The sequence below is a fragment of the Eriocheir sinensis genome, unplaced genomic scaffold, assembly GCF_024679095.1.
Source record: "Eriocheir sinensis breed Jianghai 21 unplaced genomic scaffold, ASM2467909v1 Scaffold7, whole genome shotgun sequence".
In the NCBI taxonomy this organism is placed as follows: Eukaryota; Metazoa; Arthropoda; class Malacostraca; order Decapoda; family Varunidae; genus Eriocheir; species Eriocheir sinensis.
The window spans coordinates 864121-936209 of record NW_026112053.1 but is presented as its reverse complement, the minus strand read 5'-3'; the positions used below and the strand labels follow the sequence as shown (position 1 = coordinate 936209).

The 72089-nt window shown below is 44.8% G+C and overlaps 1 protein-coding gene across 1 annotated transcript; it reads right to left on the bottom strand.

Annotated features, from left to right (window-relative positions):
- Positions 1–30128: 30128 nt before the first annotated feature.
- LOC126993950 (sphingomyelin phosphodiesterase 5-like) lies at positions 30129–69532 on the bottom strand. Its single transcript, XM_050853178.1, has 10 exons — positions 69374–69532; positions 56540–56706; positions 51407–51637; positions 46777–46894; positions 40453–40597; positions 37605–37717; positions 36805–36879; positions 34178–34331; positions 32420–32628; positions 30129–30197 (listed from the first exon to the last, which is right to left on the bottom strand). Exons 2-10 carry the CDS (start codon positions 56701–56703, stop codon positions 30129–30131), a joined length of 1278 nt encoding a protein of 425 aa, XP_050709135.1. The 5' UTR covers positions 56704–56706; positions 69374–69532.
- Between the last annotated feature and the right edge of the window lie 2557 nt (positions 69533–72089).

Here is a 72089-nt window from a genome sequence, read left to right as displayed (position 1 = left end):
GGTTTGGACAGTATAGGGATGAGCATGAGTAGAAAGTCGTGTGCAGCGGGGCCATGGGAGTAGGGGAGGCATGCAGTTAGCAAGTTCAGAAGAGCAGTGAGCGTGAAAATATCAATAGAAGATAGAAAGAGAGGCAACATGGCGGTGGAATTTGAGAGGTAGAAGACTATCAGTATGAGGAGGAAAGCTGATGAGACGAAGAGCCTTTGATTCCACTCTGTCAAGGAGAGCTGTGTGAGTGGACCCCCCCCCCACACATGAGATGCATACTCCATACGAGGGCAGACAAGGCCCCTGTAAATGGACAGCAACTGTGCGGGGGAGAAGAACTGGCGGAGACGGTACAGAACGCCCAGCCTCGAGGAAGCTGATTTAGTAAGAGATGAGATAGGAAGTTTCCAGTTGAGATTTTGAGTTAATGATAGACCAAGGATGTTAAGTGTTGAGGAAGGTGATAGCTGAGTGTTGTCAAAGAATAGGGGATAGTTGTTTGGAAGATTGTGTCGAGTGGATAGGTGGAGAAACTGTGTTTTTGAGGTGTTGAAGGACACCAGGTTCCTCTTGCCCCAATCAGAAATAATAGTAAGGCCTGCGGCTAAGCGTTCTGTTGCCTCCAGCCTTGAATCGTGAAGTTCCTGTAGGGTGGGTCTTCTATTAAAAGAAGTTGAGTAATGCAGAGTGGAATCATCGGCGTAGGAATGGATAGGACAGTTCGTTTTGGAAAGAAGATCATCAATGAACAACAGAAAGAGTGGGAAATAGGACAGAACCCTGTGGGACACCACTGTTAATAGGTTTAGGGGAAGAACAGCGACCGTCTACCACAGCAGAAATAGAATGGTCAGAAAGGAAACTGGAGATAAAGGTACAGAGAGAAGGATAGAAACCGTAGGAGGGTAGTTTGGAAAGCAAAGATTTGTGCCAGACCCTATCAAAAGCTTTTGATATTCTATACAAAAAGCTTAGAAACTTGCTAATTTAACATATTCAGTCATTGCACAGAGCTGTAACAAAATTCTTATCGGGAAAACTTACTGGAAGAGTATTGGCTTACCAACAATTTTGTATGCATCTAGTATTTTAGCCTATACCAAAGATGAAATTCAAAAGTTACAGAGGATTGAAAATTCCGTGTATAGGGCAATCCTGGGAGCACCAAGCTATGCTCAAGTTCCAGTCTTGAGAGGAGAGATTGGGTCAAGTGCCATGGAGACTAGAATAAGGCAAAACCATCTAAATTATTTGAAATATATAGAAGAAATGAACTGATGAGGAGGATCATAGAGGAAAAGGCAACAACAAGGGATGATTATTGGTTTAAGTCAACTAAGCAATTTATGAAAGACATTAATTTAAATTACTCTGACCTAAGAGCAATTAAGAAAGAAAAATTAAAGAATAAGATCATAGACTGGGATAGTAAGAGATGGCAGCAGGAACAGAAAAATCAAGTTTATCAATATATAAAAATTGGAAGACAGAAATGTCGGAAGAGAAAATATACAAAAATAGACCATCGTCACCAATATTATTTAAGGCAAGAACAAATAATCTAAGACTAAATGATAGAAATAGACACACTAACGGAGACACTAAATGCATCTTTTGTGGCTGGAATGTAGAGGATTTAATGCATTTTCTGTTGTGGTGCCCAGGATATGCAGAAATAAGAAAGAAGACAATTTTACTGCAAAGACCATACATAGAAAATTAAGAAAATATCATAGGACAATTACTCTTCAACGAGCTAAAGATACAAGAATCCAAGGAAATAGTGTATGAGATGTGGAAGAGAAAGCCAAGGAAAGAACATAATGGAAGCAGCAGCATAAGAAGACTTGGAACAACATCAGGGAAGCGCCGACACAAAGGCCAAGCTTCCTGACTTACACCTGACCTGACCTGACCTGAAGTGCTTAAGAAAGTGACATCCAGCCTAACTAGCCCCTTAAAACACCCAAGAAGAAGAAAGTGACGTAATACTGTAAAGGAAAGTGTAAGTGAATAAGACGAAGGGAGGAACGAGAGGAGGAGGACCTCAGAAGCGGTACAAAGCGTTACAGGTCAAAAGAAGAAGAAGAAGAAGACTCACCGCTGGGAAGGAGCAGTATCTGGGTGTGTTCAGGGGGTCAGTACGAGGTGTTTGGCTTATGTTCATTTCATGTATCCATGTATCTTGACACGCGGGCGCGGCCTCGCCTACCCATGCACTTGTCCCGCCCTGACAGCCGTCCACCCCTTGGTTACTCTCACCCTTGCAATTGTGTTCTCTCCTTGGCGTCCTGTTTCATGATGTCTGTTCTCTGATGTGGTTCTGCCTCTTCTTGGTTTGCAGTTTCCCTTTCCCTGAAGGTCTTTACAAGGTGCATTTCAGTTGCCTGCTGCATGGTGCCTCCAATATGTCGAGGGCAGCTAATTCATTACTCTGGGTCTATTTTGCCTCAGTTTATTTGGTGCAGTTTTCACAGTATTGTGGCTGACAGCAGTAACTGTGATATATATGCTTTGTCTTACATTTCTGGAATTTGCTGCTGCTTTTTATTTTGAATCCTGTTTGTATGAGGATGTGATCTTTGTCCCCACAGCCCCGCCGGTGCTGTGCAGAAATGAGGGTCTGAGGCGGTGCTGTGCTCAGCGCTCCTTGCATCCTGGCTGCCGCTGGCCTCTGTTCAAGTGCAGGCTGCCAGGCCGGGCAGCAGCCAGAGTGCCGGGGCCACCAGGAGCAGACTCTCTGATGTGAGGGTCAGGGGTGACCAGGAGAGCCACCACCACCACCACCTTGCTGCTGGCACCTTCAGCCATAAAGGAAAGGGAAAGTTTGACTGCAGGAAGCCTTGAGACAGAACAGGTCCGCCAGACACAGCCTTGCACACACTGCTGAAGGAAACCATGAGTGCCAAGAGTGTGGGAAAGGACTCCCTGGGAAGGGTGACCTCACCAAGTACACCCACACACTCTGGAGGAAGACCTCATGAATGCCGTGAGTGTGGCAAAAAGTTCAGTAGGAAGAGGGACCTCAAGAGACACACCCTTACACACACTGGTGAAAGACCTCATGAATGCCAAGAGTGTGGCAAAAAGTTCAGTGATAAGAGTCACCTCAACAGACACACCCTTACACACACTGGTGAAAGACCTCATGAATGCCAAGAGTGTGGCAAAAAGTTCAGTGATAAGAGTAACCTCAACACACACACCCTTACACACACTGGTGAAAGACCTCATGAATGCCAAGAGTGTGGCAAAAAGTTCAGTGTTAAGAGTAACCTCAACACACACACCCTTACACACACTGGTGAAAGACCTCATGAATGCCAAGAGTGTGGCAGAAAGTTCAGTGCTAAGAGGGCCCTCAATAGACACACCCTTATACACAATGGTGAAAGACCTCATGAATGCCAAGAGTGTGGCAGAAAGTTCAGTAATAAGAGTAACCTCAACGCACACACCCTTACACACACTGGTGAAAGACCTCATAAAAGTCAGGAGTGCGGCAAAAAGTTCAGTGATAAAAGTGCCTTCAACAGACACACCCTTACACACACTGGTGAAAGACCCCATGAATGCCATGAGTGTGGCAGCAGCTTTATTACTAAGTCTGAATTGAACAGGCACATCTTCAGACACTCTGGCCTGAGAGAGTTCAAGTGTGATGTTTGTAAGAAATATTTCAAGACCAAGGCGGATATTGCCAAACACATGAAGATCCACTTCCCCTGAGGTGCTGTGTTGTGCTGCTCGATGTGTGTGTATCCACCGCCTATTATTATTATTATTATTATTATTATTATGTGTAAACAGACATACAGACGTACGTACTTATATACACACACAAACGGTTATTTCGTCTTTGTAATAAATTCTTCAACTTGAGAAAGGCTTGGCATTTTTTCTTCCTTTTCTTGTTTCTTTTTCCTCTTTTCCTTCATTTTATACTGTTCCACCGCGGTGTGCCTCAACCCCAGACCACCACACAACGGGCCGTGAACACCCAGAACAAGACACACCACGCCGACACTCCCCAAGGCCGCCAAAACATCACGAGGGGCAAGGCAGAGCAAAGAGGCTCACAGTGCAGGTTTTCCACTTTACTTAACAGCTCTAACACGTACAAAACACTGGTTTACAAGGCACAGTAACTCCAGGTACTCAGAGGGGCACAGACACGGCACAGGGCTCACAGAAGCGGGCAGGGGCAGCGGCGCACATCTCTCGTCTCTCCCTGCGCCGGGCCTGCGGGCCGCGGCACCGTTGGCGTCCCCCTTCTCAAGTTCTCAGAATCCGCCCCCTGCGCCCCAAACCAGCACCCACACATACAAACAACACAAATACGGCCAAAAATATACCCCCTGGCGTAACAATATCATGATTTAAAACTAAGAAATAAATATATACAAACTCACAAAGAAAGTTTTTTTTCATAATAAATTAACTCCTGATTGATCACTATTGAATTCTAATTAATGAAATATGAGTAACATAGTCTGCAAGTTTGATCCTTAGCCATGGCCACTGGAGGCAAACGAACACACTTCCTGCCGCCACCGGTCGCCGCTAGGGAACAGTCAGTGTCTTCAAACAAAACAGTCTGCCATTTGTGAAAGAAAGCAGAGGTTACCTCTGTTTGTGTTCGCGAAGAATGCAGAGGTAAGTGACGTTTCAACCGTTTTATGTTAACAATGGGTTCTTGAATGACTACTGAAAATGTCATAGGTGTGGCAGTTAGAAAATGTCAGTGTTAGCTACGATGCATTAAGATAATTATGGAGGTACAGTACGTGTGAACCATGCGGTTGTTTGTTGTTAGGTAGTAACAGGCCTCTGTGCCGTCGGGTGATATTTTTTGGCCGCTGTGTTGCAGCGGCAATTATGTATTGTACCATCGGCGGCTGTTATGTATGTACCATCAATAATGTACCTGTTAATCACTGGGGCGTAACTGGATACAAAGAGGTGGCGGGGACAATGGGGGGGGGGGTGGCGAGCCTGTTCAGCTGGGGGGTCTGGGGTAAGCCCCACAGAAAATATAAAATTTGAGCTCTTTTTAGGAGCACTGTGAGGCCTATTATGGGTGGTAAACTAAATAATATGGGTGGTTTAACATTAAGCACTTTTTAAGGGGTAACGTACAATTCAATTTCCCTTGCTCTCTTCGTAAGAGCGTGATATTTAACCATTCCTAATGGTTATACAAGCCCAAACATTTGTGGGCTTTGTTGTTTTAATGTATATTCACCATTGAGCTCCTTCCTTTACCATAATGAAAAAGAAAAAGAAAACTATTAATCAATCAATCTCCTAATCTAACCCCGTCTTGAGATTTTACTTGGAATATTTCAAGTGTTCCGTCTTATCCTTGGTTCATTGGTGCTGATCCGTGTTAGTTTGTGGTTAGTTTGCGTCTTATAGATGTTTTTTGTTGAATGGTGGAGGTGGTGGGTGAGGCCATGAGGTGGCTACCCTATATTCAATACTGGTAACTCTCGATTTACGCGAGTTTGGTTTACGCGTTTTCTTAAAATAACGCGGGGTCCAAAATCCAAAGAAATGTTTAATTTACACGTTTTTTCACTTATACGCGATATTTTATGGATTGGCCACCAGGGCCCGTATCCTCGAGAGCTATTAACTTTTACTCTTAAAGTTACTATCAAAGTTAATAGTTTCAAATTATTAAGAGTAAAAGCTATCCTCGTCAACTTTGAGTGTAAGTATTAGCAAATCCTGGCTACTATTATCTTCTTCTTCTTCTTCTTTATGGCGGGCTCGTTGCTAAGGACGCCTCCGTGCAAAACGTAAACATCCGACATGAATTAAGTATATATTTCAAAAGAATAGTAAAGAAAAGATGTATAAATGTACAACAGAAACATAATAAATGGCAAACACAAGAAAATACTGAGTTTTGTGGCAGATAGAAGCAGCCTCAAAGGCTGCTTTTACTCCGTCACTCGTCAATACCCGTATCTCCCCGCCTGCGTCACGACTTGCTCTGCTGAAATTACCGCACCATAACCACGTCATCTGCCCCAATGATCTACGGGCCGGAGAACCAGCGCAGAAAAGGAGTAAGTTTAATTGGTCGCCCGATGAAACGGTCTTCTTACATCAAATTCAAGAAAAAATACGTATAATCAGAGGGTGTTATGGAAAGAGTATCACCCCTGAGGATAAGAAGAGAGCGTGGACTGAAGTGGCAGAAGCTGTAACAAGGTTAGTAATCACATATTCATGGCAGGGGCGTCATTTGGGGGTCTTGGGGGGGGCAGTTGCCCCCCCCCAAGACTCAAGTTGCCCCCCCCCAAGCCTCAGTTTGCCCCCCCTACCAGCGAAGCCTCAAGAAGTAACAGCAGCTGGATTTAGTTATATATATATATATATATATATATATATATATATATATATATATATATATATATATATATATATATATATATATATATATATATCTATATATATATATATATATATATATATATATATATATATATATATATATATATATATATATTTTTTTTTTAATTATTATTATTATTATTATTTTGTTGTTGTTGTTGTGTGTGTGTGTGTGTGTGTGTGTGTGTGTGTGTGAACAGTCAACACTGAGCGGCAGTTAGGGTTCCGGGAGCAGCAAAGACAGACGTGCTGTAGCCTGTTTAGGAGGTGGGCCTCAGAACTGGTGACGTCGCGGTGGGGGCATGTGAGAGTGCCAAGCCTAGTGCTTTCCCCATCTCTATCTCGCCCCTGTGTCACTGTGTGCTGTGTGTGTGGATCTACAGTGAGGGTGTAAGCTAGATGAGTGTGCGTGATTTGTTGTGTGAGCGGTGGACATCGTGTATACAGTGTACCGGTATGTGAGTGTGGAGCTTTGCATGAGAGAGAGAGAGAGAGAGAGAGAGAGAGAGAGAGAGAGAGAGAGAGAGAGAGAGAGAGAAAGCTGATGAAGCTCTTTGCTCACCAAACTGTCTCTGCCCCCCCCAAGAAAAATCTGAAATGACGCCCCTGATTCATGGTTCAGTTATATATCTTACAGACAAACCTAACCTAATCAACTAGGTATTTTTTGCATAATAACACAACCACTGACCTTCCAAACAGAACATACCTTTTTATTCTGTATCTGAATAGTTTCATTATGACCATTTCTGCCACAACCCCCTCTCCCTCAATAACCTAACATAACTAAACCTAACCATGCCAAACCTGCCCCGTCCTATCGAACACATCCTAACTTAACATGCCAAGTTTGTTGGGGGGGAAGAGGGGGTTGGTATAGATAGTTAAGGCATATTTGCCCTGTTTTTATTCTTTATTTATTTTTATTTATTTATTATTTATTTTTATTGGGGGGGGGGGGGGGGGATGCTAGGCATGCCAGACTATGGACACTTTTACAAGTACTTTATGTCAAGACTATAAGGTAGGTTTTGTGAGAATGGTAAAGTAAGATTAAAATAGTATATTTATAGCATTGGTCAAACAGATTATGGTGATATAATGTTAGATTGGAATGTACTCAAGATAATGAAATTAATTAAGGTTAATGCTTTTATTTTTTTGTTACATGTTCACATATCCATGATTCAAGTAACTTGCAAACTAACCTAACCTCGTCAAATGGGTATTTTTGTATACAAACACAACCACTGAGTTTCCAAACAGGACATACTTTTTCCTACTGCTCCATGTGAATAGCATCATCATGACTATTTCTGCTGCAACCCCCACTCCCTCAACAATCTAACATAACAAACCAACTCCTGCTAAACCTGTCCAACCTAACACATCCTAACCTAACATGGTAGGTCCCCAAGTGCCAAACCTGCCCCGTCCTACCGAACACATCCTAACTTAACATGCTAAGTTTGTTGGGGGGGAAGAGGGGGTTGGTATAGATAGTTAAGGCATATTTGCCCTTTTTTTATTCTTTATTTATTTTTATTTGTTTATTATTTATTTTTATTGGGGGTGGATGTTAGGCATGCCAGACTATGGACACTTTTACAAGTACTTTATGTCAAGACTATATGGGAATAGGTAGGTTTTGTGAGAATGGTAAAGTAAGATTAAAATAGTACATTTATAGCAATCAGGGGCGTCATTTGGACTTAAAAAGTGGGAGGGACATTAGGGCAGTATATATATATATATATATATATATATATATATATATATATATATATATATATATATATATATATATATATATATATATATATATATATATATATATATATATATATATATATATATATATATATATATATATATATATATATATATATATATATATTTTACCATCATTAGCTTATAACACCTTTAGGCACTGATCATATTTGCATTTTATGTAGTCTGTGATGCAGGCAGGATATTCATTAGCACCTAATTAGACTCATGCTGCTCTCCAGTGCTCTCTGATGAACTCACAATCAAAGATGTAGTATACCTATATGATAGCATTGAGTAATCTTAGGTCACTTGGTAAAGTGTTCACCTAAGTCTGACCCAAGCTGACAACATAAACCTAAGCGTGTTTGCAAGCTGAGTGTTTAGAATATTGGCATAATAATAAAAGATGCTGAAAACTGGATTCCACTACTTTATTGAATATATGAATAATTATATACTGAATTTGTAAAGGAGCCAAGATAAAAAAAGCTATGTTTTTCAGCGATCATACCATGATCTCATGAAAATAATTAGGTTGACATATATAATTAATTACTACATATTTTGGTATGATGACCATTGCACGTTAATACCATAGCTTTGCTAGCATTGAGTAATCTTAGGTCACTTGGTAAAGTGTTCACATAAGTCCGACCCAAGCTGACAACATAAACCTAAGCATGTTTGCAAGCTGAGTGCTTAGAATATTGGCATAATAATAAAAGATGCTGAAAACTAGATTCCACTAATAGAGTAATTATATACTGAATTTGTAATGGAGCCAAGATAAAAAAAGCTATGTTTTTCAGTGGTCATACCATGATCTCATGAAAATAAATAGGTTGACATATATAATTAATTACTACGCATTTTGTTATGATGACTATTGCACATTAATACCACTGCTTTGAATCCAATGATGAATATCTTCAAGCAAGACACAAATAGCAACAGATTGGTCACCAATTCACTCAGTAAACACAATACTCCAGAAAAGTATACACTGAATTCACAATAAAGTTGTTTTTCCACTTGGAACTTTGTAAACAGAAACCAAGTAACCTCGTTTTACTTCACTCATAAGTCATGATGTTCGCGATGTGGTCACCTTGACCTTTCGTTCCTCCTCCCTCACACTGGCAGACGTCTCTAACAAACTTTCTTACCACCATTATCTCAATACGAATTACCGGCAGGAGTAATTTGTTTTCTAACTTGATTTTAAAGCAACAGTAATTATAAATCATATTCCAAATTACATCTTAATGCAATTTTAATGTCATCTTTTTAATTTCCATGTGTGTACCTTTCTGCTACAAATAAACGTTTTTCTCCCATGTTTTGTTTTCCTTAACTCAAATATTTCACATTTTAATCAATAACAAAGGCATCAAACACTAATTGTATGTTCAATAAGCTATGTAAGTTTTTTTTTCTGTTCACATAAACTGCTTCGTTTTCCTTTGTTGCCATTATTTTCACATGGGTGCAGTCTATCACTCCCACAACTCCGGCAAGTTGGTACAATTCTGCTTGCTTTTCACGGATCTCCACCCTATCAAGGGGAGACTGGATAAACCTCCCGACTACCTACGGGGCACTGAGGGCGGCCAGAGTTTCCGCAATCACCCTGCTTACACTACTCTGGCTTACCCCCAAACTCATCACTTGAACACTGCAGCATTTTTCCTGTAGCCAAGTATCTTTAAGTCAAAATCACTTTCAACCCTGGGGTGAGGGAATGCTCCCTTTGAACTGGATCTTGTAGCTCTCTTCTCACCAAATCAATCACATACTCCATTCCTGCACAGTCTAATATGTATGTCTTGGCAAGTTCACCATCGTTATACAGTTCCAAAGCGTCCTATCAAACTCTAAATTGCGGAGGCGGGCTGGGCGAGGAAGCCCGGTGGCCATGTTGATATGGGTCTGGGTCTGGGATTCACTATTAACTTTACTATTAAGTGTTTAGAAGTCCTCGCCAGCACTCCCAAGTTAATACCAAAGTTAATAGTAGGTATTAGGCTAATAGTTGTTGAGGATACACTTTGGGAGTGAAGTTAATACTAAAGTCGAAAGTTAATACCAAGTTTAGTATTAATAGTTGTCGAGGATACGGGCCCAGATGTCTCACGCAACTGAACTCACACGGCGCCGCGGCCACACAGCTCAGTTCTTCCCGCCTACTACTTGAATAACAATACAGTACCCACGCTGCCACGCTACTCAACAATAGGGGTGGGCTGGTACCGGTACCAGTACCGGTGCTAACGGTACCAGCTATATGGTACGGTACCGGTACCAGACTGCTCGGTATCGGTACCAATACTAGCCAGTCGCTCATGGTGTCCCTCATTTCTTCCTCACACGAGTGAGGCTGAGACTGAGTGCCTGAGTGGATATTCTCTCTCCTCCCACTACCACCAACACCAGAACTATTGTAAATCTCGAGAATGCATTGCCTGATTTTGAAATAACAACCGATGAAGTCCTTAAAGCTCTCCATTCACTTAAAACAAATAAAAGTCCCGGACCCGACAAAGTATATCCTATACTGCTTAAAGGGACAAAGAGTGAAATACTCTCCTCCCTCACTACCGTATTCAATATGTCCTTGCGACAAGGCATCGTCCCTTCGGATTGGAAAAAGGCTAACGTGACACCGATTTTTAAGAAAGGAGACAAAAAAATACCAGGTAACTACCGATCCATTAGTCTAACTTCAATTGTAGGTAAGCTACTCGAGAGCATAATTAGAGACAAAATTGTGAGTTACCTCGAAAGCCACTCATTAATTGGGGATTCACAACATGGCTTCCGTAACAAAAGATCCTGCCTGTCAAACCTACTGACCTTTTATAACGATCTCTTCTCAATTTATGACGTAACCAAATCAGTGGACATAGTCTATCTTGATTTCCAGAAAGCGTTTGATAAAGTCCCACATCATAAATTACTTTATAAATTAAAGCAAATAGGCACTGACGGTCAAGTAAACCAATGGATCGCGAATTGCTTGAGCAACAGACAACAAAGAGTTGTGATTGATGGATTTAACTCAGAGTGGGCGCCGGTCACTAGTGGCGTCCCTCAGGGCTCGGTTCTTGGCCCAGTGCTCTTCATAATTTACATCAACGACATGGATGTTGGACTCAATAATCACATTAGTAAATTTGCAGACGACACAAAGATTGGTAACTTGGTTCTCACTGACGAAGACAGGCAAAGCCTCCAAGAGGATTTGCACAAAATTTCAGCTTGGTCGGATAAATGGGAGATGCCCTTTAACGTAGACAAGTGCCAGATCCTTCAAGTTGGAACAAAAAATAAGAAGTTCGATTACGAAATGCGCGGCATTAAACTCACAAGCGTTCAATGTGTTAAGGACCTGGGGGTCAAAATCGCGTCATACCTCAAATTCTCACATCAATGCATCGATGCAGCAAATAAAGCGAACAGAATGTTGGGCTTCATTAAAAGAAACTTTTTATTCAAAAATAAAGATGTAATACTTCCGCTCTACAATAGTTTAGTCAGACCCCACTTGGAATATGCAGTACAGTTTTGGTCTCCCCACCATGCAAAGGATATTGCTAAACTAGAAGGTGTTCAGCGTCGAGCAACAAAAATGATCCCTTCCTTGCGCAACAAATCCTACGAAGAAAGGCTTTCCACCCTTAACATGTTCTCTCTTGAGAAACGTCGCCTCCGAGGAAAACTGATCGAATGTTTTAAAATACTTAATGGTTTCACGAATGTAGACAGAATAAAATTGTTTATGATCGATGACACTTTGCGAACGAGGAACAATGGCATAAAACTCAAATGTAGACAAGTAAATTCAGACTGCACCAAATTTTTCTTCACCAATGTTGTAGTGCGAGAATGGAATAAGCTCCCACCATCAGTGGTCCAGTGTAACACAATTGACTCCTTTAAAAATAAGCTCGACCGTCACTTCCTTGAACTTAATATTAACTAGAGTAGAAAAGCAATGTTTTGGAGCCATCTGATTGATGTAAAATCACTTAGGTTTAAGGACAGACCACCTAGTCTGGACCATGGGTTCTGTGTGGTCTGATTTTCTATGTAATTCTCTCTCTCTCTCTCTCTCTCTCTCTCTCTCTCTCTCTCTTTCTCTCTCTCTCTCTCCACTGAATGAAGTGAATATTTATTTTTCGATACAAACTATATTATAACGCCCTATAGCAGTGCTGTCCAAACTTTTTCGCCTATTGTACCCTTTATTACATTCTCCCACTGTTACGAACCCCCTATGGCTGACTAAAGTCAATTATATATATCATATTTGCATTACATTACATTATATTTACACACGCATAATACGCTGCCCTTCCTAGGTATCCAACCGTCCCTCCCTCTCTCTTTTCCTTCATAGAACATGGGAAGTTTCTGCTGTGTGTGTGTGTGTGTGTGTGTGTGTGTGTGTTCATCGTCTTTTCACGTACCCCTTTGATTTATGCTGCGTACCCCGAGGGGTACGCGGACCCCAGTTTGGACAACACTGCCCTATAGCTTTACTTTCCTGTCTATCTAGAGCTTTTGAATCAATCCTTAACCGGAAGATTCAAAAGCACCTTTCCACCTCTAACCTTCTATCTGATCACCAGTATGGGTTCCACAAGGAGCGTTCTACTGGTGATCTCCTTGCCTTCCTTACTGACTCTTGGTCATCCTCTCTTAGCCATTTCGGTGAAACCTTTGCTATTGCGCTGGACATATCAAAAGCTTTTGATAGGGTCTGGCACAAATCTTTGCATTCCAAACTACCATCCTATGGTTTCTATCCTTCTCTCTGTACCTTTATCTCCAGTTTCCTTTCTGACCGTTCTATTTCTGCTGTAGTAGACGGTCACTGTTCTTCCCCTAAATCTATTAACAGTGGTGTCCCACAGGGTTCTGTCCTATCTCCCACTCTCTTTCTGTTGTTCATTGATGATCTTCTTTCCAAAACGAACTGTCCTATCCATTCTTACGCCGATGACTCCACTCTGCATTACTCAACTTCTTTTAATAGAAGACCCACTCCACAGGAACTTAATGATTCAAGGCTGGAGGCAACAGAACGCTTAGCCTCAGACCTTACTATTATTTCCAATTGGGGCAAGAGGAACCTGGTGCCCTTCAATGCCTCAAAAACATAGTTTCTCCACCTATCCACTCGACACAATCTTCCAAACAACTATCCCCTATTCTTTGACAACACCCAGTTATCACCTTCTTCAACACTAAACATTCTCGGTTTATCCTTAACTCAAAATCTCTACTGAAAACTTCATATCTCATCTCTTATTAAATCAGCTTCCTCGAAGCTGGGCGTTCTGTACCGTCTCCGCCAGTTCTTCTCCCCTGCACAGTTGCTATCCATTTACAGGAGCCTTGTCCGCCCTCGTATGGAGTATGCATCTCATGTGTGGGGGGGGCGTCCACTCACACAGCTCTCCTTGACAGAGTGGAGTCAAAGGCTCTTCGTCTCATCAGCTCTCCTCCTCATACTGATAGTCTTCTACCTCTCAAATTCCGCCGCCATGTTGCCTCTCTTTCTATCTTCTATCGATATTTTCATGCTGACTGCTCTTATGAACTTGCTAACTGCATGCCTCCCCCCCTCCTGCGGCCCCGCTGCACACGACTTTCTACTCATGCTCATCCCTATACTGTCCAAACCCCTTATGCAAGAGTCAACCAGCATCTTCACTCTTTCATCCCTCACGCTGGTAAACGCTGGAACAATCTTCCTTCATCTGTATTTCCTCCTGCCTACGACTTGAACTCTTTCAAGAGGAGGGTATCAGGACACCTCTCCTCCCGAAATTGACCTCTCTTTTTGGACACTCCTTTGACCTCTATTCAGGAGCAGTGAGTAGCGGGCTTTTTTTTATATTTTTTTTTTCTTTGCGCCCTTGAACTGTCTCCTTAGCTGTAAAAAAAAAAAACTACCTCTTGTTTGATTTACATTGTTTTTGATTTACGCGACCTCTTCAAGAACACAATACTCGCGTAAATCGAGAGTTACCTGTAATTACCAAGTCTCCCCTTGTGACGGCTATCTCCAGGGACATGTTTTGATAGCAAATACATACTTTTAATGGTTATACAAGCCCATGCATTTGTAGGCTTTGTTATTTTCATGTACCCATTGAGCTCCTTCCTCTACTATATTAAAGAAAAAAAACTACCCTAATTAACCTTTTTGCCTATTATTAAAATGAGTTAAACAAACTAATTTTAGGACATTGACTGTTTATACCTTGCCAAAATATGATGCTTGTTATTATTTACACACTGTTATCTTCCAGAAACCACTAAATGACTGACTTTTCAATGCCTGAGGTGCACTCGCTGGCGTTCCCCGCCCAGCCCTGCGGCCTGACCCGCCCGCCCCCCTGGCATACTTTGGTAAGAAATGGGTATTCTAGTCCATATGTTTGTGGGCTTTGTCAGTTTGGTACATGTTTACCCTTGACCTGCTTTCCTCTACTGTAAATGCAAAAGTGTGTCCCGCTTCTGCAATACATTGTCAGCATTTTATTTATTTTTTCTCAGAAGTTTTCAGTATTCTGTGAACTGTTAGTTAGTATTAAGGCTAAAATACTAACATAATGTGTTAAGCCTCATGTGAAATGTCGCTAATAGGTAGATGTATATTTATGTTTTCGACAATCAGGGTAGCTGTCCGGGGGGGCTTTTTTTGTGTGTTTCACCAACTTGACTGAGGTGGTGGACACTTTTCTTTGTACATGATCAGTGTATTTCCTCATGAGAATAATTTTTATATATGAGTTAGTTTACTTTTACAACTATTAACCCGTACAGCCACACGCTAGTTTGACCTTATATTCGCCTCAATCCCGAGTCCCTGTCTGATGTTAGTTATTCCACAAATCACTTGTAAATGATCTAAAAAAGGGTAAAAGGTATAACAACACTCATACTGGCTTATTTTGGCCTCTATGGGGGATGGTTTATTAGTGCACTGTGGTGCGTCCTCCCGCCAAGCTCCCTCATCCTGCCTGACGCTGTATTATTCTTGCCTTAGTGATGTTTGTAAGCAGCGTAATTGTCTCTTTGACATGTACATGCAGAAATGTGTAAAACTTATAGTAATATCTAAATATATACTATTTCTGGGTGTAAATTTATACCATACATTCAGTTTTATTGTTGCGTCTCCTTCGATCATACTGTCAATGATTATTGTCTTGGTAATAAGAAACACAAAATGTCTTTGATATAGCCTAGTACCAGCCTTTTTTGCACTTGGGTGACCTGTGGCTGTGGCGGGGTGTCACGGGAGTCAGGCGACACTCTCACTCTTTCTCAAAGAGACAGAGAGAGGTACCACATGTCCAGTTTGGAAACCCTTTTTCATCATACAAACCGTGTAAGTAAAGGGAGAAGTTAGTGTCGGCTATAGCAGACAGTGGGTCCTTGGTGTACAAATGCTGTGTTGGCTATAGCAGACAGCGGGTCCTTGGTGTACAAATGCTGTGTTGGCTATAGCAGACAGCGGGTCCTTGGTGTACAAATGCTGTGTTGGCTATAGCAGACAGCGGGTCCTTGGTGTACAAATGCTGTGTTGGCTATAGCAGACAGCGGGTCCTCTGTGTACAAATGCTGTGTTGGCTATAGCAGACAGCGGGTCCTCTGTGTACAAATGCTGTGTTGGCTATAGCAGACAGCGGGTCCTTGGTGTACAAATGCTGTGTTGGCTATAACCAACAGCGGGTCCTTGGTGTACAAATGCTGTGTTGGCTATAACCAACAGCGGGTCCTTGGTGTACAAATGCTGTGTTGGCTATAACCAACAGTGGGTCCTTGGTGTACAAATGCTGTGTTGGCTATAACCAACAGTGGGTCCTTGGTGTACAAATGCTGTGTTGGCTATAACCAACAGCGGGTCCTTGGTGTACAAATGCTGTGTTGGCTATAACCAACAGTGGGTCCTTGGTGTACAAATGCTGTGTTGGCTATAACCAACAGTGGGTCCTTGGTGTACAAATGCTGTGTTGGCTATAACCAACAGCGGGTCCTTGGTGTACAAATGCTGTGTTGGCTATAACCAACAGCGGGTCCTTGGTGTACAAATGCTGTGTTGGCTATAACCAACAGTGGGTCCTTGGTGTACAAATGCTGTGTTGGCTATAACCAACAGTGGGTCCTTGGTGTACAAATGCTGTGTTGGCTATAACCAACAGCGGGTCCTTGGTGTACAAATGCTGTGTTGGCTATAACCAACAGTGGGTCCTTGGTGTACAAATGCTGTGTTGGCTATAACCAACAGCGGGTCCTTGGTGTACAAATGCTGTGTTGGCTATAACCAACAGCGGGTCCTTGGTGTACAAATGCTGTGTTGGCTATAACCAACAGCGGGTCCTTGGTGTACAAATGCTGTGTTGGCTATAGCAGACAGCGGGTCCTTGGTGTACAAATGCTGTGTTGGCTATAACCAACAGTGGGTCCTTGGTGTACAAATGCTGTGTTGGCTATAGCAGACAGTGGGTCCTTGGTGTACAAATGCTGTGTTGGCTATAACCAACAGTGGGTCCTTGGTGTACAAATGCTGTGTTGGCTATAACCAACAGTGGGTCCTTGGTGTACAAATGCTGTGTTGGCTATAACCAACAGTGGGTCCTTGGTGTACAAATGCTGTGTTGGCTATAGCAGACAGCAGGTCCTCGGTGTACAAATGCTGTGTTGGCTATACCTGACCGCTGTCGTTTACTTGTCCTGCTTCGGCTCTGATACGTGTCACAAACATTAGAGCAACATTTTTCAATCAAGATAAGGCTCTATGACCAGTGGCGGATTTAGGGGGGGCCGAGAAGGCCATGGGCTCAGGCCCCGCGCCCACAAGGGTCCGCGCACCTGAAAGGCTACAAGGCACCTTGGTCCCTAGGGTAGAACTTTTTTTGAGGTGCGGCATTGTTAGGAAACAAGTATTTTTATTAGTTACCCGATAATTTGTTTGTTTGTCGTTTTTCCTGTCACAAAAAAATCACAATACAAATAAAATAATACAAACTTATTTAGATCAATTTGACAATTAATATTTTCTTCCATAAATAATAGATATATAGTTTTGTAATTAATAACAGAATTATTTTCATTATTTAGTTTCATGAAATTACAAGTATGTAATTACAATTATTTTGATGAATACTTTTTTTATAATTAAATTATAAATGACACCCGTGCAGCTTTGAGGCGCTGTTTAGGGCCACGCATTCCCACCGGCCTTGGGCTCAACACACCATAAATCCGCCCCTGCCCACAATGCTTCACAGAAGGAAAATGTTTTACTTTTCAGCTTAATATGTGGTGTTATAGGGGTCAAAAGGTGGAATTTGGAGCTGACCAAGGACTGATTGCTAATTTTCCCATATAAAGTAGTATTCGTACTTAGCAAAATTTGTGTTTAGCGGAAGTTTCGCAGATTATTTAGCAGGGGTGTGGAGGCGGAGTTAAGATTTTCCGACTCCAACTCCGGGAAATTTTAAAGTTGTGACTCTGACTCTGACTCCGCCCCCATGCCCCTCCCCTATACTAAAAAACTTTTTATTTTATTCAGATGCTGCCTGTAATGCCGGTACACTCTCTTGAGGTCTTTTTCTTTCATGTATTCACATCCAAATTACGTGTACTCTGTATAGACAACATCCAGATAATGTAAAAGAAAAAACTTCACAACTACATTACATGATAAATGATTACGTTAAGGAGTCGGAGTCGGGGGTATTTTTACCGACTCCGACTCTGACTCCGGCCAAAAGTAGCCGACTCCACCGACTCCGACTCCACACCCCTGCTAATTAGATTGCTAATATGGGGAAACACTGTATAAGTATAGTGAGCTAGGTACCTAACTAACCTAACCATGCCTTGCCTTACCTTACCTTACCTAACCTTACCTTACCTTACCCTACCCTACCCTACCCTACCCTACCTAACCCAACAATAACCTAACCTAACCTAAGTAAGTAACTAACATAACGGTACCTTACCCTACCCTACCCTACCCTACCTTACCCAACAATAACCTAATTTTTTTTTTTTTTTTTTTTTTTTTACAACAAAGGAGGCAGCTCAAGGGCACACAAAAAAAGAAAATAATAAAAAAAAGCCCGCTACTCGCTGCTCCTAAAAAAGAAACAAAAGAGGTGGCCGAAAGCAAGGTCAAATATGAAAGGAGAGATGTCCTGATACCCTCCTCTTGAAAGAGTTCAAGTCGTAGGCAGGAGGAAATACAGATGAAGGAAGATTGTTCCAGAGTTTACCAGTGTGAGGGATGAAAGAGTGAAGATGCTGGTTGACTCTTGCATAAGGGGTTTGGACAGTATAGGGATGAGCATGAGTAGAAAGTCGAGTGCAGCGGGTCATCGTGAGGGGGTGAGTCATGTAGTTAGCAAGTTCAGAAGAGCAGTCAGCGTGGAAATATTGATAGAAGATAGAAAGAAAGGCAACATTGCGGCGGAATTTGAGAGGTAGAAGACTATCAGTATGAGGAGGAGAGCTGATGAGACGAAGAGCCTTAGCCTCCACTCTGTCCAGAAGAGCTGTGTGAGTGGAGCCCCCCAACACATGAGATGCATACTCCATACGAGGGCTGACAAGGCCCCTGTATATGGACAGCAACTGTGCGGGGGAGAAGAACTGGCGGAAACGGTACAGAACGCCCAGCCTCGAGGAAGCTGATTTAGTAAGAGATGAGATATGAAGTTTCCAGTTGAGATTTTGAGTTAAGGATAGACCGAGGATGTTTAGTGTTGAGGAAGGTGATAGCTGGGTGTTGTCAAAGAATAGGGGATAGTTGTTTGGAAGATTGTGTCGAGTGGATAGGTGGAGAAACTGTGTTTTTGAGACATTGAAGGACACCAGGTTCCTCTTGCCCCAATCGGAAATTAATAGTAAGGTCTGAGGCTAAGCGTTCTGCAGCCTCCAGCCTTGAGTCGTTAAGTTCCTGTAGGGTGGGTCTTCTATTAAAAGAAGTTGAGTAATGCAGAGTGGAATCATCGGCGTAGGAATGGATAGGACAGTTCTTTTTGGAAAGAAGATCATCAATGAAAAACAGAAAAAGAGTGGGAGATAGGACAGAACCCTGTGGGACACCACTGTTAATAGATTTAGGGGAAGAACAGTGACCGTCTACCACGGCAGAAATAGAACGGTCAGAAAGGAAACTGGAGATATAGGTACAGAGAGAAGGATAGAAACCGTAGGAGGGTAGTTTGGAAAGCAAAGATTTGTGCCAGACCCTATCAAAAGCTTTTGATATGTCCAGCGCAATAGCAAAGGTTTCACCGAAATGGCTAAGAGAGGATGACCAAGAGTCAGTTAAGAAGGCTAGGAGATCGCCAGTAGAATGCCCCTTGCGGAACCCATACTGGCGATCAGATAGAAGGTCAGAAGTGGAAAGGTGCTTTTGAATCTTCCGGTTAAGGATTGATTCAAAAGCTTTAGATAGACAAGAAAGTAAAGCTATAGGACGGTAGTTTGAGGGATTGGAGCGGTCACCCTTCTTAGGCACAGGCTGTATGAAGGCATACCTCCAGCAAGAAGGAAAGGTAGATGTTGACAGGCAGAGACGAAAGAGTTTGACCAGGCAGGGTGACAGCACGGAGGCACAGTTTTTAAGGACAATAGGAGGCACTCCATCAGTTCCATAAGCCTTCCGAGGATTGAGGCCAGAGAGGGCATAGAAAACATCATTTTGAAGAATCTTTATAACAGGCATAAAGGAGTCAGAGGGGGGATGAGTAGGAGGAATATGCCCAGAATCGTCCAGAGTGGAGTTTTTAGAAAAAGTTTGAGAGGAGTTCAGCCTTAGAGATAGATGAGACGGCAGTGTTGCCATCAGGATTGAGGAGTGGAGTGAAAGATGAAGAAGTGAAGTTGGAGGAGATGTTTTTGGCTAGATGCCAGAAGTCACGGGAAGAGTTAGAGAAAGCAAGGTTTTGGCATTTTCTATTAATGAAAGAATTTTTGGTTAGTCGGAGAATAGATTTGGCACGATTTCGGCCAGAAATGTAAAGTTTATAATTAGCATTAGTTTGAAGGCTCTGGTACCTTTTGTGAGCTGCCTCTCTATCATTGACAGCACGAGAACAAGCGTGATTAAACCAAGGCTTTTTAGCGTGAGGAGTAGAGAAAGTACGTGGAATGTATGCCTCCATTCCAGAGACAATCACCTCTGTGATTGTCTCAAGGATCAGTGCTTGGCCCCATGCTCATCTTAATTTATGTTAATAATATCAATGATGGGCTCACTTGCAAAGTATCAAAATTTGCTGATGACACAAAAATTGCTAGTAAAGTAACTGCGACAGTCGACGAAGAAGCTTTACAATCAGATCTAGATAGACTTACACGTTGGGCCAATCAATGGCAAATGAAATTTAACGTTGACAAATGTAAAGTGTTGCACATCGGAAAAAATAACAATCGCGTTCGGTACGTAATGAATGGCCAACAACTTTCTGCAGTAAGTAAAGAAAAGGATCTTGGAATCACTATATCAAGCGATTTAAAGCCCGGTCAGCATTGTTCAGAGGTAGTTAAAACTGCAAACAAATTGGTTGGCTTCATCGGACGAGTCTTTAATAATAAATCAGAAAAAGTAATATTAAAACTGTGTAATTCGTTGGTTCGACCCCGTCTAGAGTACTGTGTACAGTTTTGGTCTCCCTGCTACAGAAAAGACATAGAAAAGTTGGAACAGGTCCAACGAAGAGTAACAAAGATGATTCCTAGGTTGAGAAATTTGTCACATGAACAAAGGCTTAAAGAAGTAAATTTATTCAGCCTATCAAAACGAAGAATGCGAGGCGATCTTATAGAAGTGTTTAAAATGTTTAAAGGATTCAGTGATATTAATGGGGAAGATTACTTTACAATTGATCGATCAAATAGAAGAAGAAGAAATCACAATTTGAAGATAAGTGGCAAAAGATTCTCGTCGCACGAAGCTAAACACTTCTTCTTCAATCAAATTGTTAATGTTTGGAACTCTCTACCTTGTGATGTCATTGATAGTACAACAGTTACGGCCTTCAAGAATAGATTAGACAAGTGTTTTGAATCCAACCAGCAACTAAGATATTACTCATTGTCGTAATAACGTTAAGTTCTTTCGAATACTGGTGTCCTTGTCCGCTTTTATCGCCCGGTTAGTGGTAGCAGTAATGGTAGTTCTTTCCTCTTTCCTACATAAATTCCATGCAGTTTTTCCATGCTGCATGGTTCTTTTTCCTTTCCTGCCAGCTTTGGCTGGAGGGATGGGGGGGTGGGGAGGAACCTTCGCCTTTGCTGTCCTTCATCTTCCACCTTTGATTAGATAGTTAGTGTAGCTTGTCACAAACAACCTCGTAAGGACCAGCAGGTCTGCTGTTGTTTGTTCTTCCTTTGTGTTCCTTTGTGTTCCTTTGTGATGCGCTGGGCACACACAGAGGGGTCTCTATCCTGGAAGCAATAGTCATTCCATGGGAAATCGGAAAAGTACATCCTCAGGTTGTCCCACCGAGCTGAAGCAAAATGCCAGAAGCATCGCCTCTTCGGTGGGTCCAGAGGGTGTACAGGAGTGATAGGACAGGATGCAGAAATAAGATTGTGATCGGAGGAGCCCAACGGAGAGAACAGTTTGACAGAATAAGCAGAAGGGTTTGAAGTAAGGAAGAGGTCTGGAATGTTGGGCGTCTCTCCAAGGCGGCCGGGAATACGAGTAGGGTGCTGAACCAACTGCTCTAGTAGATCGTTGAAGACAGCAAAGTTGTAGGCTTGTTCACCAGGCTGGTCAGTGAAAGATGAATGCCAAAGCTAGTGGTGAACATTGAAATCTCCTCAGATGGAGAAGGAGAGTGGGTCAAGATGTGCTCCACTGGAATTCAAATAGTCAAAAAAATTTACATGGTTGATAGAATTAGGTGAGAGATAAACAGCACAGATTTATTTAGTAATAGAATGACAATGAAGTCTTAGCCAGATGGTAGAAAATTCAGAAGAGTCAAGGTCGTGGGCACGAGAGCAAGTGATGTCGTTGCGCACGTAGGCGCAACATCCAGCTTTGGATTGAAATTTAGGATAGAGATAGTAGGAGGGAACAGAGTAGAGATTGCTGTCAGTAGCCTCAGAAACCTGTGTTTCGGTAAGGAAGAGAAGGTGAGGTTTAGAGGAGGAGAGATATGATGTTCCACAGAATGAAAATTAGAGCGAAGACTGCGAATGTTGCAGAAATTGAGAAGAAAGAGGTTCGAGGAGTTATCAAGACACCTCTCGGGTCGGCAGCCAGAAGGGGAGTCCTCCCTGGGGGAATTTGTGGTCCCCCCCCAGGCTTGTTGTAGGTGCACCATTAATATTTTGAAATTTTAATTTTGGGAAAAGGTGTATATGTTGTGTGAATGTAGTGTGGTGTGGATAAAGAGAGGATCTGTCTTTAGAGAGCATGCTGAACTACTCTCCGGTGTTGGTGAGACAATAGGGAAACGGTTAGTGAGGACATGGGAAGGGTCTTTGGAGGGCCTCAGCTCCCTTCTCACCTCCCATATATACCTCACCGGGAGTGGCTTGCGCCCGTTCGGTAGGTGTCTTCCTACCTACTCCAGCCAACTTAACCTAAGTAAGTAAGTAACTAACATAACGGTACCTTACTCTACCCTACCCTACCGTACCTAACCCAACAATAACCTAACCTAACCAAAGTAAGTAAGTAATTAACATAACAGTACCTTACCCTACCCTACCCTACCTTACCCAACAATAACCTAACCTAACCAAAGTAAGTAATTAACATAACAGTACCTTACCCTACCCTACCCTACCCTACCTTACCCAACAATAACCTAACCTAACCAAAGTAAGTAACTAACATAATGGTACCTTACCCTACCCTACCCTACCCTACCTTACCCAACAATAACCTAACCTAACCAAATTAAGTAAGTAATTAACATAACGGTACCCTACCCTACCCTACCCTACCCTACCTTACCTTACCTTACCCAACAATAACCTAACCTAACCTAAGTAATTAAGTAACTAACATAACGGTACCCTACCCTACCCTACCCTACCCTACCCTGCCTAACCCAACAATAACCAAACCTAACCCAACCTAAGTAAGTAATTAACATAACAGTACCTTACTCTACCTAACCATTACCTAACCTAATGTAACACAATATGATCTAAAAAATCAATATTATTATTATTTCCAAATGATAGCACGTACAGTACCTATAATGTATCAATGTAATCAGTATGAAATTATCTAAATGATGAGGTGAGTGAAGTTCACAGGTGTCGTATTGGCCACTTGTAAATAAAACCTTGCTATGCACCCTGCCTCATGTTAACGTTTGTCAGGGTTTATTTATTTATTTATTTTTTTATTATTATTATTATTATTATTTTTTTTTTTTACATCCTTGCCCATTGCGCTGGTAGGCTTTCTTCATGAGCCAGATGGTCGGCCCAAGCTTGTCGTGGCGCAGGCATTTTTTTTATAGTGGCGCCAGTTATGTTTGGTTCATGCTGCCCCCCGGAACTCATTCTTGATTCACTGGACGGTTTCTTCTAGAGTCCGGGTTGATGGGGGGGTCTTCTGGACAGCCTGTGGGCAGTCTTAGGCCACTCGGCGGTGACTGAAAAATCCCAGGTGGTAGTGTGGGGATTAGAACCGACGCTGTCCATGGCGCTGTGAATGTGAGCCCAGCACGCTAACCACTCAGCCACCGCCTAAGATACAATTAACAACAGTCTGTCATGCATAGAGTGAAGGACATGCAGTTTGTCAGGGTTTGTTGTTCACCTTCATTAGGACAATTAACAACAGTCTGTCATGCATAGAGTGAAGGACATGCAGTTTGTCAGGGTTTGTTGTTCACCTTGATTAGGACAATTAACAACAGTCTGTCATGCATAGAGTGAAGTACATTGCATAAATGATAAAACATGTCTTATTATTCTTTCAGAAATGCTTGACTTTCGCCTGAGATTGTGGGAGGACAGGGACTATATCCATGTTCAGGTTCAAGTTTCTCCAGCTCTGTTGCAAGTGACTAAAGACCTTATTCAGAATCTTCTTCCACGTTGTGAATGCCAAAATGTGAATGTCAGTGTCCATGTCAGTGTCAGTGTAAGCCATTTTGGTTTACCTGTCAGAAATTTAAGGTGAGTTTTTGTATAGTTATTGGGACCACAATTATAATGTGAAACAGGACGATGACCAGCAGGTGGTCTTTGGAACGTAAGTCTAAACATAAGGCGGCTGAATATACGAGTGTCAGCAGTGTGAATATGAATGATGAATTTTCAGACAAGTATGATGACATTGTTAGTACTGGCAGCCCTTCACAAAGCAATAAAAGACTAAATTTGCAGCAGATTGCTGGTGTTCAGAAAGTGGTTCTCAAACAGAAAGTAATGACACAATAGATAATAGAATTGGTGAAAGAGATGATGGATTAGAGCAAGAAAAAGTACTTCTGATGAAAGGGATGATGAATTAGAGGAAGAAAATCATGATGAAAAAGAAAGTGCTACTCAAGACTTACTTTTTAATTGGGCTCTCGATCATAACATCAGTCATGCTGCATTGAAAGATATTCTCTGCATCTTTAAGAGAGCGTCATGATTCTAATATGCCTGCTGAACCTCGTACATTATGCAGAACTCCTGCAAGCACTTCCCATAAAATAGATAAAATATGTGATGGAGAGTAAAAGTTAATTGTGATGGACTGCCTCTCTAAAAGCTCTAGTAAACTATTTTGGCCACTCCTGGTTCAGTTTTGTGATGAGACAAAAGCACTAGCTGATGTATATCTATATAGGAGAAAGAAAGAGAAGGGAAGGAGAGGAAAGGAAGGGAAAGAAAAGGTAAAGGAAAGGAAGGGAAAGGAGGAGAAAGAAAAGGAAGGGAAGGAGTGGAAAAGAAGGGAAGCAAAAGGAAGGGAAAGAAAAGGAAGAGGAGGGGAAGGAAAAGTTGGAGAAAGAAAGGAAAGGAAGGGAAAGAAAAGGAAAAGGAAAGGAAGGGAAAGGAAAAGAAGAGAGGAAGAGAAAGAAAGGGAAGGGAAGTAGAAGAAAGGAAGGGAAAGAAAAGGAAGATGAGAGGAAGGAAAAGTTGGAGAAAGAAAAGGCAGGGAAGGAGAGGAAAAGAAGAGAAAGAAAAGGAAGATGAGAGGAAAGAAAGGAGAGGAAAAGAAGGGAAAGGAGGAGAAGGAAAGGAAGAGAAAGGGTAGGGAATGGAGGAGAAAGAAAGGGAAGGGAAGGAGAGGAATGGGAGGGAAAGAAAAGGAAGAGGAGAGGAAGGGAAAGGAGGAAAAAAAGGGCGGGAAAGAAGAGGAAAAAACAGGAAAACAAAACCACATTATATATTTTCTCTTTTTATTCTCTTTTCAACATTATTATTCTTCACTTTCCTTATACAAAAAAAAAAAAATTCTTCCGTTAACAAGAGCAAAATAAATATAAATAAACAAATAAAATTCCATATATATATATAATAGAAACTAGGTCATACAAAATCTTTATATAAATACTAATTCCTTAAACTTCTTATATACACACATAGACTCTATCACAATCTATCTATCTATCACATCTGTTCTAATATATATTCATTGATCACATTCACATAGCACATCTAGCACTTCTCTCTATCTATCTAGCTCTCTATCTATCTTGTCCTTTTTGAATGGGTAAGGAAGGGATGGGATGGGAATGGTAAGGTAAGGGATGGGAGGGGAGGGAAGGGAAGGGAAGGAAGGGGAGAGAAGGGAAGGGAGGGGAGGGGAGGGAGGATAGGGACGGGAAGGGAGGGAAGGGGAGGGGAGGGGAGGGGAAAGGTAGGGTAAAGGATGGGAGAGGAGGGGAAGGGAAGGGAAGGGAAGAGAAAGGGAAAGAAAGAGCAATAGAAGGGAAGGGAAGGGAGGGAAGGGGAGGGGAGGGGAGGGGAAAGGTCGGGTAAAGGATGGGAGAGGAGGGGAAGGGACGGGAAGTGAAGGGAAGGGAAGAGAAAGTAAGGGAAAGAAAGAGCAATAGAAGGGAAGGAAGGAAGGAGGAAGAGGAAAAGAAGGAAATTAAATGAAAAGAGGAAGAAATATGCAGAAAAGGGAAATAAGAGGAAGGGAAGAGGGGAAGAGAAAGAAAGGGAAATAGAGGAAAAAAAGGAAGAGAAAGAAAGGGAAATAGAGGAAAAGAAGGAAGAGAAAGAAAGGGAAGGAGAGGAAAAGAAGGAAGAGAAAGAAAGGGAAGGAGAGGAAAAGAAGGAAGAGAAAGAAAGGGAAGGAGAGGAAAAGAAGGAAGAGAAAGAAAGGGAAGGACAGGACAAGAAGGAAGAAAGAAAGGAAGGAAAGGAAAAGAAGGAAGAGAAAGAAAGGGAAGGACAGGAAGAAGGAAGATAAAGAAAGGGAAGGAGAGGAAGAAGGAAGGAGAGGAAAAGGAAGAGAAAGAAAGGGAAGGAGAGGAAAAGGAAGAGAAAGAAAGGGAAGGAGAGGAAAAGAAGGAAGAGAAAGAAAGGGAAGGAGAGGAAAAGGAAGAGAAAGAAAGGGAAGGAGAGGAAAAGAAGGAAGAGAAAGAAAGAGAAGGAAAGGAAAAGAAGGAAGAGAAAGAAAGAGAAGGAAAGGAAAAGAAGGAAGAGAAAGAAAGGGAAGGAAAGGAAAAGAAGGAAGAGAAAGAAAGGGAAGGAAAGGAAAAGAAGGAAGAGAAAGAAAGGGAAGGAAAGGAAAAGAAGGAAGAGAAAGAAAGGGAAGGAAAGGAAAAGAAGGAAGAGAAAGAAAGGGAAGGAGAGGAAAAGGAAGAGAAAGAAAGGGAAGGAGAGGAAAAGAAGGAAGAGAAAGAAAGAGAAGGAAAGGAAAAGAAGGAAGAGAAAGAAAGGGAAGGAAAGGAAAAGAAGGAAGAGAAAGAAAGGGAAGGAGAGGAAAAGGAAGAGAAAGGAAGGAGAGGAAAGAAGGAAGAGAAAGAAAGAGAAGGAAAGGAAAAGAAGGAAGAGAAAGAAAGAAGGAAAGGAAAAGAAGGAAGAGAAGAAAGAAAGGAAAGGGAAGAAAGGAAGAGAAAGAAAGGAAGAGAAAGAAAGGAAGAGAAAGAAAGTTAAGGAGAGGAAAAGAAGGAAGAGAAAGAAAGAGAAGGAAAGGAAAAGAAGGAAGAGAAAGAAAGAGAAGGAAAGGAAAAGAAGGAAGAGAAAGAAAGGGAAGGAAGGAAAAGAAGGAAGAGAAGAAAGGAAGGAAAGGAAAAGAAGGAAGAGAAAGAAAGGGAAGGAAAGGAAAAGAAGGAAGAGAAAGAAAGGGAAGGAAAGGAAAAGAAGGAAGAGAAAGAAAGTGAAGGAAAGGAAAGAAGGAAGAGAAAGAAAGGAGAGGAAAAGGAAGAGAAAGGAAGGAAGGAAAAGGAAGAGAAAGAAAGGGAAGGAGAGGAAAGAAGGAAGAGAAAGAAAGGGAAGGAGGAAAAGGAAGAAAGAAAGGAAGGAGAGGAAAGAAGAGAAAGAAAGGAAGGAGAGGAAAAGGAAGAGAAAGAAAGGGAAGGAGAGGAAAAGAAGGAAGAGAAAGAAAGGGAAGGAGAGGAAAAGAAGGAAGAGAAAGAAAGGGAAGGAGAGGAAAAGAAGGAAGAGAAAGAAAGGGAAGGAGAGGAAAAGAAGGAAGAGAAAGAACGGGAAGGAAAGGAAAAGAAGGAAGAGAAAGAAAGGAAGGAAAGGAAAAGAAGGAAGAGAAAAGGAAGGAGAAAAGAAGGAAGAGAAAGAAAGGGAAGGAGAGGAAAAGAAGGAAGAGAAAGAAAGGGAAGGAGAGGAAAAGAAGGAAGAGAAAGAAAGGGAAGGAGAGGAAAAGAAGGAAGAGAAAGAAAGGGAAGGAAAGGAAAAGAAGGAAGAGAAAGAAAGGGAAGGAAAGGAAAAGAAGGAAGAGAAAGAAAGGGAAGGAGAGGAAAAGGAAGAGAAAGAAAGGGAAGGAGAGGAAAAGAAGGAAGAGAGAGAAAGGGAAGGAAAGGAGAGGGAAAAAATAAGATAAGAGAAAGGAAAAAGGGTAGAGAAAAGAAAGGAAGAGAAGGAAAAGAAAATCAAATATATTTTCCTTCTATAAAAACAATCTTGTCCTTAAAAATTTGCAACCCATTTTCTAAAATTTAAATACATAATTATATACATACATACATACACTCTCTCTCTCTCTCTCTCTCTCTCTCTCTCTCTCTCTCTCTCTCTCTCTCTCTCTCTCTCTCCTTAGGGCCTTGTGTGGTCTGGTTATCTATGTAATTCTCTCTCTCTCTCTCTCTCTCTCTCTCTCTCTCTCTCTCTCTCTCTCTCTCTCTCTCCTTAGGGCCTGTGGTCTGGTTATCTATGTAATTCTCTCTCTCTCTCTCTCTCTCTCTCTCTCTCTCTCTCTCTCAATAGGGCCAATGTGGTCTGGTTATCTATGTAATATTCTCTCTCTCTCTCTCTCTCTCTCTCTCTCTCTCTCTCTCTCTCTCTCTCCTTAGGGCCTGTGGTCTGGTATCTATGTAATTCTCTCTCTCTCTCTCTCTCTCTCTCTCTCTCTCTCTCTCTCTGTGGTCTGGTATCTATGTAATTCTCTCTCTCTCTCTCTCTCCTTAGGGCCTGTGTGGTCTGGTATCTATGTAATTCTCTCTCTCTCTCTCTCTCTCTCTCTCTCTCTCTCCTTAGGGCCTGTGTGGTCTGGTATCTATGTACTTCTCTCTCTCTCTCTCTCTCTCTCTCTCTCTCTCTCTCTCTCTCTCTCTCCTTAGGGCCTGTGTGGTCTGGTTATATATGTAATTCTCTCTCTCTCTCTCTCTCTCTCTCTCTCTCTCTCTCTCTCTCTCTCTCTCTCTCTCTCTCTCTCTCTCTCTCTCTCTCTCTCTCTCTCTCTCTCTCTCTCTCTCTCTCTCTCTCTCTCTCTCTCTCTCTCTCTCTCTCCTTAGGGCCTGTGTGGTCTGGTTATCTATGTAATTCTCTCTCTCTCTCTCTCTCTCTCTTTGTTCCTATGTAATCTCGTGATACCTCCCCCTTCTCCTCCTCCTCCTCCTCCTCCTCTTCTTCATATCCCAACTTCCTTCCTGTTTCCCACGTCTTTCTTCCTCCTCCTCCTCCTCCTCCTCCTCCTCCTCCTCCTCCTCCTTCTTCTTCTTCTTCTTCTTCTTCTTCTTCTTCTTCTTCTTCCTTCTCTTCCTGTACTTTCATTTCTTCTTCTCTTCCTTCTTTTTACTCCTCCTCCTCCTCCTCCTCCTTTTTCTTCTTGTCTTCCCTTGCTACCTTTCAATCCTTCTCTTCCTTTCTTCTTCCTCTTTCTTTTCTTCTCTTCCTCCTCCTCCTCCTCCTCCTCCATTGTCTTTTCTTAATCTAATTCCATCTACACATACTTTTTGCTTTCTACTTTTCTTTCACTTCTTCCTCCTTCTCTTCTTCCCCTCTTCTTCTCTTCTTCCTCCTCCTCCTCCTCCTCCATTGTCTTTTCCTAATCTAATTCCATCTACACATACTTTTTGCTTTCTACTTTTCTTTCATTTCTTCTTCTTCCTCCTCCTCCTCCTCCTTCTCTTCTTCCCCTCTTACTTTTCAATCTTCCTCTTCTCCTCCTCCTTCTACTTTTCTTCTTTCTCAATCTTCTCTCTTCCTCTTTCTTTTCTTTCATATACAATTTTTGCTCTCTTCTACCTCGTCCTTCCTCTTCTTATTCTCTTTCTTAATCTTCTTCTTCTTCCTCCTCCTCTTCCTTCTTCTCTTAATCTAATTCCATCTACACATACTTTTTGCTTTCGACGTTTTCCTCATTGCTCTCCATTTTCACTTCTTCCTCTACCACCACCACCTCCTCCTCCTCCTCCTTCATCTCCTCCTTCTCCTCCTCCTCCTCCTCCTGCAACATCATGACCACAGGCAGATGGTCACTCAGCCCGGCGATGGCAGAGGTGAACCAGTAGCTCGCCGGCTGCATTGGTCCGCCTTTCCTCACCAGCAGGCGATCAATTCTTCTTCTTCCTCCCCTCACTGTCGGGCTGAGGCTTGACCCGCATTAGCTCTAGTGTGTGGACCTGTGGGGGAAGGGAGGTTAGGTTAGGTTAGGGAGGGGCTGGGAAGGGAGTTAGGAAGGGGCTGGGAAAGGGGAAAGGGAGGTTTGGGAGGGGCTGGGAAGGGGGAAGGGAGGGAGGTTAGGAGGGGAGGGGAAAGGGGAAGGGAGGTTAGGGGGCTGGGAAGGGAAGGGAGGTTAGGGAGGGGCTGGGAAAGGAGAAGGGAGGTTAGGGAGGGGCTGGGAAAGGAGAAGGGAGGTTAGGGAGGGGCTGGGAAAGGAAGGAGAGGTTAGGAGGGGGCTGGGAAGGAAGGAGGTTAGGGAGGGAGCTGGGAAGGAAGGGAGGTTAGGGTATGTTAGGGAGGGGCTGGGAAGGGGGAAAGGGAGGTTAGGGAGGGGCTGGGAAAGGAGAAGGGAGGTTAGGGAGGGGCTGGGAAAGGAGAAGGGAGGTTAGGGAGGGGCTGGGAAGAGAGAAAGGAGGTTAGGGAGGGGCTGGGAAGGGGGAAGGGAGGTTAGGGTATGTTAGGAAGGGGCTGGGAAGGGGGAAAGGGATGTTAGGGAGGGGCTGGGAAGTGGGAAGGGAGGTTGGGGTTGGGAAGGAAGGTAAGTAGGGGAGAGGTTAGGTTAGGGTAAGTTAGGTAAGAAGGGGAGAGGTTAGGTTAGGTAAGGGCTGGGAAGGAAGGTTAGAAGGGGAGCAGTCAGGTTAGGTTAGGTTAGGGTAAGTTAGGTAAGGGCTGGGAAGGAAGGTTAGAAGGGGAGAGGTTAGGTTAGGGTAAGTTAGGTAAGTGCTGGTAAGGAAGGTTAGAAGGGGAGAGGTTAGGTCAGGGCTGGGAAGGAAGGTTAGAAGGGGAGAGGTTAGGTTAGGGTAAGTTAGGTAAGGGCTGGGAAGGAAGGTTAGAAGGGGAGAGGTTAGGTTAGGTTAGGTTAGGGTAAGTTAGGTAAGGGCTGGGAAGGCAGGTTAGAAGGGGAGAGGTTAGGTAAGGGTTGGGAAGGAAGGTTAGAAGGGGAGAGGTTAGGTTAGGTTAGGTTAGGGTAAGTTAGGTAAGGGCTGGGAAGGAAGGTTAGAAGGGGAGAGGTTAGGTTAGGGTAAGTTAGGTAAGGGCTGGGAAGGAAGGTTAGAAGGGGAGAGGTTAGGTTAGGTTAGGTTAGGGTAAGTTAGGTAAGGGCTGGGAAGGAAGGTTAGAAGGGGAGAGGTTAGGTTAGGGTAAGTTAGGTAAGGGCTGGGAAGGAAGGTTAGAAGGGGAGAGGTCAGGTAAGGGCTGGGAAGGAAGGTTAGAAGGGGAGAGGTAAGGTAAGGGCTGGGAAGGAAGGTTAGAAGGGGTGAGGTCAGGTAAGGGCTGGGAAGGAAGGTTAGAAGGGGAGAGGTTAGGTTAGGGCTGGGAAGGAAGGTTAGAAGGGGAGAGGTTAGGTAAGGGCTGGGAAGGAAGGTTAGAAGGGGAGAGGTTAGGTAAGGGCTGGGAAGGAAGGTTAGAAGGGGAGAGGTTAGGTTAGGGTAAGTTAGGTAAGGGCTGGGAAGGAAGGTTAGAAGGGGAGAGGTTAGGTAAGGGCTGGGAAGGAAGGTTACAAAGGGAGAGGTTAGGTTAGGTTAGGTTAGGGTAAGTTAGGTAAGGGCTGGGAAGGAAGGTTAGAAGGGGAGAGGTTAGGTTAAGGGATAGGGAAAGGTTAGGAAGGAGAGGTTGGGGGTGAGGTTTTGAAGGGGACAGATTAAGAGGGGAAGGTTATGGGGTGAGGTTTAAGGGAGGGGAGATTAGGGGAGAAGGGGAAGGTTATTGGGAGAGGTTAGGGGGCAGCTTTATACACACACACACACATATAAACACTCCTCCTCCTCCTCCTCCTCTTCTTCCTCCTCCTAACTATCTGCTTCCTTCCTCATCTTTCTCCTCTTCCTCCTCCTCCTCTCAAACTATCTTCCTCCTCCTCTTCTTCCTCCTGACTATCTGCTTCCTTCCTCATCTTTCTCCTCCTCCTCCTCACAAACTATCTTCCTCCTCCTCCTCCTCTTCTTCCTCCTGACTATCTGCTTCCTTCCTCATCTTTCTCCTCTTCCTCCTCCTCCTCCTCTTCTTCCTCCTAGCTATCTGCTTCCTTCCTCATCTTTCTCCTCTTCCTCCTCCTCCTCCTCTCAAACTACCTTCCTCCTCCTCCTCCTCTTCTTCCTCCTGACTATCTGCTTCCTTCCTCATCTTTCTCCTCTTCCTCCTCCTCTCAAACTATCTTTCTCCTCCTCCTCCTCCTCCTCCTCACCTTCACGTCCGCGTCCAGAATAAAGTGTCGTCTCAGCACATCGTCCAGCAGCACAGTTCTGAAGGTGGACGGGTGGGTCAGTGCAGGGTGGCTCAGCATCTTCTGCCTGTGCTCAGTGCCCAGCGACCAGGTCCTGTCACGCCCAGCACCGGCGCGGCACGGGTCAATAAACTCATCCCACAGTGGCAGGTGCTGGCTGTCGCGGTCACCTGAGGGAGGGGGGGACGGGGGGGGGGGGAAGGGGGTTAGATGCCTTAGTCTGGGTTGTGATTTTTCCAGCTTCTGTGTTTTGTGATTCTCTCTCTCTCTCTCTCTCTCTCTCTCTCTCTCTCTCTCTCTCTCTCTCTCTCTCTCTCTCTCTCTCTCTCTCTCTCTCTCTCTCTCCCCGTTTGTGGTCACCTGAAAAAATGGAGGAGGGGAGGAGTAAAGAAAAGGAGAGGAGGAAAAAAGTAAATGGAGTAGAGGAAGTGGAGAAGAAGGGGAGGAGTAGGGAGGATAGGAGAGGAGGGAGAAGAGAAAAAGGGGGAAGGAAGGGAGGAGGAGGAGGGGGGAAGAGAGGAGGAAAAGGAGGAAAGTGTAGGAGGAGGAGAAAAGGGGTAGGGGGAGGAGAAGGATAACACACACACACACATTCGATCCCCCGGCCGGGTGAAGATAAGTTGGATTTTCTTCTTTCACGTGTAGCCCCTGTTCACCTAGCAGGGAGTAGGTACACGACGTCACGCAAGGAGTTGTGACCTCGTTGTCGCGGTGTGTTGTGTGTGAGTGGTCTCAGTCCTACCCAAAGATCGGTACTACGAGCTCTGTGCTCTTCCGTAGGGGAACGGCTGGCTGTCTCAAGAGAGACCCGCAGCAGACCAAGAGTTGAATTACACACTGTAATCTGTAAAAGACCTACTTAACCCGGTAGCAGCGTGGATAATGTTTCTTAATGGTCCCTCCAAGCGAGAAAAATGAGAAAAAATCACCCCTCACACAAACCATTTCATAATATATATCAAAGCATTTGTGATTAGATTATGTATCATCTATTTTGGGGGGTTAATATCATGGCACAAATTTGGCCCGTCGCTGCTACCGGGACAAACACATCAACAGGATAACGGGACAAACTCTGAATTTGCTGAAGAACATAAGGACGGCATTTGTGTATTTGGACGAAGAGATGATGAAGAAAATAATAGTTACAATGATAAGGCCAAGGTTGGAGTATGCAGCAGTGGTCTGGTCTCCTCACGAAAAGAATAACATAAGAAAGCTGGAAAGAGTGCAGAGAGTGGCAACTAAGATGGTACCGGAACTTAGGGATCGAACTTACGAGGAGAGACTCAACAGCATGGGGCTCACAACCCTGGAGAGAAGAAGAGAAAGAGGAGACCTGATAGCAGTGTACAGGGTTGCGAGTGGGGTGGAGAATCTGGACAGAGAGGACCTGTGTGTGTGGAGAGCGAGAGAGAAATGAGAGGACATGGAAAGAAGTTGAGGGCGACCACGTGTAGGCGAGATGTGAAAAAGTTTAGCTTCCCAAACAGAAGCATTGAGCTGTGGAATGAACTGGAGGAGGAGGTGGTTTGTGCAAGAAACATTCATGATTTTAAGGAAAAGTTGGATAAGAGAGGATATGGAGACGGGACAGCGCAAGTGTAGCTCTTTTCCCGTATGTCACAACTAGGTGAATACAACTAGGTAAATACAACTAGGTAAATACAACTAGGTAAATACAACTAGGTAAATACAACTAGGTAAATACACACACACCCTCGGACATATTATCCACATTGAAGTCTCCTCCGAGGACGGCGAACATGAGCGTCTCCGTGTGCGTGTCGTGAGTCTCGTGTACGAATTTCTCGTACACGGAAGCGGCCTCTGTAAGCTGCTGACTCACTATGTTCTTGCCCCCCTGGTAGGCCTGTGTGTGTGTGGAAAGATATGATTAGTATTTGTAGTAGTAGTAGTAGTAGTAGTAGTAGTAGTGGTGGTGGTGGTGGTAATAGAAGTAGTAGTAGTAGTAGTAGTAGTAGTAGTAGTAGTAGTAGTAGTAGTAGTAGTGGTAGTAGTAGCAGTAGTAGATGAAATAAATGAAATACAACACACTATAAAATAAATCAATAATGGAAGAGAAAGAAGTAGAGAAAGAAAATAAATAAATGAAGATTTAGAAAAAACAAACAAATGCATTAATGATAAACAAAGCACACACACACACACACACACACACACACACACACACACACACACACACACTCCCCTCCAGGTAGTTACATCTGCAAAAGTACTTGGAGTCACCTTGGACAACAAGCTCACATGGAAGGAGCACGTCTCCCAGCTCACCAGATCTGCCACCTACAAGTTGTACCTGCTGAGGAGACTCAAAACGCTGGGGGCCCCTAAGTGTGTGCTGGCGAGCGTGTACTCCTCGTTCATCCTCCCCAATCTGACATACGCGTCCCCAGCGTGGTCTTCCTCCATCAACGCCATGCAGCGCATCCAACTTGAACGCGTCCAGAAGCGAGCCTGCAAAATCATCCTGGGCCCTCACTACACCAGCTAGCAGGACGCCCTCGACTCCCTCCATCTCACCAGCCTACAACACCGTCACGAGACCCTACTACACCGGTTCGCAACCAAGCTTCTCAACCAGCCCAGACACAGACACATCCTCCCACCCGCAGTGAACCACCCTCAGCACTCAGTGAGACACCACAACAGTATTGCCCCGATATGGGCATGGACTGACCGCTATAAGAACAGCGCCGTGCCCGTGATGGTCAAGTATATCAACAATGCAAATTAAGAGCAGCACTATTTGTATCTTTTGTAAATATTTTTCATTAGTACTTATTGCTGTTATTATTATTATTATTATTATTATTATTATTATTATTATTATGATTATGATTATTGTTATTATGAATATTGTGATTATTATTACAGGTAACTCTCGATTTACGCGAGTGTTGCGTTCTTGAAGAGGTCGCGTAATTCAAAAACAATGTAAATCAAACAAGAGGTAGGTTTCTGTCGAAAAATAAATACCGTAATTTTCGGCGTATAGCGCGCATTTTTTCACATAAAAAATGCCTGAAAGTTTAGCCCTGCGCGTTATACGCTGAATGTACAAATTTTTAATGATTTTTTTCTTCTTTGGGATGTTTTTAAGGGTCTGTTTTTCGTCTTATCCAATAACAACGGTAAACTTACCTTTATTATTGTTTATAATCCTTTATTGTCCGTAGCTGTCCTATAATATGTTACCATAGAATACAGGGCGATCTAATAACTACTATACAAAGACTAAATCGGTAGAAGATCGTCCATGCCTTGCTGTTATCCCGTTTTTCCGTGGGGCGCCATTTGTATGATCTTGATCTTGATGTCACAGGTGGCTTAAGATTGTATGACTAAGGAGCAGTACAAGCTATATAAAAAATCATGTTAGAAAAAAATGTCCATGTGTTCATTATTAATTATTAATATTAGTGAGAATAATGGGGTGAATATGATATCAAAAACTGTACATCATGAGTCTTGTACAAGGAGTTATTTCACGCAATCCCAGCCCGGCCGCCATTTGCATTATTTACAAACCACACAACCACACCCACACAACAAACAGCTGCATGCCGCGTGCCACCAGAACCGAGATATCCACTCGGGCACTCATTCTCAGCCCCTCTCGTGTGAGGAAGAAATGAGGGACACCACGAGGGGTTGGCTAGTATTGGTACCGGTACCGAGCAGTCTGGTACCAGTACCGTACCGTATTGCTGGTACCGTTAGTACCGGTACTGGTACCGGTACCTGCCCACCCCTATTGTTGAGTAGCGTGGCAGCGTAGGTACTGTATTGTTGGTCAAGTGGCGCGTGGGAAGGACTGAGCTCAGCTGTGTGGCCGTGTGAGTCCAGTTGCGTGAGACATCTGGTGGCCACGCCATAAAATATCGCGTATAAGTGAAAAAAACGCCTAAATTAAACATTTATTTGGATTTAGGACCCCGCGTTATTTCAAAAACGCGTAAACCAAACTCGCGTAAATCGAGAGTTACCTGTATTATCATTATTATTATTATCATGATTATTATTATTATCTTTACTATGATTATTGCTATTAATGTTATTTCTATTTTCCTTTTTATTTTCAATCATTCTACTTTGTTCATTTGTCTCATTCATTTCATTTCATCTTCCAGTGATGTATATTTTCAGCTCAAGGGCTGCCTGCTACTTCATGCAATAAACCGCTTATTATTATTATTATTATTATTATTATTATTATTACACACACACACACACAGAAAGAAAGAAGGAAGGAAAACAGACGAAGAGAAGGTAACACACACACACACACACACACACTTACAGACACACACATGTATACTGACCTGTGTGTGTGTATTGGCGACATAACCCACCGCCCGCACCTCCTTCCCCCCCCTCACCACCATGCCCAGGTCAAGCTGCCGAGAGAAAATATAATAATAATAATAATAATAATAATAATAATAATAATAATAATAATAATAAAAATAATAATAAAAATAAATATCATGACATTTTGAGAACTTTTCATACATATAGATAGATAGATTCTCTCTCTCTCTCTCTCTCTCTCTCTCTCTCTCTCTCTCTTTCTTTGTGTCACAGTTTCATTCCCTTCCTTTCTCTCTTTCTTTCTTTCTTTATCTCTATCATTCTCTCTCTCTCTCTCTCTCTCTCTCTCTCTCTCTCTCTCTCTCTCTCTCTCTCTCTCTCTCTCTCTCTCACTGTTTCCTTCCCTTCCTTTCTCTCTTTATTTCTTAATTTCTTTCTATCATTCATCCCCTCTCTCTCTCTCTCTCTCTCTCTCTCTCTCTCTCTCTCTCTCTCTCTCTCTCTCTCTCTCTCTCTCTCTGTTTCCTTCCCTTCCTTTCTCTCTTTATTTCTTAATTTCTTTCTCTCTATCATTCATCCCCTCTCTCTCTCTCTCTCTCTCTCTCTCTCTCTCTCTCTCTCTCTCTCTCTCTCTCTTTCTTTTCTATTTCTCTTTTCTTCTCCCTGTCTTCCTCTATTCTCTCTTCCTTCCTTCCTTCCTTCCTTCCTTGTTCAATCCTTCCTTTCCCACCTTCTTACAATCAACCTATCCATCTCCTACCCTTCCACCCAACACACCCACACATTCCCCCTTCCACCTCCCCCTCCGTACCTTCGCCAGCAGCACCCCCAGGCCCACCAGTGTGCCATAGTGGGAATGGTACGTATAGGGGTGGAAGGAACAGTCCAGCACAGGGAACTTGGACGCCAGGAAGAGACCACTGCCTGTAAGAATGAGAGGGTCAGATGGGAGGTGAAGAATATTAGAACCTTTGCCGGGGCGGGATGGAGCACACTAACACCAGACAGAGGGCCAGGTGGAGGTGGAATTCGAACCTTTGCTGGGGCGGGATGGAGCACACTAACACCAGACAGAGGACCAGGTGGAGAGGTGGAATTAGAACCTTTGCCGGGGTGGGATGGAGCACACTAACACCAGACAGAGGGCCAGGTGGAGGTGGAATTCGAACCTTTGCTGGGGCGGGATGGAGCACACTAACACCAGACAGAGGACCAGGTGGAGAGGTGGAATTAGAACCTTTGCTGGGGTGGGATGGAGCACACTAACACCAGATAGAGGACCAGGTGGAGGTGGAATTAGAACCTTTGCTAGGGTGGGATGGAGCACACTAACACCAGATAGAGGACCAGGTGGAGGTGGAATTAGAACCTTTGCTAGGGTGGGATGGAGCACACTAACACCAGACAGAGGACCAGGTGGAGAGGTGGAATTAGAACCTTTGCCAGGGCGAGATGGAGCACACTAACACCAGACAGAGGGCCAGGTGGAGAGGTGGAATTAGAACCTTTGCTGGGGCGGAATGGAGCACAGTAACATCAGACAGAGGACCAGGTGGAGGTGGAATTAGAACCTTTGCCGTGGCGGGATGGAGCACACTAACACCAGACAGAGGACCAGGTGGAGAAGTGGAATTAGAACCTTTGCTGTGGCAGGATGGAGCACACTAACACCAGACAGAGGGCCAGGTGGAGAGGTGGAATTAGAACCTTTGCCATGGCGGGATGGAGCACACTAACACCAGACAGAGGGCCAGGTGGGGAGGTGGAATTAGAACCTCTGCTGGGGTGGGATGGAGCACACTAACATCAGACAGAGGACCAGGTGGAGGTGGAATTAGAACCTTTGCTGGGGCGGGATGGAGCACACTAACACCAGACAGAGGGCCAGGTGGGGAGGTGGAATTAGAACCTTTGCTGGGGTGGGATGGAGCACACTAACATCAGACAGAGGGCCAGGTGGGGAGGTGGAATTAGAACCTTTGCTGGGGCGGGATGGAGCACACTAACATCAGACAGAGGGCCAGGTGGAGAGGTGGAATTAGAACCTTTGCCGGGGCGGGATGGAGCACACTAACATCAGACTGAGGGCCAGGTGGAGAGGTGGAATTAGAACCTTTGCCGGGGCGGGATGGAGCACACTAACACCAGACTGAGGGCCAGGATGGGGTGCCTCCTACATACACTCCTTTTCTATCCTGACATCCTTCTATTTACCCTCCAATACACATACATTCCCTTCTCTTCCTCTTCCTCCTTTCCCTCCATACTCTCTCATTCTCTCTCCTTTCTCTTCTCTCTGATCTACACTCTTTCCTCCTCTCTCTCCTCCTCCTTCTACACGTAACCACATCAGTACACTTTTTTCTCTACACCTTCCTTCCTCTTCCTCCTCCTCCTCTTCCTACACCCCAACCCTTCCTTCCTCTCTCTCTTTTCCCTTTCTATCTACAATTTTCCCACCCTCATCTTCTCCTTACCTCCTCTTCCTCTCCTTACAATCCCTCTCACTCTCACTTTCCTCCTCCTCCTCCTCCTCCTCCTCTTCCTACACCCTAACTCTTCCTTACACTTTCCTTTCCCTTTCTATCTACAATTTTCCCTCCCTGGTCTCCTTCTCAGACTCTTCCCTCCTCCTCTCCTTACAACACCTCTCCTCTCCTCTCCTCCTCCTCCTCCTCTTCTCTCTACACCCCTCCTCCCCTTCATACACCCTTCTAGTCTCTCCTCTCCTCTCCCTTCCTATACCCAACCCTTCCCTACTCTTCTTTTCCCTCTCTCATCTTCTTACATATTTCCCTCTTCTCCTTACAACACCTCAGTGTTTTGATAGTGTCTGTAACAGGAGAAAGCTGAAAGTAAATGTCAACAAAAGTAAAGTGATGGTTTGTGAGCGGAGTAGAAGTGAGGCTGTAGGTTTTGTATGCCCATATAGAGTGGGAATTGAATGTGAAAAAGAATGCAAAATAATTTTGAATGGTGAAAAAATGAAGGAAGTCAATGAGTATAAGTACCTTGGATCAGTTATGTGTAAGCATGGTGGTATGGAGGGAGAGATAAGAGAAAGGGCATTGCAAGGAAGAAGGGTGGTGGGGTCTTTGGGACGAATCATGAATGGCAGAAGTGTGAGCATGGAGGTAAAGAGGGATTTGAGAAATACAATAATAGTACCAACCCTCACATATGCAAGTGAAACGTGGGCCTGGAATGAAAGTCAGAGGTCTAGAGTGCAGGCAGTGGAAATGAGTTATTTGAGGAGTGCTTGTGGTGTGAGTAGAATGGATGGAATGAGTAATGAAAGTGTGTACGAGCATTTTGGAATGTGTCACGGGGGTGAAGGGAAGAAGTGTGGAGTGGTGGAAGAAGTGAAGCGACAGGCTTTAAAGTGGTTTGGCCACATGGAGTGAATGGAGGAGAGTAAGATGACCAGGAGGGTGTATGTAAGTGAGATAGAGGGAGGGAATGATAGAGGACGACCTCCAGTGAAATGGAGGGATAGGGTGCAAGAGTACGTTAGGGAGAGGGGGGAAAGATCCTTGAGAACCTTTGAGCAGGCAAGGAGGGAGTGTCTGGATAGAGAAAGTTGGAAGCTCTTCTGCCGTGGCCATCCTCCTCCTCCTCCTCCTCCTCCTCTTCCTTCCTTCCTTCCTTCCCTTACTCACCACACATGAAGAGGTTGGTGTGCCTGGAGTGGATGCCAACATCATACACACAATAAGGGTATGTGTCCTGCAGGGCCTTCACCATTGCCCGGCCCGCCCACCGCTCCAGCACCTCTTGGAGCATGAAGATGTCGACCTCGGGGAACTGTGGGAAGGGGAAGGTTAGGTTAGGTTAGGTGAGGTTAGGTGAGGTGAGGTGAGGTTAGGTTAGCTTAGGTTAGGTTAGGTTAGGTTTGTTTGGGTATGATTTTTATGTCCATTTTTATTCATTTTTTCTCTCATTTCTTTGTTTTCTACTTTCTCCCTTTTCTTTCTTTCATGGGGGGCTTCGTGGTGCAGTGGTTAGCACACTCGGCTCACAACCGAGAGAGCCCGGGTTCGATTCCCGGGCGGAGTGGAAAAATTTAGACAGCTTTTCCGATACCCTGCGCCCCTGTCCACCCAGCAGTGAATGGGTACCAGGTATTAATCGGGGGTTGTGTCCCGTCTCCTGGGATCTGTTCCCTTCTCCTATAATTCCTTCCCCTTCTGTCTCTCTCCGGCATATGACCACAGATGTTGCGCCCACTAAACAAAACTCTCCCTTCTCCTATAATTCCTTCCCCTTCTGTCTCTCTCCGGCATATGACCACAGATGTTGCGCCCACTAAACAAAACTCTCCCTTCTCCTATAATTCCTTCCCCTTCTGTCTCTCTCCAGCATATGACCACAGATGTTGCGCCCACTAAACAAAACTTTCCCTTCTATAATTCCTTCCCCTCCTGTCTCTCTCCAGCATATGACCACAGATGTTGCACCCACTAAACAAAACTTTCCCTTCTCCTATTATTCCTTCCCCTTCTGTCTCTCTCCGGCATATGACCACAGATGTTGCGCCCACTAAACAAAACTTTCCCTTCTCCTATAATTCCTTCCCCTTCTGTCTCTCTCCGGCATATGACAACAGATGTTGCCACGACTAAACAAAACTCTCCTTCTCCTATCCTTCCCCTTCTGTCTCTCTCCAGCATATGACCACAGATGTTGTGCCCACTAAACAAAACTTTCCCTTCTATAATTCCTTCCCCTCCTGTCTCTCTCCAGCATATGACCACAGATGTTGCACCCACTAAACAAAACTTTCCCTTCTCCTATAATTCCTTCCCCTCCTGTCTCTCTCCAGCATATGACCACAGATGTTGCACCCACTAAACAAAACTTTCCCTTCTCCTATAATTCCTTCCCCTTCTGTCTCTCTCCGGCATATGACCACAGATGTTGCGCCCACTAAACAAAACTTTCCCTTCTCCTATAATTCCTTCCCCTTCTGTCTCTCTCCAGCATATGACCACAGATGTTGCGCCCACTAAACAAAACTCTCCCTTCTCCTATAATTCCTTCCCCTTATGACCACAGATGTTGCGCCCTATAATCATAACTATCCATTCTCATAAAATTCCTTCCCCTTCTGTCTCTCTCCGGCATATGACCACAGATGTTGCGCCCACTAAACAAAACTCTCCCTTCTCCTATAATTCCTTCCCCTTCTGTCTCTCTCCGGCATATGACCACAGATGTTGCGCCCACTAAACAAAACTCTCCCTTCTCCTATAATTCCTTCCCTTCTGTCTCTCTCCGCATATGACCACAGATGTTAAGCCCACTAAACAAAACTCTCCTTCTCCTATAATTCCTTCCCATTCTGTCTCTCTCCGGCATATGACCACAGATGTTGCGCCCACTAAACAAAACTCTCCCTTCTCCTATAATTCCTTCCCCTTCTGTCTCTCTCCGGCATATGACCACAGATGTGCCCACTAAACAAAACTTTCCAACTTTTTCTTTCATTCATTAATTTCCTTCCCACCGCTTTCTTTCTCTTCTTTCTTTATCTTGGCTTCTATATTTTTCTTTCTTCTCTTTTTCTTTATCTCTCTCTCTTTCTCACTTTTTATCTTATCTTCATTTTTTCTTTGCCTTTTATTAGTTTCTTGTTCTTGGTTTTTCTCATCTCCAGTTTCTTTATTTTCCTCTATCTTTTCTTTTTTTCTTCTTGGTTGCTTTCCATCTTTCTCTATCTCATTTTAATTTTTTCCTAACTTCCTCCCTTCCCTGTTTCACCCTCCCTCCCTCTCTCCCTCCATTCTTCTTCCCTGTCTCCCTTTCTTTTTATCTTTCCGTCCATCACCCTACACACACACACACACACACACACACACACACACACACAATCTTCTTAGAAACATAAAAGCAGCATTTACATATTTAGATGAAGAAATGGTCAAGAAACTAATGACATCGATGATACGTCCAAGACTGGAATATGCATCATTAGTGTGGTCACCTAGATTGAAGAAGGAAATTACAAAGTTGGAAAGAATACAAAGAGCAGCGACTAAATTACCGGAAACTCTGAGACAACGTACTTATGAAGAAAGACTGGAGAAATTGGGACTAACAACACTGGAGAGCAGAAGAGAGAGAGGGGACCTAATAGCATTGTGCAGGATACAAGAGGGATGGGAGAAATTGGACAGGGGAGACCTATTGGAACGTAACAGAAGTGTGACAAGAGGCAATGGTAAGAAATTGAAGAAGAGCGACTGTAGGAGAGGCATCAAGAAATACAGTTTTCCATACAGAAGCATGACATGGAACGGACTTGACGAGGAGGCTGTGTGTGCAAAAACGATTCATGAATTTAAAGCCAAACTGGATAATAAGCGTTATGGAGACGGGACAGCACGAGCCTAGTACAGCTCTTTTTCTGTATTTCACAACTAGGTAAATACAACTAGGTAAACACACACACACACACACACACACACACACACACACACACACACTTTGTTTTTATATTCTCCTTCTCATCCCTTTCTATCTCTTTCATTCTTCCAATTTCTCTATTTTCCTTCCTTCCTTTCTTCTCCCCATTCTTTATCTCTTATTCTCTTCCCTTCCACATTCTCCCTACACATACAGTCCCCTCCTACACACCCCTACACAGCCCCCCCCCCCTACACAGTCCCCTCCCTCCACACCCCTACACAGTCCCCTCCCTCCACACCCCTACACAGTCCCCTCCCTCCACACCCCTACACAGTCCCCTCCTACACACCCCTACACAGTCCCCTCCCTCCACACCCGTACACAGTCCCCTCCTATATACCCCTACAGTCCCCTCCCTCCACACCCCTCCACAGTCCCCTCCCTCCACACCCCTACCCAGTCCCCTCCCTCCACACCCCTACACAGTCCCCTCCCTCCACACCCCTACACAGTCCCCTCCTACACACCCCTACACAGTCCCCTCCTACACACCCCTACACAGTCCCCTCCCTCCACACCCCTACACAGTCCCCTCCCTCCACACCCCTACACAGTCCCCTCCCTCCACACCCCTACACAGTCCCCTCCTCCACACCCCTACACAGTCCCCTCCTACACACCCTTACACAGTCCCCTCCTATATACCCCTACACAGTCCCCTCCTACACACCCCTACACAGTCCCCTCCTACACACCCGTACACAGTCCCCTCCTATATACCCCACAGTCCCTCCTACCCCCACACAGTCCCTCCCACCCCCTACAGTCCCCTCCTACACACCCCACACAGTCCCTCCCTATACACCCCCACACAGTCCCTCCTTCACACCCCCACACAGTCCCCTCCACACACCCCACACAGTCCCTCCTATACCCCTACACAGTCCCCTCCTACACCCCCCTACACAGTCCCCTCCCTCCACACCCCTACACAGTCCCCTCCCTCCACCCCTACACAGTCCCCTCCTACACACCCCTACACAGTCCCCTCCTATACACCCCTACACAGTCCCCTCCTACACCCCCCTACACAGTCCCCTCCCTCCACACCCCTACAGTCCCCTCCCACACCTACACAGTCCCCTCCTATACACCCCACACAGTCCCTCCCTATACACCCCACACAGTCCCCTCCCACACCCTACACAGTCCCTCCCTCCACACCCCACACAGTCCCCTCCCTCCACACCCCTACACAGTCCCCTCCTACACACCTTACACAGTCCCCTCTATACACCCCACACAGTCCCTCCCTACACCCCCCTACACAGTCCCCTCCTACACCCCACACAGTCCCCTCCCCACACACCCCACACAGTCCCTCCCACACACCCCTACACAGTCCCGTCCTATACTCCCCTACACAGTCCCCTCCTACAACCCCCTACACAGTCCCCTCCTACACACCCCAACACAGTCCCCTCCCTCCACACCCCCTACACAGTCCCTCCCTATACACCCCACACAGTCCCCTCCTACACCCCCCTACACAGTCCCCTCCTATACACCCCTACACAGTCCCCTCCTAAACCCCCCTACACAGTCCCCACCCACACACCCCTACACAGTCCCCTCCTACACCCCCCTACACAGTCCCCTCCTAAACCCCCCAACACAGTCCCCTCCCACACCCCCTACACAGTCCCTCCCTATACACCCCTACACAGTCCCCTCCCCACACCCCTACACAGTCCCTCCCCACACACCCCTACACAGTCCCTCCTACACACCCCACACAGTCCCCTCCTAAACCCCCCTACACAGTCCCCTCCTACACACCCCTACACAGTCCCCTCATACACACCCCTACACAGTCCCCTCCTATACACCCCTACACAGTCCCCTCCTACACCCCCCTACACAGTCCCCTCCTATACACCCCTACACAGTCCCCTCCTATACACCCCTACACAGTCCCCTCCTATACACCCCTACACAGTCCCCTCCCACACAGTCCCCTCCTAAACACCCCAACACAGTCCCCTCCTACACACCCCTACACAGTCCCTCCTACACCCCTACACAGTCCCCTCCTATACACCCCTACACAGTCCCCTCCTATACACCCCTACACAGTCCCCTCCTATACACCCCGACACAGCCCCCTCCACACCCCTACACAGTCCCCTTCTATACACCCCACAGTCCCTCCCACAGTCCCTCCCACACCCCTACACAGTCCCTCCCACACACCCCACACAGTCCCTCCCTCCACACCTACACAGTCCCTCCCACACACCCCACAGTCCCTCCTCCACACCCCTACACAGTCCCCTCCTACACACCCCTACACAGTCCCCTCCTACAAACCCCAACACAGTTCCCTCCCTCCACACCCCACAGTCCCCTCCTATACACCCCTACACAGTCCCCTCCTACACACCCCAACACAGTCCCCTCCCTCCACACCCTTACACAGTCCCCTCCTTCCACACCCCTACACAGTCCCCTCCTACACACCCCAACACAGTCCCCTCCCTCCACACCCCTACACAGTCCCCTCCCACACAGTCCCCTCCTACACACCCCTACACAGTCCCTCCCCACACACCCCCACACAGTCCCTCCCTCCACACCCCTACACAGTCCCTCCCACACACCCCAACACAGTCCCTCCTCCACACCCCACAGTCCCTCCCACACACCCCGACACAGTCCCCTCCCGCCACACCCCTACACAGTCCCCTCCTACACACCCCAACACAGTCCCCTCCCTCCACACTCCTACACAGTCCCCTCCTACACACCCCAACACAGTCCCCTCCCTCCACACTCCCTACACACCCCAACACAGTCCCCTCCCTCCACACCTACACAGTCCCCTCCCACACACCCAACACAGTCCCTCCCTCCACACTCCCTACACAGTCCCCTCCCTCCTCACCCTTACACAGTCCCCTCCCTCCACACTACTACACCGTCCCCTCCTACACACCCCTACACAGTCCCCTCCCTCCACACTCCTACACAGTCCCCTCCTACACACCCCTACACAGTCCCCTCCCTCCACACGCCTACACAGTCCCTCCCTCCACACCCCCACACAGTCCCTCCCTCCACCCCACACAGTCCCTCCCCTACACACCCCCACAGTCCCTCCCCTCCACACTCCCCACACAGTCCCCTCCTCCACACTCCTACACAGTCCCCTCCCACACACCCCACACAGTCCCTCCCCACACCCCAAAACAGTCCCCTCCCTCCACAGTCCCCTCCTACACACCCCAACACAGTCCCCTCCCTCCACACCCCTACACAGTCCCCTCCCTACACACACCTACACAGTCCCCTCCGACACACCCCAACACAGTCCCCACCCACCACACCCCAACCCAATCCCCTACCACAAACCCCAACACACTCCCCACCCCCCACACCCCTACACAGTCCCCTCCTTCACACCCCTACACAGTCCCCTCCTACACACCCTTACACAGTCCCCTCCCTACACACCCCTACACAGTCCCCTCCCTCCACACCCCTACACAGTCCCCTCCCTCCACAGCCCTACATACCTGATTAACCAACACATTCTCCCTCTTCACAGGTGGCTTCAGGTTAGGGTGTTGGTTGAGGCCCTTGTCCTGACGTAACATCCGCCGGGAGACCTCCTTCAGCCGCCAGGACGTGTTGCTGTGGACGGGTGAAGGGATGAGGGTCAGTGTGGGTGAGGAGTGCAGGGGACGGATGACGGCAGGGGGAATTGATGTAGATTGGTATTATAAGACACTTTCGCTTCTCACGTGAGCTATTTCTAAAGGTCAAAGATGGGTCGCTCGGGTTCTAACAAGTGTTTCTTCAGGTTCACGGTACAGAAGAAGGGTCACACTACCACCAGGGTCATAAAACTACTCCTGGAAATGCACACAACTCCTATGAAAGTCTTGTCAAATATGTGTTTCTTTAGGTTCACGGTACAGAAGAAGGGTCACACTACCACCAGGGTCATAAAACTACTCCTGGAAATGCACACAACTCCTATGAAAGTCTTGTCAAATATGTGTTTCTTTAGGTTCACGGTACAGAAGAAGGGTCACACTACCACCAGGGTCATAAAACTACTCCTGGAAATGCCCACAACTCCTATGAAAGTCTTGTCAAATATGTGTTTCCTAGGTTCACGGTACAGAAGAAGGGTCACACTACCACCAGGGTCATAAAACTACTCCTGGAAATGCCCACAACTCCTATGAAAGTCTTGTCAAATATGTGTTTCCTAGGTTCATGTTACAGAAGAAGAGTCAAACTACCACCAGGGTCATAAAACTACTCCTGGAAATGCCCACAACTCCTATGAAAGTCTTGTCAAATATGTGTTTCCTAGGTTCACGGTACAGAAGAAGGGTCACACTACCACCAGGGTCATAAAACTACTCCTGGAAATGCCCACAACTCCTATGAAAGTCTTGTCAAATATGTGTTTCCTAGGTTCATGTTACAGAAGAAGAGTCAAACTACCACCAGGGTCATAAAACTACTCCTGGAAATGCCCACAACTCCTATGAAAGTCTTGTCAAATATGTGTTTCCTAGGTTCATGTTACAGAAGAAGAGTCAAACTACCACCAGGGTCATAAAACTACTCTGGAAATGCCCACAACTCCTATGAAAGCCTTGTCAAATATGTGTTTCCTAGGTTCACGGTACAGAAGAAGGGTCACACTACCACCAGGGTCATAAAACTACTCTGGAAATGCCCACAACTCCTATGAAAGCCTTGTCAAATATGTGTTTCTTTAGGTTCATGGTACAGGAGAAGGGTCAAACTGCCACCAGGGTCATAAAACTACTCCTGGAAATGCCCACAACTCCTATGAAAGTCTCCTAGGTTCACGGTACAGAAGAAGGGTCACACTACCACCAGGGTCATAAAACTACTCCTGGAAATGCCCATAACTCCTATGAAAGTCTTATCAAATATGTGTTTCCTAGGTTCATGGTACAGAAGAAGGGTCAAACTACCACAAAGGTCATAAAACTACTCCTGGAAATACCCACAACTCCTACAGCCTTGTCAAATATGTGTTTCTTAGGTTCATGGTACAGAAGGAGGGTCACACTACCACCAGGGTCATAAAACTACTCCTGGAAATGCACACAACTCCTATGAAAGTCTTGTCAAATATGTGTTTCCTAGTTTTATGGTACAGAAGAAGGGTCAAACTACCACAAAGGTCATAAAACTACTCCTGGAAATGCCCACAACTCCTATGAAAGCCTTGTCAAATATGTGTGTTTCTTTAGGTTCATGGTACAGAAGAAGGGTCAAACTACCACCAGGGTCATAAAACTACTCCTGGAAATGCCCACAACTCCTACAAAAGTCTTGTCAAATATGTGTTTCCTAGGTTCATGGTACAGAAGAAGGGTCACACTACCACCAGGGTCATAAAACTACTGGAAATCCCCACAACTCCTACAGCCTTGTCAAATATGTGTTTCTTAGGTTCATGGTACAGAAGAAGGGTCACACTACCACCAGGGTCATAAAACTACTCCTGGAAATGCCCACAACTCCTACAGCCTTGTCAAATATGTGTTTCTTAGGTTCATGGTACAGAAGAAGGGTCACACTACCACCAGGGTCATAAAACTACTCCTGGAAATGCCCACAACTCCTATGAAAGCCTTGTCGAATATGCGCACTTGGTTGACGAAATGTCTTATAATACGACATACAGTCTTCTCATGGTATCCAGACTAAAAGGGAATTGATGTTGTGGTCTGTGATTGTGTTTGAGTTACATATCTTTGTGTTTGTGTTGCCTGGCATAAAAAAAGGATTAAAAGTCTAGCTTGCCGGATGTTGAATATATGTAGTGTGGGTGAGAAGTGTGGGTGATGGATGAAAGATAAAAGTTAAGAAATGTTAATTTAACCGTGTAGCAGTGACGGGAAAAATTTGTGGCTTTACTGTGTAGCAGTGACGGGCCAAATTTGTGGCTTTACCGTGTAGCAGCGACGGGCCAAATTTGTGGCTTTACCATGTAGCAGTGTCAGGCCAAATTTGTGCCATGATTTAACCCTTAAACTGCGGAGGACTAAATGCCGGATATTTTTCCTTCGCAAGTTAATATTAACATTATAATAAAAAGCGAAAATATAAATCTAATAGTATGTCATCAATGAGAAAAATGGTAAATACATGGCTACATGGTAAAGCCACAAATTTGGCCCGTCGCTGCTACATGGTAAAGCCACAAATTTGGCCCGTCACTGCTACACGGTAAAGCCACAAATTTGGCTCATTAATCACTACATCGGTAAAGCCACAAATTTGGCCCGTCACTGGTACACGGTAAAGCCACAAATTTGGCCAACTGCTACACGGTAAAGCCACAAATTTGGTCTGTCACTGCTACAAGGTAAAGCCACACATTTGGCCCGTCGCTGATACATGGTAAAGCCACAAATTTGGCCGTCGCTGCTACATGGTAAAGCCACAATTTGGCCTGTCACTGCTACTAGTAAAGCCACAAATTTGGCCGTCGCTGCTACATGGTAAAGCCACAAATTTGGCCCTTCGCTGCTACATGGTAAAGCCACAAATTTGCCGTCGCTGCTACATGGTAAAGCCACAAATTTGGCCCATCGCTGTTACATGGTAAAGCCACAAATTTGGCCCATCGCTGCTACATGGTAAAGCCACAAATTTGGCCCATCGCTGCTACACGGTAAAGCCACAAATTTGGCCCATCGCTGCTACATGGTAAAGCCACAAATTTGGCCCATCTATGCTACACGGTAAAGACACAAATTTGGCCCATCTCTGCTACATGGTTAAGCCACAAATTTGGTCGTCGCTGCTACATGGTAAAGCCACAAATTTGGCCCGTCGCTGCTACATGGTAAAGCCACAAAATTGGCCCGTTGCACGGTAAAACCAAAATTGACGCTGCTACATGGTAAAGCCACAAATTTGGTCTGCTGCTACATGGTAAAGCCACAAAATTGGCCGTCGCTGCTACACGGTAAAGCCACAAATCTGGCCCGTCGCTGCTACACGGTAAAGCCACAAATTTGGCCCATCGCTGCTACATGGTAGCCACAAATCTGGCCCGTCGCTGCTACATGGTAAAGCCACAAAATTGGCCCATCACTGCTACACGGTAAAGCCACAAATTTGGCCCGTCGCTGCTACAGGGTAAAGCCACAAATTTGGCCCATCGCTGCTACATGGTAAAGCCACAAATTTGGCCCGTCGCTGCTACATGGTAAAGCCACAAATTTGGCCCATCGCTGCTACATGGTAAAGCCACAAATTTGGCCCATCGCTGCTACATGGTAAAGCCACAAATTTGGCCCATCGCTGCTACATGGTAAAGCCACAAATTTGGCCCATCGCTGCTACATGGTAAAGCCACAAATTTGGCCCATCGCTGCTACATGGTAAAGCCACAAATTTGGCCCGTCGCTGCTACTGGGTTAAGAAACATGATCCCTGCTGCTACTGGGTTAAGTGTAAAAAATGAATAGCATTGAGTGAAAAATAATGGGTGGAGGATATGGAGTAAAGAGAAAGGATGGATGAAGAGATGGATGGTAAATGAAGGGGGGACTAGTGAGAAGTGGTTAGAGGAAATCTATATGTAAAGGACGGTGAGTAGGAGATGGGTGGAGGTGAGAGGGATTGAGATTGAGAGAGAAAGTGTGAGGGACAGAAGAGAAGTGGGTGAGGAGGAACGGGTGAGAGAAATGGATGAGGTAAATGAAGGGAACTGAGTGTAAAATGCAAATACACACACACACACACACACAAAGAAGAGAAAGGGGAGACCTAATACAAATCTACAAACTATTGAGCAAAATGGAAGAAGTAGACAATGAGGAGTTACTACTAAAAGAAGAAATTACCACCAGGAACACAAGAGGACATAGTAAAAAATTGAGGAAGGGAAGATGCTTGAGAGACATAAAGAAATATAGAGGTTTGGAACAGACTAAGTGAGGATGTAGTATCGGCGGGGAGTGTGCAAAGCTTTAAGGAAAAGATGGATAAATGCAGATACGGATAAGGGACCACACGAGCGTAGGCCCAGGCCCTGTAAAACTACAACTAGGTAAATACAACAAGGTAAATACAACTAGGTAAATACACACACACACACACACACACACACACACACACACACACACACACACTCACGGGCAATTGTTGAATCTGGCCACTGCCTCCGGACACAGCAGAACATTGGCGGATGAAATGGTGACTCGACCGCCTGGATGACTGTGTGGGTGACCAGGTGCATGGTAGGTGAATGGCTGGATGAGGTGGGATGCCCAGGTGTTCAGCGCGGCCCACATGACCCATCCGACGAGCCCAGGGAGGAGGGCGAGGAGAGCGAGGATGAAGAGGATTGGACCAACAACTGCGTACCTGGGTATAGGAAAATATTAATAAAAGGCGTAGAAAGCAATAAAGAAGAAGAAAGTAAAGACAGAGGAAGGAAAGAGGAAGGAAATGAATACAAAGGAGTTGAGGAATGCAAGCAGAAATGGGAGAAAAGAAGTGAGAGATGGAAATGGAGGGAACGGAATAGGGCTGAATGGAAGGGGAGGGAGGGAGGGGGAGGAAATGGGGGAAAGGGAGGATTGGATAAGGAGGAATGGGGTAGAGAAATAGGAGTGAAGTGGAAATGGGGAGTGGAGATGGAGGGGATGGAATGGGGTTGAAGGGAAGGGAGTGATGGGGAGGAAATGGGGAGTGGGAATGGGGTGGAAGGAAGGGAAGGATGGGAGGAAATGGGGAGTGGAATGGAGGGGATGGAATGGGCTGAAGGGAAGGAGTGATGGGGAGGAAATGGGGAGGGAATGGAGGGATGGAATGGGCTGAAGGGAAGGGAGTGATGGGGAGGAAATGGGGAGGGAATGGAGGGGATGGAATGGGCTGAAGGAAGGGAGTGATGGGGAGGAAATGGGGAGTGGAATGGAGGGGATGGAATGGGGCTGAAGGGTAGGAGTGAGGGGAGGAAATGGGGAGTGGGAATGGAGGATGGAACAGGGGTGAAGGGAAGGAGTGAGGGGAGGAATGGGGAGTGGAATGGAGGGGATGAAGGGAGTGATGGTGAGTGGTAATGGAGGGGATGGAATGGGGCTGAAGGGAAGGGAGTGATGGGAAAGGGGTGAAGGGAAGGAGGATGGGGAGGAAATGGTGAGTGGAATGGAGGGATGGAATGGGGTGAAGGGAGTGATGGGGAGGAAATGGGGAGTGGGAATTGAGGGGATGGAATGGGGCTGAAGGGAAGGGAGTGAGGGAGGAAATGGGAGTGGGAATGGAGGGGATGGAATGGGGCTGAAGGGAGTGAGGGGGAGGAAATGGGGAGGGAATGGAGGGGATGGAACGAAGTGAAGGGAAGGAGTGAGGGGAGGAAATGGGGAGTAGGGAATCGAGGGATGGAATGGGGCTGAAGGAAGGGAGTGATGGGGAGGAAATGGGGAGTGGGAATGGAGGGGATGGAATGGGGCTGAAGGGAAGGGAGTGATGGGGAGGAAATGGGGAGTGGGAATGGAGGGGATGGAATGGGGCTGAAGGGAAGGGAGTGAGGGGGAGGAAATGGGGAGTGGGAATGGAGGGGATGGAATGGGGCTGAAGGAAGGGAGTGATGGGGAGGAAATGGGGAGGGAATGGAGGGGATGGAATGGGGCTGGAGGGAAGGGAGTGAGGGGAGGAAATGGGGAGTGGAATGGAGGGGATGGAATGGGTGAAGGGAAGGAGGAAGGGGAGGAAATGGGGAGTGGGAATGGAGCTGAAGGGAAGGAAGTGATGGGAATGGGGCTGAAGGGAAGGGAGTGATGGGGAGGAAATGGGGAGTGGGAATGGAGGGGATGGAATGGGGCTGAAGGGAAGGGAGTGAGGGGGAGGACATGGGGAGTGGGAATGGAGGGGATGGAATGGGGCTGAAGGGAAGGGAGTGATGGGGAGGAAATGGGAGTGGGAAAGGAGGGGATGGAATGGGGCTGAAGGGAAGGGGAGGGAGGAAATGGGGAGTGGGAATGGAGGGATGGAATGGGGCTGAAGGGAAGGGAGTGATGGGGAGGAAATGGGGAGTGGGAATGGAGGGGATGGAATGGGGCTGAAGGGAAGGGAGTGAGGGGGAGGAAATGGGGAGTGGGAATGGAGGGGATGGAATGGGGCTGAAGGGAAGGGAGTGAGGGGGAGGAAATGGGGAGTGGGAATGGAGGGGATGGAATGGGGCTGAAGGGAAGGGAGTGATGGGGAGGAAATGGGGAGTGGGAATGGAGGGGATGGAATGGGGGTGAAGGGAAGGGAGTGAGGGGGAGGAAATGGGGAGTGGAAATGGAGGGGATGGAATGGGGCTGAAGGGAAGGGAGTGATGGGGAGGAAATGGGGAGTGGGCATGGAGGGGATGGAATGGGGGTGAAGGGAAGGGAGTGAGGGGGAGGAAATGGGGAGTGGAAATGGAGGGGATGGAATGGGGCTGAAGGGAAGGGAGTGAGGGGGAGGAAATGGGGAGTGGAAATGGAGGGGATGGAATGGGGCTGACGGCGGAATTTTCAGTGAAGCTCTTCCCTCTTCGTCGAAGCGTCGCTTAGAGAGTGTGTTTCCGTGAAGAGATATTTTCAAACCCTAGTTTCTCTTCCCCCTTCGAAACAATCTTTCCGTGTAGTGTTGGTACTACTGCAAATCAAACAAACGTTGAAAACCGAAACATTAATGCATTTTAGGTACATTTCTATAATGGAAAATATTGTGTGGCAAGTACTTATGTAAGCAGTGCTTGATACAGTGACATACACTATACATAGCAGAAAATTTACATTGATAGGTTTAATTGGTCGGTATCTGTGGCGATGTTTGCTTCGCTCTGATATCGTCCCGTTACCTGTGGGCGGAGCTTAGGAGACCTCGTTAGAATAAACTCCTTTTATTTTCTTTATTTTCCTCCTGTTCCATGAGATCTCTTTCTCTCTTCGTTATTTCTCCCTTGTAAATATATTTTTAACTAGCTTTAGAGCTCCTATCAGTGGGTGGAAAATGGTATCATCTATATTGCTGAGCTTTGCTAAGCTCCACCCACAGGTGACGTCACGAGTTTGGAGATTGGCTGTGGGAAGCCCAGCACGGAGTACCACATAGCACCACATATTCATACAGACTTGTGAAACATTCGCCCGGAGGCCGAAGCCTACCTGTCAGTCCGTCACTTTTAAATTTGTCCCAGCACTCTTCATGCTTATGGTTTGAAGTGCCCGCCCTACAAACGCTTAAAAAGGAGAACTGTTGTGAATAGTTGAGTCTGAAGGGCGGGGCATGCTGGCTTGGAGGTGCGTTCCAGTGTTGGCTTAAATTATCATGGGAACCGTGAAGTCTTGAATAAACAGAAAAAAATAATGTTTCTCGCATTGTATGACTTTTTATATAAGGCCTAGAAAATTTAAATTGTTCTTATACCCAATTAATAATACAGCAACATGGAAAAATGTTGTAATAAAGCATTAAATGTGCGAAGATATTAGCGAAGAGCAGGCCTTCACCTCCTCTTCGTCAAGAGAGGAAATTAGTTCATTTCTTTCCCGCTCGCCGCTTCGCGCGCTGCATCAAAGACACTCCTCGTCACTGAGCATACCGTTTGGTCCACGAAGCCTCGTTTCCTCGCGGGATGGGGGAAGAGATTCACTGAGAATACGGCCGTGAAAGGAAGGGAGTGAGGGGGAGGAAATGTGGAGTGGAAATGGAGGGGATGGAATGGGGGTGAAGGGAAGGGAGTGATGGGGAGGAAATGGGGAGTGGGAATGGAGGGGATGGAATGGGGCTGAAGGGAAGGGAGTGAGGGGGAGGAAATGGGGAGTGGGAATGGAGGATGGAATGGGGCTGAAGGGAAGGGAGTGAGGGGAGGAAATGGGGAGTGGGAATGGAGGGGATGGAATGGGGCTAAAGGGAAGGAGTGATGGGGAGGAAATGGGAGTGGAATGAAGGGGATGGAATGGGGCTGAAGGAAGGGAGTGAGGGGAGGAAATGGGAGTGGAAATGGAGGGATGGAATTTGGGTGAAGGGAAGGAGTAATGGGAGGAAATGGGGAGTGGGAATGGAGGGATGGAATGGGGGTGAAGGGAAGGGAGGAGGAAATGAGTGGAGATGGAGGGGATGGAATGGGGCTGAAGGGAAGGGAGTGAGGGGGAGGAAATGGGGAGTGGGAATGGAGGATGGAATGGGGCTAAAGGAAGGGAGTGATGGGGAGGAAATGGGGAGTGGGAATAGAGGGGATGGAATGGGGGTGTAGGGAAGGGAGTGAGGGGGAGGAAATGGGGAGTGGGAATGAAGGGGATGGAATGGGGCTGAAGGGAAGGGAGTGAGGGGGAGGAAATGGGGAGTGGAAATGGAGGGGATGGAATTTGGGTGAAGGGAAGGGAGTAATGGAGAGGAAATGGGGAGTGGGAATGGAGGGGATGGAATGGGGGTGAAGGGAAGGGAGCAAGGGGGAGGAAATGGGGAGTGGAGATGGAGGGGATGGAATGGGGCTGAAGGGAAGGGAGTGAGGGGGAGGAAATGGGGAGTGGGAATGGAGGTGAAGGGAAGGTAGTGAGGGGGAGGAAATGGGGAGTGGAGATGGAGGGGATGGAATGGGGCTGGAGGGAAGGGAGTGATGGGGAGGAAATGGGGAGTGGGAATGGGGGTGAAGGGAAGGGAGTGATGGGGAGGAAATGGGTGAAAATCGTCTAAGAATAAAGGAAATAAAAATGTCTGAATGAAAAACTAAAAGAAAGAAATAAAAGAAGAGAAAATGGGACACACACAAACACACACACACACACAAAAAAAAAAATAAAGGGGAAAAAAAACAAAAACAAAATATAAAGGAAAAAAAACACTCATTCATTTTCCTCATTCTCTCTTTTACCTTTATTTTTTTTTTATTCTTTCCTCCTCCTCCTCCTCCTCCTATGCCTCACATCACCCCATCTTCTATCTATTCTTCCTTCTCTTTTCTTTCTAATCCTCCTCTTCCTCAATGCTTTCTCCTCCTCCTACTCCTCCATTCACTTCAATTCTCCTTCTTCCTCTTTTTGTTTCTCTGTTTTCCTTCCTTCTCTCTTTCTCTCTTCCTTTATCACTCCCTTCTTCCTCTTCTTTCTTTTCCTCTTATTCTCCACCCTCGTTCTTCCTGTCTTTCTTTCTCTCTTTCATTTCTTCCTTCCTTCCTTGCCCTTCCTCTTATGTTCAATCTCTATCCATTCTTTCATTCTCCTCAATCTCCTCCTCCTCTTCCTTATCCTATCAACACACACTCCTACAACCACACACACACCCGCTACACACCTGAAAAACAAGACAGGCGTGGAGACATCATCGTGCGTGGTAAGTATGTAGAAGGCGGCTGCGTGGGACAGGCTGTGAACAAGGGGGGCTGTGAGGGCCTCGCTGACCACATCCACCGCTCGCAAGGGCCACCAGGCGTACCGAGACAGTCTAGGGGGTGCCATGATCTGTGGGGAAGGGGGGAGTTAGTACTGGGGTGAAGGGTGAAGGGGGGAGACTACAGGGGTGAATTGGGATAGAAGGAGATGGTATAGAGGGTGCAAGGGGAGGGAAGGTTAATATTTTGTGAAGTTAGGCTAAGTTATGTTGGGTAAGGTAAGGTTAGGTTAGGTAAGGTTAGGTAAGGTGAGGTGAGGTAAGGTTAAGTTAGGTTAGGTTAGGTAAGGTTAGGTAAGGTTAGGTTAGGTAAGGTTAGGTTAGGTTAGGTAAGGTTAGGTAAGGTGAGGTAAGGTTAGGTTAGGTAAGGTTAGGTTAGGTAAGGTTAGGTAAGGTGAGGTAAGGTGAGGTAAGGTTAGGTTAGGTAAGGTTAGGTTAGGTTAGATTAGGTTAGGTAAGGTTAGGTTGGGTAAGGTGAGGTAAGGTTACGTTAGGTTAGGTAAGGTTAGGTTAGGTTAGGTAAGGTTAGGTTAGGTTGGGTAAGGTGAGGTAAGGTTAGGTTAGGTAAAGTTAGGGTGGTACCCTGAGGCAGTGAAGGGTAAGGGGGAAGGTATAGGGTGAAGGGGAAGGGAGAGTGTGATATTAAGTTAGGTAAGGTGAGGTTAGGTGAGGTTAGAGTGGTATCATTGGGCAGTGAAGGGTTAGGGGGAAGGTATAGGATGAAGGGGAAGGGAGAGTGTGATATTAAGTTAGGTAAGGTAAGGTTAGGTTAGGTAAGGTTAGGTGTGGTGAGCATAGGTGAGATAGGTTAGGTTAGGTAAGGTGTGGTGAGGTGAGCATAGGTGAGATAGGTTAGGTTAGGTTAGGTTAGGTTAGGTTAGGTAAGGTTAGGTGTGGTGAGGTGAGCATAGGTGAGGTAGGTTAGGTTAGGTAAGGTGTGGTGAGGTGAGCATAGGTGAGATAGGTTAGGTTAGGTTAGGTTAGGTTAGGTTAGGTAAGGTTAGGTGTGGTGAGGTGAGCATAGGTGAGGTAGGTTAGGTTAGGTTAGGTTAGGTAAGGTTAGGTGTGGTGAGGTGAGCATAGGTGAGGTAGGTTAGGTTAGGTAAGGTTAGGTAAGGTATGGTGAGGTGAGCATAGGTGAGGTAGGTTAGGTTAGGTTAGGTTAGGTTAGGTTAGGTAAGGTTAGGTAAGGTGTGGTGAGGTGAGCATAGGTGAGGTAGGTTAGGTTAGGTTAGGTTAGGTTAGGTAAGGTGTGGTGAGGTGAGCATAGGTGAGGTAGGTTAGGTTAAGTTAGATTAGGTTAGGTTAGGTAAGGTAAGGTAAGGTAAGGTAAGGTTAGGTAAGGTGTGGTGAGGTGAGCATAGGTGAGGTAGGTTAGGTTAAGTTAGATTAGGTTAGGTTAGGTAAGGTAAGGTAAGGTAAGGTTAGGTAAGGTGTGGTGAGGTGAGCATAGGTGAGGTAGGTAAGGTTAAGTTAGATTAGGTTAGGTTAGGTTAGGTAAGGTAAGGTAAGGTAAGGTGTGGTGAGGTGAGGTAAGGTAATGTTCGGTGGTGTGAGGTAAGACAACAAGCTGAAAGGTAAAGTAAGGTAAGGTAAGCAAGGTCTGGCTGAAAGGTAAGCCCAGGTGGTGCCAATAAGACTGTATGAAACAAAATAAAATAAATGAAATAAAACCTAAAAAGTAAATAAATAAATAAGAAAATCCACAGAAACTAAAATAAAAAATAGAACCTGTAACTAGCCCCAAACACTCTATAGATAAATTACTAAAAGTCTTGGTTAGGTTTGTTCTGGTTAAGTCAGGTGAGGCATCAAGACACCTCCACCCGAAACTGACTACTCTTCTTACTACTCTTTACTTTTATCTTTTATGGGAGCGGCGAGTAGTGGGCTTTTTTTTTTTTTTTTTTTGCACTCTTTTTGTTAGGGATGTACCGATGTATCAGTATCAGTGGTATCGGCACATTTCAAAAGTATCGGTATCGGCTGATTTTCTACCGATACTACCGATTCTAGAAGGAGTTTTGTACGTCGCATGTCACTCGCTGCAAATAATTTTGTTCAACAGAAATTGGATTTTCTAAATTGTTGAAAATATTAGAAAAGTGTAATTGTCTAGTATCATGATACTACATAGTTTGGAGTTTCCAGCGATTTAATTTTCATCACTTTAAACGATAAGATTCATATTACTTTGAATACAAGTATATAATACTTAGTGTACAGTGTAGCCTTTGGTACCGTGGACCGTACAATACAGGTTTAGTGCTAGTAGGAGAGGAGAAATACAGTACCACAAACATAAGGGATTGGAATAAAACAATAAAATAAGAATGGGAAATAAAAACAGGGATTTGAATAAAAATAAAACACTTCACTTCAATTTAACCCGAGAACGTCGGCAGACCCTTTTTTGGGCTTTCATGAGTCGTGGCTGTGGTACGGTGGACCCTAAAAAAGGGCTCGCCATAAAACGCCTAATTCGAGCTAATTGTAGGCGGTGGTGGCATAGCACAACCCACCATGAATGGCTTAGGTCAATGTGGTGGGTGAGTGATCTTGAGGTGGGCTTTTTTGTCATAGGTGGTGCTGTAAGGTCATGACATACTGAATTAGCTATCCATACAGTAATCACTTGTCAAATTCTCTATAGTACACAACAAGCAACTCACGGCTAGAGGCCATGCGTAACAAGACTGTTTATTTTGTACCAAACACCACCAAAAAAGAATGGAGTTTGAGTAGAAGTAAATATTTTTAACAGCTTTATGATTACGAGAGGAGTACAGGTAACTCTTGATTTATGCGAGTTTGGTATACGCGTTTTTAAAATAACGCCGGGTCCAAAATCCAAATAAATGATTAATTTACACGTTTTTTCCACTTATACGCGATATTTTATGGAGTGGCCGCCATATGTCTCACGCAACTGGACTCACACGGCGCCGCAGCCACACAGCTGAGCTCAGTTCTTCCCGCGCGCCACTTGAACAACAATACAGTACCCACGCTGCCACGCTACTCAACAATAGGGGTTGGCAGGTACCGGCACCAGTACCGGTACTAACGGTACCAGCTATACAGTATGGTACCGGTACCAGACTGCTCGGTACTGGTACCAATAGTAGCCAGTCGCTCATGGTGTCCCTCATTTCTTCCTCACACGAGTGAGGCTGAGACTGAGTGGATATCTCGGTGATATGGATATTCCCTCTCTCTCTCTCTCTCTCTCTCTCTATCTACTAAATGAAGTGAATATTTATTTTTCGAGAGAAACCTGCCTCTTGTTTGATTTACATTGTTTTTGATTTACGCGACCTCTTCAAGGACACAATACTCGCGTAAATCGAGAGTTACCTGTACTCTGATATACGTTCCATGCTCTTTTCTTAGTCTCAAAATGCAGATTAATTTTGTCGCTTTTTGGGCACTTCTCGACTTTCTTATAGCCAAAGCCCATGGGTTAAGGACACACCACATAGACTGGACCATAGGCTCTGTGTGGTCTGAATACCAATGTAAATCTATGTAAACTGCTCCCTCTTTCGCTCCCTCTCTCACTCACTTTTACTTGGCAACTGGGGGGTGAGAGGGAAGACTGACTACTATATTGGAGGAGGAGGAGGAGGAGGAGGAAGGGTGAGGAGAGGGAGGTTATGCAATGGAGGTGTTTTACATAATATAAGAAAGAGATGCTGGAATAAGAAGGAAGGAAGGAAGGAAGTTACCATCTTACCAATAAAGAAATAGAAGAAAAGAGAAGAAAGAAGACAGAAAGAGAGTGAAGGAAGAGGTATTTTATGTAACCAAAAAAAAGGAAGGAAAGAAGAAGGAAAAAAAGTTACTAACAAATAAAAAGAAAAGAGAAAAGAAGAGAAGAGACAGAAAAGAGAGACAGAACCAAATAAGAAAGAGAAGAGGAAAGAAAAGACAGAGAGAGAGAGAGAGAGAGAGAGAGAGAGAGAGAGAGAGAGAGAGAGAGAGAGAGAGAGAGAGAGAGAGAGAGAGAGAGAGAGAGAGAGAGAGAGAGAGAGAGAGAGAGAGAGAGAGAGAGAGAGAGAGAGAGAGAGAGAGAGAGAGAGAGAATCTATCTATCTATATGTATGAAAAGTTCTCAAAATGTTACTATATATATTTTTATTATTATTATTATTATTTTTATTAATATTTTTATTATTATTATTATCATTATTATTATTATTATTATTATTATTATTATGTATCAGCATCGGTGGTATCGGCACATTTCAAGAGTATCGGTATCGGCTGATTTTCTACCAATACTACCGATTCTTGAAGGAGTTTTGTACGTCACATGTCACTCGTCGCAGAGAGAGAGAGAGAGAGAGAGAGAGAGAGAGAGAGAGAGAGAGAGAGAGAGAGAGAAAAGAAAGTCATGTTAAGATAATACTCAACAAGAAGCAGATACAGATACTCCTCTCCCTATCTTATCAGCACCCTTTGATCACACTGAAGGGTGCACAGGCTATAATTGGAAGTACTTTAGTTTCTTAATAGTAACCAAAAATACACATAAATTAACCAAAATATGTATAAATTAACCATATGTATAAATTAACCAAAAATATATATAAATTAACCAAAAATACACATAAATTAAACAAAATATGTATAAATCAACCAGAAATATATATATTAATTAACCAAAAATTATGTATAAATCAACCAAAAATCTGAATAAATTAACCAACAAATACACAAAAAATTTGCCAAAAAATAGAAACACTAACCAAATAGCTACATAAAAAAATTACCAAAAAACATACAAAAATCAACCAAAAAATATATAAAAATTAACCAAATAAAAATCAACCACATATATACAAAAATCAATCAAAAAATATACAAAAGTTAACCATAAATATAGAAAAATCAAGCAAACATACATACAAAAATTAACCAAAAAAAATAACATATATACAAAAATTTACCCCAAAAAATATAGAAAAATCAACCAAAAAATATATACAAAAATTAACCAAAAAATATAGAAAAATCAACCAATATATATATATATATATATATATATATATATATATATATATATATATATATATATATATATATATATATATATATATATATATATATATATATATATATATATATATATATATATATATATATATATATATATATATATATATATCGACTCAGCGGTGGCTGAGTCGTCAGAGTAATGGCCCTGTGTTCAGGAAGAGTTCAATCTCCGCCTGTGCCACCAAGCTGGGATTTTCAGCCGAGTGGCTTAAAACTACCCACATGCTGTCCAGAAGACCACCCATCAAACTGGACTCTAGATTCTAGGATCAAAGATGAGCTCTGGGAGGGCAGCATGAGCCAATGCAAGATGGCGCCACTATAAACACTGCGCCAGAACGCAGGCTGGGTCGATCATCAGGACCCACGGAAAGAAGCCTTGGACAGACCATCAGGATCCACGGAAGAAGCCTGCCGCACAATAGGCATATATATATATATATATATATATATATATATATATATATATATATATATATATATATATATATATATATATATATATATATATATATATATATATATATATATATATATATATATATATATATATATATATATATATATATATATATATATATATATATATATATATATATATATATATATATATATATATATATATATATATATATATATATATATATATATATATATATATATATATATATATATATATATATATATATATATATATATATATATATATATATATATATATATATATATATATATATATATATATATATATATATATATATATATATATATATAAAATATATATATATATATATATATATATACAAAATTATGCAGACTAAGGACACTGAAACTGAAAAATGAGACAAATAAATCAAGCAATCAACACATTAAAATGTTGTCACAAGGAAATCATTCCCACGGACAGCCCCCAATTTATCAGGTGTTGTCATTATTAGCACACCTGCCTAATACCCCCCCCCCCCCGGCACCCTTGTTAAGCCCACACACACCTGAGCGAGCCTTTTCCCTCCATTTCTTTATTTTTTTTTCACTTTTTGTAATGTTTCTTTCACCCTTTTATTTTTTTCTTTATTCTCTTTCTCAAACTGTTTTACTAGTATTTTTCATCATCTTTCTTTTTTTCTTTTTTTTCTTTCTCTGTTTTGTTATTATTTTTCTTTCATCTTCTTTCTTTCTTTTTCTTTTTTGTTTTCTTTATCTTTTAATCCCTTGATTATTTTTTTCTTCATTTTCTTATTAATATTTTTCTCTCTATCTATTTTCTTTTTTTTCTTAGTTTTTTATTATTTTCTTTCTTCTTTACCTCTTTTTTTCCATCTCTTGATTCTTTTGTTCCTTTTCTGTGTCCATCTTTTCCCCCGGGCAGGCTGTCACCCACTACTGATAAGGTGCTCACTTACTCCCTTTTTTTAATCTCATTTCTTTCTTCCTTTGTTATTCAATCCTATATTTATTTTCCAACCTTTAGTGTTTTCTCTCTCTACCTATGTTTACCCTTGCTGGTGGTCCTCCATCTTTCACTCAGGTGGCCAACACCATTTTCTTCTGACAGATCTCAACATGCTCTTCAACATTTCTTAGCACCATTTCTGTCACAAATTGTTCATTTCTGCATTTTTTCCCTAAAATGCAGGAGGGGTTGGTGGGAGCAAAGCCCCCTGCAGCAGGTGGGGGGTGCAATGGGAACAAAAACCCCCAGAGGGTTAAGCCCACCCGTTAGGTTAGGTTTGGTTAGGGGGCAGGGTAAAAAAAAAAGGTGGTTTGTGACAGAAACAGATACTACTATCCATATCAGACCCGATGACACACCGTTTTTCGTAAATATCTTTCAAACGAAGACTCGGATCAGCATGGGACTTTGGCACACATTGTTTCACACACTCCGCTAATTTTTGACGCTATTGTGCAATGCCAGATGCGGTTAATTATGGCGTTTACTCTTGACTGTGATGGCAAAACCTGCGTGAGCCACTTACACATTCGAACAGGTGAGGCGTGACGTATTTGTGACGTGTATCCACCACCTACCTCCACCCCTGGCTTCCCCGACTCCCATCCCCCCCTTTCCATCCCTCCTTCTTCTCCCCCGCACTCTCTCCCCCCGCCCTCTTTCTCCCTATACCTCCCCCGCTCTCTCTCTCTCTCTCAGTGCACAGGCGATGTGAAGCGTTGCACACACATGACTTGTCTACAATGGCGGATAACTTGAAAGTATATGCTAAGTATGGTCTGGTGTTTTATGCACACGACCCTGATTCCTGCTCCAGCGTAACTGAATGTTGCTTAAGTGCTGTATGAGGTTTGTTTGGCAATTATACAACCATTGAAAGTTGTACGGGTATATGACCCTCCTTCCCACAGGTTACGTTGAGCGTATGATGGGATGAAGCACGTAGCTGACGCTTGATCATTTATAGGAAATCGTGTAAGAGACGGAAAGGCATAACGGTGGAATTGATGCGGGAATTCATTGCAGAGTAAAAACGTGAAACGAAATTGGAGAAATATATGAATAATTTCTTCTGATGTTAGGAAAAGACTGCCATACGATGTGTTCATGTAGATATGTTAAAAAGTCACAGCAAATAAAAATAGATAGCAAGTATATGATGGGTGGATTAATAATGTAAATAACTGACCACATAGGCTGTTACTTCAACATTCATCACCATCGACAAACAGGTCATCCTCGTCATCACTGTTGATGCTGATGCAGACGGGATATAATTTCTATTTATCTGCCATTAATCTGCCAGTCATATGTGTGCACAGATTCATATCTCATGTACAGCACAAGTGTTTGTGTGTGTGTGTGTGTGTGTGTGTGTGAGAGAGAGAGAGAGAGAGAGAGAGAGAGAGAGAGAGAGAGAGAGAGATTTACATAGATTTACATAAAAAATCAGACCACACAGACCCCATGGTCCAGACTTGGTGGTCTGTCCTTAAACTTAAGTGATTTTACATTAATCAGAAGACTCCAAAACGTTGCATTTCTACTCTAGTTGATATTAAGTTGAAGGAAGTGACGGTCGAGCTTATTTTTGAAGGAGTCAATCGTGTTACACTGGACCACTGATGGTGGAGGCTTATTCCATTCTCGCACTACAACGTTGGTGAAGAAAAATTTGGTGCAGTCTGAATTTACTTGTCTACATCTGAGTTTTACGCCATTGTTCCTCGTGCGCAAAGTGTCATCGATCATAAACAATGTTGATCTGTCTACATTCGTGAAAACCATTAAGTATTTTAATACATTAGATAAGTTTTCTCGAGGCGACGCTTTCTAGAGAGAACATGTTAAGGGTAGAAAGCCTTTCTTCGTAGGATTTGTTGCGCAAGGAAGGATCATTTTCGTTGGACGCTGAACACCTTCTAATTTAGCAATATCCTTTGCATGGTGGGGGGACCAAAACTGTACCGCATATTCCAAGTGGGGTCTGACTAAACTGTTGTAGAGCGGGAGTATTACATCTTTATTCTTGAATACAAAGTTTCTTTTAATGAAGCCCAACATTCTGTTCGCTTTATTTGCTGCATCGATGCATTGCTGTGAGAATTTGAGGTTTGACGCGATTTTGACCCCCAAGTCTTTGACGCATTGAACGCTTTTGAGTTTATCCCTCGTTCCAACTTGAAGGACCTGGCACTTGTCTACGTTAAAGGGCATCTCCCATCTATCCGACCAAGCTGAAATTTTGTGCAAATCCTCTTGGATGCTTTGCCTGTCTTCGTCAGTGAGAACCGAGTTACCAATCTTTGTGTCGTCTGCAAATTTACTAATGCGGTTATTGAGTCCAACATCCACGTCGTTGATGTAAATAATGAAGAGCACTGGGCCAAGAACCGAGCCCTGAGGGACGCCACTAGTGACAGGCGCCCACTCTGAGTTAAATCCGTCAATCACTACTCTTTGTTGTCTGTTGCTCAACCAATTCGCGATCCATTGGTTTACCTGACCGTCAATACCTATTTGCTTTAATTTGTAAAGTAATTTATGATGCGGGACTTTATCAAACGCTTTCTGGAAAGAGAGAGAGAGAGAGAGAGAGAGAGAGAGAGAGAGAGAGAGAGAGAGAGAGAGAGAGAGAGAGAGAGAGAGAGAGAGAGAGAGAGAGAGAGAGAGAGAGAGAGAGAGAGAGAGAGAGAGAGAGAGAGAGAGAGAGAGAGAGAGAGAGAGAGAGAGAGAGAGAGAGAGAGAGAGAGAGAGAGAGAGAGAGAGAGAGAGAGAGAGAGAGAGAGAGAGAGAGAGAGGGGGGGGGTGTGGGGGGCAGAGGGGAGGTATAGGGGAGAAAGAGGGCTGGGGGAGAAAGAGGGCAGGGGGAGAGAGTGCGGGGGAGAAGAAGGAGGGATGGAAAGGGGGGGATGGGAGTAGGGGAAGCCAGGGGTGGAGGTAGGTGGTGGATACACGTCACAAATATGTCACGCCTCACCTGTTCGAATGTGTAAGTGGCTCACGCAGGTTTTGCCATCACAGTCATGAGTAAACGCCATAATTAACCGCATCTGGCATTGCACAATAGCGTCAAAAATTAGCGGAGTGTGTGAAACAATGTGTGCCAAAGTCCCATGCTGATCCGAGTCTTTGTTTGAAAGATATTTGCGAAAAACGGTGTGTCATCGGGTCTGATATGGATAGTAGATGATTACTTAAAAACACCGAAAAATCCCAGAAAAAAGTTTCGTCCAACGGTGTCCCACGGGCGATGTTCTGGAAATTTACCCGTTAGGAGGTCAACCCTTAAGTCCTACGTTTACTGATGATGAGGTTTCAGGCCCCGGTCCGCCGCCATAGCAATGTTCCGCTGGGCCGTCAACATTATAACAGTAATATTAGCACCGAAAGTTGTCTTCAATCCTCATGTTTGTAAAGTCGTAGGATTTAGTGAATAAGTGAGTCTTCACTGCTTTCCTGAAGGTTGCCAGACTACCACTGTTCTTAACCCCTTCACTACGGCCGGCCCAAAACAGCGCCCTGCACCGTATCCGAGATCGCCATGCGTGCCAAATTTCAAATGTCGCTATTAAATATAACAAGTTTTCAGCCATTAACTCAACATAATCATCATGTATTATATATGAAAACATGCAGAATTAGATGATGCACATAAAGAAACAAGTTAATTGATAATTTTGAGCTGTAAGCAAAAATATACAGAGATGAAATAACTCGTATACTGGCTAAAGCGAGCCAGGACGCAGTATGCGCATCCTCGGATATGGTACAACGCACGTAAGGACGCAGTATACGTGTCCTCATGTTGAAGGGGTTAACATCCCCGGGTAACCCATTACAGAGCCGCTGGGCACTCTGCTCAAATGCTCTGAAACCCAGTCCCAGGCTGACTCTGGGCTCATAGAGTCTGTACTGTTCTGCACTGTGTCTCTGTGACAGCATTAGGTAATTGTGGAGATTGACTCAGCGCATCCAAAATATGATATTACGCATCCATATTATAGTTAAGGGACGAATTAATGCCCCTCAACCATAATATTAAGGCGCAAGTACTTAAAAGTAAAGAAAAAGGCCTAAACCCATTCCCCTAACGATCTTGGGGGACCCGTGAGAAATCGTTTTTTTGGGTGGGGGAACATATTTAACCCTTTCGATGCTAAATCCTCACAGCGAGGACTAGCGTAACTTGCCGGTGGTGCTAAATCCTCGCTGCGAGCACCAGTCGCACTCTAATTTCCCGCGTATGAGAGTGTTCCAACACTATTTCTCACACCAGAGCATTGCCAATTCAGTGGGTTTTTAACTAAATATGGTGGAAAATCATATCAGCCCAGCGCGGAAAATCTACGGACGAGTAACTGGTGGATGTTGTTGTCCAATATAGCAGCATTTTTGCATAGCTTCACCTATAACCTGGCTGAATTTTTGACCAAATAGTTGTAAATTTTGCAGTTGGCAATACTACCCTGCCAGCACCCCATCAAGACTCAGAAGCTACCTCAATATGGCTGGCCGTCGCGCACGCATAAATGTACGTCTTCACAGGCAACACCCCACGAACATGCCTGTACATTCGCAGGAGAGGCTTACATAACCGAATCTTATAGATCTTGACCTCCTCTTTCCAATGGTGCTTTTGTTTTCTAGCTGTGATGAATAGTTTTTGAGATACAGTGGTTGAAAGAGTGAGCACTCGCGTCACTTGCTGTATGTGCCTGTACATTTGCAGGAGAGCCTTACATAACCGAATCTTATAGATCTTGGCCTCCTCTTTCCAATCGTGTTTTTGTTTTTTAGCTGTGATGAATAGTTTTTGAGATACAGCGGTTAAAAGAGACCCCCCTCCCCCAGCTGGGCTACCCGAGTGCGCCTGGGAGGATAGTCTCACTGCGAGCGATTAGCAATGAAAGGGTTAAACTACTCTAACTGAACTTTAAATAACCTAACCTCTAACAGAGAGGCTTCGCCTTGACCCCAATCCTAACCAAGGGGGAGTGCAGGACCCCCCTCCACATGTATGATGCACTGGTAAAACTAGAGAAGTACAAAAGTATGTGAGACCTCAGAAAGGTTATCATTCTCGTGGGGGCAATATTGGAGGCGCATAGTGAATCTCTATATTTACCCTTACTCAACCCCAGCAACACACGTCTTGTCACCAGAGTCAGATCACATCAGATGTGGTCTCGGGATATGCCTTTGCAACGGCTCCCAGATTTTCTTTTCACTCAAATGTTCTCGTGCTTTAACTCTTATTTTCTTCTTCAGTTTTCACTTGACATCTAGTTTTTTTGTTTTGTTTTTCACTGGTTTTGCAATTGTGTTTTAGTCTTCTAACTTGCTGTCTTTCCTTCCAGAGTTTTTTCAAGTAGCTTTTCCTTTCGTCTATTTTCTCACTTTCTTTACTGCTATTTTTGAGTAGTAATGTGTCAGCAAGGTGTTCGTCTGTGTCTTCCTTGTATGGCTGTTGTACAAATGTGTGTTCCTTTCTATGTGCTGAGTATTGTTTGCAGTGCAGCAGGAAATGTTCCAAGTCTTCTACTTCAAAGTCACACATGTCACACTGTACTTCACACGTGTCACTGTATTTCAAAGTCACACTGTACTTCAAAGTCACGCATGTCTAGTCTACTTCAAAGTCACACATGTCACACTGTACTTCACATATGTCACACTGTACTTCAAAGTCACGCATGTCACACTGTACTTCAAAGTCACGCATGTCACACTGTACTTCAAAGTCACGCATGTCTAGTCTACTTCAAATTCACATATGTCACTGTACTTCAAAGTCACGCATGTCACACTGTACTTCAAAGTCACGCATGTCTAGTCTACTTCAAATTCACATATGTCACTGTACTTCAAAGTCACGCATGTCACACTGTACTTCAAAGTCACGCATGTCACACTGTACTTCAAAGTCACGCATGTCACACTGTACTTCAAAGTCACGCATGTCACACTGTACTTCAAAGTCACGCATGTCACACTGTACTTCAAAGTCACGCATGTCTAGTCTACTTCAAAGTCACACATGTCACTGTACTTCACACATGTCACACTGTACTTCACACATGTCTAGTCTACTTCAAAGTCACACATGTCACATTTGGTGTCTTCATTTCTCTTCCTCCAGTAAAGGTTTAGTGTGTTTAGTGAGGCCCGACGTTACCTCAGTGGTGATTAACCCGCTGTGCCACAACGATAGCCATTCTTACCTTGCTTTCCGCGGAGTGACAGCCACGCACACACTGCCACACGCCTCCACACACACGTCAGGAAGCCACGCACTCAGAAAACAAGGATTATTATCTCGGCGACAAGGATCGGCCCTGAACGTTGAGCGCCGACAAGTTCAACAACACGAGTGACGTCATGACAACAACAACAACAACCCAGACCCAGACCAGAAAAGGAAGGTTAACAACAGTACACAAGTTTTGGAAAATAAGAGAAAAAAGAATGAAAGAAAAAGAAAAACAATAGACCCAGACCCAGACCAGGAAAGGAAGGTTAACAACAGTACACAAGTTTTGGACAATAAGAGAAAAAAGAATGAAAGAAAAAGGAAAACAATAGACCCAGACAGTAGACACATCAGGGAGTGCCGTTACAAAGGCAAAACTCCCGACCGACTACTACTACTACTACTACTACTACTACTACTACTACTACTACTACTACTACTACTACTACTACTACTACTACTACTAGGTTCAGGAGTGAGAAGAGCAAAGTAATGATAGTAAATAGATCAGAGGATGAGAGAGAAACAACTTGGAGACTGGAAGGGGATGAGTTGGAACAGACGGAAGAATACAAGTATCTAGGGGTGTGGATGGAGGTAAATGGATGCGGCAGGGCCAAGAATGTAAAGATAAGTATGACAAACCAGTGGGTAGGCCGTAGGGAGTGCAGCGAGGATGAGAGCGAGCAAGTATGATGTCATCCGTGAGGTTTGGAAGAGTGTGGCTGTCCCGATGTAACGTACCTGCCGGCATACCAACACCGCAGAAGCTAGTTAAAAGCCAACTGGGAAAATTGGGAATAATCCCTTGTACATGGCCATGGCTATTTACCGGATCCAGTTTCTCCTCAGCCGAAACAATGCCCGTAGAGGTTAATATATTGTTATCCCGGACGTGTTACTTGGGTTCCGTGTCGCCGTCAGGAGACTCCGTGGGAGGGAGATATGTAAACACTTTGCACAGCTTCTGTAGTTTAATATTCTTCCTTAGTAGTACACTTCACTCTGACTCTTCACTTACCACTAGCTTACTATGACTGGGACTGGCCCTCTCTCGCCCTCTTCTCCTATATATATCCAGAACAGTACAGTCTAGAACGTTACAGTATATTTTAGATGATAGATCATACAAGAACATGTAGCAAAAATATAAGCGAGTTGGCAACACTTCCCGCCTGGCGCCTGGCCGTGCCCCACGGGACGCGGACGACTCCCCTTGTTCCCCGCCCCCCTGCTCGTTCGCCGGGGGAAGCTTCCAGCACAACACTATCCCCCCCTCTTAATTGTGATCATCCCGATCACACACTTAACTATATACAAACATAAGAGAATTAATTAAAAACATAATAATCGTCGTATCGCTGTGGACGCCTGCGCGTTGTCTCTGTCTTCTGTTCGTTGCCTCCTGCGCGTCTGTCTCCTGGTGCGCCTCGTCGTCGTCCGCTTCTTGGGGTGTCCCTGGAACATCTGCCGAAGCCGGGAGGTGACCTCCCTCGGCTGAAAGGGCCAGGAGGCCTACGTCGTCGTCGACCTGCTCTCGGTCCTGGACGTCCCTTGCGTTTTCGTCGGCTGCTGGGTGTCTGTAGTTGTTCCAGGTGTAGTTTCCCGGACCGTGGTACCTCCATAGGCGGTTGACGTGGACAACTTTCGGCTTGGTCCTTTCCGTTCTCCGGATTCGGTAAGTCACGTCGGAGAGGCGTTCTAGCACAGTGTAAGGGCCTTCCCAGGGGCTCTGTAACTTCGGAGACTGTCCTTTCTTCCTCTTCGGGTTGTAAAGCCAGACTTGGTCTCCTTCCTTGATGTCAACGTGGCTTGCCCTCATATTGTAACCGCGCTTCATGGCCTCCCCGGAGAACTTCAAGGCACCACGGACTTGATGGTGCACCTCTTCCAGCCGTTCCTCTAGCTGACGGGCAAAACTGGAGGCGTCCCTTGGAAGACTTTCCCCAGGAGGCCTTCCTGTCAGTAGGTCCACCGGCAATCGCAGCTCACGTCCAAACATCAGCTTTGCCGGTGAATACCCCGTAGTCTCGTGGGCGGCAGACCTGTAGGCCATGAGAAGCGCAGGCAGCTTCTGATCCCATGAAGACTGATCATTGTTGCACTGCTTGGCCAACTCCTGGCCCAACGTCCAATTAAACCTCTCCACCATTCCATCTGACTGTGGGTGCAGAGGGGTGGTCCGGGTCTTCTTGATACCCAGGAGCTTGCAGCACTCAGCAAGGACTGTTGACTCAAAATTCCTTCCCTGGTCGGAATGGAGCTCGTTAGGCACACCGAAGCGACAGAAGAACTCCTCCACCAAAACCTTGGCGATGGTAGTGGCTTCCTGGTCAGGGATGGCGTAGGCTTCCGGCCACTTGGTGAAGTAATCCATTGTGACGCAGATGTACCTATTTCCGTTCGTCGTCAGAGGCAAGGGTCCTGCTATATCCACTGCCACCCGTTCCATGGGGGCTCCAACCTGGTATAGTTGCAATGGGGCACGGTGACGCTTCTTGGGGCCCTTCTTTGCGCAGCACACCTCACACGCGTGACACCATTCTTCCACGTCCTTCCTCATGCCAACCCAGTAGAACCTTTGGCGCAGGCGACTCAGTGTCTTCTTTACCCCAAGGTGTCCGCTGGTGATGCTGTCGTGCATTTCTTTCAGGACGCCTTCTCGGGACTTCATAGGTAGCACCGTG

Coding starts and splice junctions, on each gene's coding strand:
- LOC126993950 (XM_050853178.1), bottom strand. CDS start 56,703: ATGGCACCCCCTAGACTGTCTCGGTACGCCTGGTGGCCCTTGCGAGCG. Junction 46,895..51,406: donor GCCAGATTCAACAATTGCCC/GTGAGTGTGTGT, acceptor ACCCGTCCACAG/CAACACGTCCTGGCGGCTGA. Junction 36,880..37,604: donor TGGGGGTGCTGCTGGCGAAG/GTACGGAGGGGG, acceptor TTCTCTCGGCAG/CTTGACCTGGGCATGGTGGT.